Genomic DNA, 69,980 nt, shown 5'->3' on the forward strand with positions numbered 1-69,980 from the left:
TTGACTCCACCATAAACTGGATAATGGAACCGGACTGAAAAAAAAAAAACTGACAAGACTGGTTGCAGGGTCGCACTTTAGTTTTAACACCGCTGCCTTGAAACGGCCTTGCCTGGAGACAATCTCTCCCTGCCCAATGTTTACCCTGCATTCAAGTCATTCCAGTTCTCAAAGTGCAGGGCCCAGTCACATAACATCTTATCAACCACCTCAAACTGGGACAGTAGAGGGGAGGTGTGTGTGTGTGTGTCTGTGTGTGGAGGGGAGGGAGGGACAATGCTTTCCGCCTGACCCCCCTCCCAGGCATTCAGAGTGCCCCGATGTCCTCTGCCCACTGCAGGGCTCTCCTGGTCTTATCTGTGCATATCTTCAGCACCAGGGGAGCGAGTGGGATTCCCTTAACAGAGGCAGATGGCCGACCCATTCGTGTGCTAACAGGAGATTTAGCCCGTGATTGTTCTTAATGCCTGGGTGCATTATGCGAGGCCCCCCCGACCGCAAGCTCCATGAGAAAGGGCCTCCAAACAAGGCACATTTACATCTAATAATGAAGCCGTAATGACCCTGGAGAGTGATTATTTGCATGCATTTGGAGGTCTCTGTGTAAACTTTGCAGGGGCGCAGGCTGCGGCAGTTCTCTGCCCAGCGAAATGGTTTGCAGATTCAAGTCAGAGAGAGAGAGAGAGAGAAAGCGAGAGAGAGGAAGAGAGAGAGAGAAAGAGCCCATGGGGAACACATATGCTGTTTGGAACCGCAGGAGTCGAGCAGCGAAAATATTCATGACATCTTATTCATGCTTGTCGAAGTTCTGTATCAGATTTAAATACAAAAAAACAGCCACAGTTTATTTAAAGTACCCTTACAAACAATGCAGTTATATAAGTTGAGTAGTTAAGCAGCTCAACAGAAAGGGTTTTCATACACTGTTCCCTCTATCAATTACACAATAGTCTCTTATTGCTTCAGGCTTGTTGATTGAAGTTTTTATTTACCATTTGTAAACCTAAATATTTGTAGTTAACCTGTTTTGGATTCATTTAGTTGGTATTTGGTTGTTTGAGAGACTGATAAACACATATTGTTCCCACCAGCCCTGCACTGTGTAGTTTTCAGCTCTGGGTTGTAAACAATGCAAAAGTGCTTTTACAACAGGATATCACCCAATATATTGCTATTTAGCTTTTATCAAAACCAAACTTGTATGCCGTGCGTCAGTTAAGCTCGCTAGACAAAAAGCAGCAATACCATGGAATGTCAACTCTAAAACTAACGTGCATTTCACAAAATCAAATGCAAAAAAAACTTGGATGCATATGGATCAATTTATTATATAAAACATTATGGTCATGATGCTGTTACAGAGCTGTAACACGTCTGTTTGACAACTTATGATCCCGATGCTCACAGATTCACAGAATCTCTTTATGAGGATCTCTTTATTACAGTCTTTACACCCATGGGGTGAATATCTCCACAGCCACTTACACAACCACTGCCGTAACATCTCACTAGAATGAGCATGCTCCTCTTATCCCAAATGGCTTTTCAGTTTTAACATCTTTTTTCCCCAGCTATCTAAAAAGCAAGTCTCAGCAAAAACTCTATCTCACACACAGATCTCTACTCAAATCAGAGTCTTTCGACCGAAAGGCTTTTACACAGTGGAGTGGACCTAATTAGGGAGACTTTGCCTGAAGCTGGCTGAGGCTTCTCTTTAAGTAGATGTGTATGCCCGCCCTCAGGCATCTCAGCACGAAGTCGTCAAGTGAACCGTGACATTTCTGTTGTTGTTCTTTTTTTCCCCTATTAACACATTTTTTACATTAACGTCACAGGTGATTGGTCCTGTATGTGGTGCTGAGCACCACAGATTAGACTTTTTTTAATTTAATTTTTTTTCGGCCTGCTCAGAGGACAGCGCTCTTCGTCGCTTCTCCAGCACTGACCCAGCCTCCACTGAGCTGCACAGCTTCTCAGCCAATTAAGATTAAAGTCTGTTGGGGTAAGCGCTTGTGTTTTTGTTTTTCTTTCTCTTTTTTTGCTGTTATTTTTGTTGTTGCTCTTCTTCTTCTTCTTCTTCTTTTCTTCCTGTTCTTGTTTTGTTCTCTCACAGACACCCAGCCACCAGCGGGTGAGTGAGTGAGTGAGTGAGCTCAGTGGGCCTGTCTGTAGGACGTGAGCCGTACGAGTGCTCAGAGGAAATAAGACACAGAGAGAGGTGTTTTCCCCACGTCTTCACCTTCTACGGAGAAGGATAACATGAGGGTGGTGGTAGTGGAGGCATGCGTGTGTGTGAGAGTGTGTGTGTGTGTGTGTGTGTGTGTGTGTGTGTGTGAATGTGTAGGCAAGGGGGGTAATTATACCTAAAGGGAAATCCCATTTAAATGCACCCAGGCAGCACACTGGGATTGGCAGTCAGATCAAATGACTGCCGAATGCAAATCCCTATAAATCCATTACATTCATGTGCTTCTGACAACATCACCATCCCCCTCTCTACACAAACACACACACACACACTCACAAAAACACACATACATGCACACACATACGCTCACATAAACACACACACATACATACACCACCACCTCCACCTCTCTCCTCTTCCATCCTTTAACCAGTACACAGCCAAAGCCCGGTCTCCTCTGTTCCGTTCAGCCCCTCTCTTGAGACGTCACGTGGGTCCTCTACTGTGGGCCTCCTCCCAGGCTGGCCTTGGTCTTTCGTACGTACACCACCGAGTGCACATCTGGAACAAGATGGCTGAAGCCGCTCCGAAACGTGGCGAGTAGACGTCCTGTACAGGGGGGAGAGATGGAGGGGAAGGGGGTTGGGGGGAGAGAGAGAGATCAGCACCCCCACTCACAAACTCAATGAAGCCGGTGAAGAAACAGCCTATGAACTTCAGAGAGATTTATTCAATATCCGCAGCCAACTTCTAATCATGACTCACTCGCGTTGCTTTCAGGATGTTCCAGATTTCAAAAGACTGACAGAGGCGTAGACTGAAGCTATGCTCTGAACAGTTTAAAAGTTTTTACAACCCACAAAAACAAAAGTCTCACTGAAAATATATAACCCTGTCAGGGCGCACACCAGATGGACTAGCTTACAGCAACTGGCGCTTGACTGTTTTGACCATTACAGCTAAATTACAGGCTGTCTGTGGATTTAAATTGCAATGACACCTTATGAACTGACAGACATATTTATAACTATGTCATGCGGGCTTTACAACAAGACATTAAAGAAGTGCCTTTTTTCTTCCCCCTCCTGTGTCTTCTGAAACTTGTGAGGGAGTTTTGTTGGCCTGGAGCCAAAGAGGATTTCGCCAGCATTCATCTTTCACCACAGAAGACACTCCTACACAGAAGGCTGTTTTTAAAGAGCTACCTACTCAGCGAGGAACAAAGCGGTGGAACGCTGTTGTAGATTAGGTGCTACCTTACATTTAGCAGAGAGCCGCGGTGTCCCACACACCTAACGTCGTCTAAAAACAACCCCCTGAGAAAAGATCTCCCTGTCACTTCGAAACAAAAACAACTATCTGATAGATTATGTTCAAACTGACAAAGAGAACACGGGTCGGACCTTTCCCAAAAGATTGTTTAGCCTGCCTATCACGATCTGACACCTCGCAGAAACCCTGGAGAAGCTACAGGCCTGTCCAGAGCATTCAGTTCAGGATGGGAACAATCTGGACATCCACCAGCTTGTTCTCCTCAGTTAAAACATGACTACATGTTTCCCTTAAAAAAAAAACGATCTGGATCTGTTGTTTACATTGTGGATGTCTAAGAATAGTTTTGCTGTTTTTTTTGGAAACATACAAGTGAAAATGTAAAAACATGTGCAAAAAATTAAGTATTTTATGTAGAATAAGCGGTTGCAACCAACAAGCATGTTTGAGAGAACTACATGACTAAAATCTCCTAGTGCTCTCTATTCCCAATGTCTGTAGAGCAGTAATGTTGTAATTATGTGAGTAAGCTTGTACTTAAGCACTGAATTGAAATACAACTGTGTGGTACAGCTTGCTATAACAAAAAACTTGTGGTGTCTGAGGTCATAGTCATTTGTCTACGCTTTTTATCAACTGAACATGTGTTCCAGCAAGGGAAAACAAGCCTTAGTGACACTGATACAATGATAGATAGATAGATAGATAGATACATTATTGATCCCCAAGGGGAAATGCAAGGTCCCAGCAGCTTAAGACACATACACTACAATGTAAACAGGAAAAAATACAATGCGTTGTGTTCCTGCTTGGCTCTGGTGGATAACTAACCTGTCCAGGTCCTCTGGTCCCTGAGCGAGAAGCTGGAGCACTGGGGGTGGGAGTGGCAGATGGCGGCCGCCTCCTTGGCGCTGTGCACGGACAGAACGCAGCCCTGCTGGCTGTACGAGGGCCAGCATCGGTAGTCCACATTCCCCCCGCTGCTCACGCCGCGCATGGAGGTGTACTCTATGGAGAGAGGGAGAGAAGGAGAGAGGGAAGGAGAGAGAGAGAGGGAGGGAGGGAGGGAGAGGGCGTCAGGCCAAATGTATCATATACACAAGCAGTATACATATCACATGTTGAAGAGGAAGGGAGGAAGAGAAGGGGGCCAGAGGGAAAGTGTCCAAACAACACTAACAGAAGAAGAGATATGCAACTAATAAGCCATACTCAGAAACCATGTAGGGGAGCAAAGGTCTGAACAAGGAGGGGGGGGGGGGGGGGGGAGAGGGGAGAGGGGGGTGGACAAGGGGTTCTGAGCCCCAACCCATGGGATACGAGGGGGGGGGGGGGGAGAACACGCTTCCCACTGGCAGTACGGCAGAGGGGGAGGGGAACGGACACAGAGCGGAGAGGGGCTTACAGACATGATGGAGAGAAATCCTGTTCGGAGGCCTCCGTATGAGGTTCCCATGGCCAGGTGAGGCAACCAAGAAAAAAGAGGGGGGGCTACGCATGTACGAGAGGAGACGAGAGACTACAGCGTATTGCTCCCTCTCTTGTAAGCTGCTTTGGGTAAAAGCGTCAGCTAAGTGAATATATGTGAATAGCCCAAGTTCTGCGCACTGTAATAGAGGATTTGTTGACTCAAATGAACCCAGACCAGCTATCTTGTTGCTTTGACTTGAGGTTATGCACCGTGTAGTGTTAGGTTCAATACAAGTTTATTACCCTTAAACACATGTTGACATAGCTTAACTCAGTCAAAGCCACAGGACGACTTTACCAGTGAGTTAAGTTGAGCATGCCAACCTTTTTTTACTGTGTATGATTCTGACTTATTTTATGGGCAAAAAGAAGAGACAAGTTGGCCCAACCTTCGTATACAATAAGCACTCATAAAATAGAGCAGAAACAGAAATATGGAGTTTTGCCATCACCTCAAGCCTATTCTTGCAATGCATTCTGGTTTTAGATCACTCTATTAGTCACAAATAGGGCAGATAAAGAATATATTTTATAATGACTGTGTTATTGAGCATAATGTGGTTTGCAGCTAAGTGTTCCCAGAAACACAGAAAGTTATTCAGACACAGTCTAAGGCAGGAGGGTCCCCCCCTATACCACCAAAAACTCATCTGCTAAACATTAACAGGGCCAAGTAAGCTATGAGCGCGCACACACACACACACACGCACGCACGCACACACACACACACGCACTGAGCCTCACATATGCTCCCCGTCAGAACAGAAGTTCTTCTCATTCGCCAGAGGCTAAAGTGTCGTGTTACTGTTGCGTGTGTGCAAGTATGCGTCCATGCGTGTGTGTGTGTGTGTGTGTGTGTGTGTTTCTACATGTGTGTCTGTCTACATGTGTGTGTGTGTGTGTGTGTGTGTATGTTTCTTCACCTTCATTACTAGTGCTGGAAACGAGCGCTAGCATACTAATGAGAGTCATGCAGTACCGCAGTGACACAGAACAGCAAACAGAAGGGGGTCTTAACGGGGGCAGAAAACACACGCACTGGAAAACCCAGCCATCCCGTACGGCCTACACGCTTCAAACAGTGCGTCGGCACGCATTTGTAATTGATTCCAGAGGTGCCGTTCAGTTTACACCGGGCTAAAAACAGAAAGAAATGTGTTATATACATGGCCTGGCCAGTGACATTGGCCCCACCTTCCAAGGCTTTTTACTGAAGTTAAACTCTGTCAAGGTGTAATTTATAGATGTCAGAGCTCAGGTCATCGCCCAGGGAACGGCGATAAAAGCCCGTAAAGGGAAGGGAGACAGTGCTGTTTCACCTCTGCTTGAAGGAGGATTAGGTTACGTCCTTCCTTGTTTTTTTTTTTTTCTTTTTTTTTAAACAGTGGGAGACCTGCACATCTGCTGCAGGAACACTTCAAAAGCGTGCAGGATTCACGGCGACACACGGTTTTCAGTTGTGCATCTTTTTTTTTTTTAGTTTTCACGCCATGTGGATTCTCACTCTTCCGCGGCCGGCACCGTAGCGACGCAAGCAAGCCAGGCAGGCCGGCAGGGGTGAAGCACATCTCCGGCAGACAGCAGCAGGGAGCGTGGAAGTCCCACACAAAGCGTTAGAGCAGCTGGAGAAAGGGAGTATCGGGTGACCGTCTCAGGAAGAGCGCCCGATACTCACCACATCCCTCGGATGGCTAATGAAGGAGGGGGGTGGGTGGGCAGGGGGGGGGGGCTGCTCTGTCAAACACATTAACACGTGTATCGGGAGGGGGGGGGGTGAAACTTTACCAAGCAGAGAAATCTTACCCCTGATTAATGTTGGAGGCAAGTTCTCAAGGTGGAGCCCAGACTTGAAGATGTGGAAAACCTCTTCAAAGGCCTCCAGTGTGCCGTTGATGTCGTTTCTTAATTCAGCTGAAGATGAAAGGAGAACATTAAGGCCACAGGCAACGATGAGGGATAATTAACAAACACCACAAATATATACACAATTAAACAACTAGAGGTGCACACACAAAACACTGCCTGAAGAGGTATCCGTCTTCACAGTTATTAATTCTTTAAGAGATTGTTGCACCTGTCCTAACATAACAATCTGTTTTGATAATGTATGACTAAATAGGAGTTCCTAGACAAAGCAATGCAAAAGGGCAGAGTAACAGTTTTATAACAAATGAATAAAATAAATGCAATTAAACAAATAAAAAAAATCACTCACCTGTTGAATTCATAATCTGATCAACAAGGGGCCTTAGTGTAGGTGGAGCTTGGTGAGGTAGAAGGTAAAGGAAGAAATACCTGCGAGTTGAAGAACACAATAAAAAAAAAAAGTTAGAAAATCTCTGGAAGTCTGTGGAAGCAAATTCCAAAATAACTCAACCGTCTTGTAAACGGCTAGACCACAAAGCCCAAACAGTAAATCTATCCAGGCAGACAGCACACGTGCTTCAGATACAATCCCTGAGCTACATGTCACCCCTACGCTGACCTTTACAAAGCTACATGTCAACAAGGCAATACAAGGCAATTCATCACTCAAAAAAGACTGTTGATGTCCCCACCGGGAACTCTGACACAAAAGCCTCAGGGGCGTCACCTGAAGAGGGTGTCCCTCTGGCCTCACCTGTGGGCATTGTAGAGGTTCCGCATCTCGTTCATGCCCTCGCAACGCCCCTGCTCGGAGCAGCGGCCGCTGAAGTTGCGCAGGGGGAACTGGAGGAAGCAGTCTGCGTCCGTGCGGCAGAGGGGCTCCCTGGCGGTGGCGTCGTCCAGGTCGGTGAGCTTCAGCTCGCCGTCCACCATCACAAACTGCCGCGGCTGGAAGTCCAGCAGGGCCACCGAGCCCAGGGGAGACTGGGACAGGTAGTGCAGCAGCCGCACCACACCTAGACACACCTGAGGAGGGGAGGGGAGAGGAGAGGAGAAGAAAGAGGAGGGGAGAGGGGGAGAGGAGAGGAGAGGAGAGGAGAGGAGAAGAAAGAGGAGGGGAGAGGAGAGAAGTGGAGAGGAGAAGAAAGAGGAGGGGAGAGGAGAGAAGTGGAGAGGAGAAGAAAGAGGAGGGGAGAGGAGAGGAGTGGAGAGAAAAGAATGCACGATTAATGCTGTTTTGCACTTATATTCTGCACGTCCTCTTGATGCTCAACTGATAGAGCAGAATGCATGAAATAAATGACTTGACTTGATACTCAGAGTCAGCACTGTTCCCAAGCTTGGTCAGCACCATACTCAAGCCTTACTCAGCAACGTACTAAGCACTATACTCAAGAGTGGGCCTACTGAATTAAAAAAAAGAAAAGAAAACATCTGCAGTAACCAACTGAACGGCATTTTGAAAAGAACAAAAATGTGAGTTTTATTCCAATCTCATTTAGTAGGAAAAGATCATTGAAAAAGGTTGCTTGTTGACAAGGCAGATAAAGTGAAGTTGTACACAAAGTGCCGATCAGACCCAGCAAAACCCAGCAATAGAATGTGAATACAAAGCATAGTTCTTAAAGCTTTAGTGTTTTTTTTATTACTATTGTTTTGCCTTTGGGGTGAAAAATGTGATCCTCATGTGTCCAACGCTGGGTGAGACACAGAGGGGTTGAGACCCAGATCACGAGTTCACACAAGAATTTGGTCTTTGACTTTAAAGTGGAATGCATGCGGAGGGGTTGGCTTTCTGGAGGGTGGTGGATCACTTGGCGGAAAATGATTTGGTCATGGTGGGGAACTAAGCATAGCAGTGGCATTAGGTAACCGCTTGCTGACTGACTAGTAGATAGCCTACTGTAAAAACAGTGCTTACTGAAGCCATAATACCCCTGGCTGCTCTGCAACTTCTATTATCCTATCCAACACAGCGGGGTGATTTTGACCAAATTGATTTTCTTTAAACATCAGACAAAGTAGGCCTATATCAGTCTAACAGGAGGACTTTTTCTTAAACAAGACATGTGTTCTTTGCTTTCAACCTATATTGAGGTATATATGAATACTATCCTAAAGCATGGTATTACTCGAGTACACTGTAGCATACACACTGTGTGTCATATCTTTAGAAGTAATATACAGAAAGCTGAGAGAGGAGGTAGATTCTGATTAGTGGCATGAGAGCGATGAGTGGAAAATTAGCAGAGCACGAGTGAGATGACACCGGAGATAAGCGCTAAGCCCAAGACATCTCTCTTCCCCCGCAGTATTTGATCAGCCTTGCCCTGAAACAAGAGTTGGTGGGGGGGCCTGAAAAGTTAATCCACTCCAGGCCAGGAATGTCATGCTGCCACCCCCCGCCACCACCCCCCTCGGCCCAGCCCCCCCAATCTCAGGTAGGGCCCTGTGGGACGCTATGGGAGGTGGGGCTGCCCTGATTAACACTGCTGGGGAGAGGGAGATTGTGTGTGTGTGTGTGTGTGTGTGTGTGTGTGTGTGTGTGTGTGTTGGGGGTGGAGGGGAGAGGCAGGAGGGCCTTACCCGAAAGCGCTCTTCCCAGGGACTCTGCAGGAGTTGAATCATCTGTAGAGGAGTCCCCTGTTCCAGGATGGCAGTGATCCCTCCCGCTGGTGTTCTATCCCGACAGTGACCTTTGAGCTACCAATCAAAACGTCAGTCAATTAGTTGAACTAAAGGTTATGGCGTTTTAAACTACATACAGGAGAATGGGTTACATGCAGTAATTAAAACAGCAGTATTCTTTCCCTTTAACAATCCCCTCTTGTTTGCTTTTGATGGACGGATTCGGTCTGTGAACATGTGTTTCACAAAGAGGCCGTTGCAATAATTGCACAAATTGGGTTTAGTTAAGTGATGTGTAATGGGGCATAGCAAATAGAGGGATCTCGTTTTACCTCCCCTCACAGACGCGCTTTGTGCCTGTCGCTTGTTCATTGTGTCCAGCTTCAAATAGGACTAAATGGTAGCACTGGTTTTAGAAGCAATTCAATTTGTCAGAAGGTTGCCGAGCACAAAAAGGAGTGTAAGCCATCGATATGGCGCTCAACAACATTTCCTATAATGCTGAGTTACTTACAGAAGTTTTTCACCTACCTTTACAATGTTTGGATGCTGTAATCTCTGCAAGAGGACTATTTCTTTCTTCAGTTTGAACGACACAAGTTCGTGGCAGCCCACATGATCTTTAAACTCCTCAAGACATTTTCTCATGTCAGTGCCTTGGTCGTTGATAGATTTTAGTGCAATTGATAATCCATCTGGCAAGTCCACTTTGACGACAGTTTTCGTATAGCCCGAGCCGAGGAAATCCACAACTTTCATGTCATCGAGTTGGTCGCAGCCAACCATATCTTCATCAGGCGAACTGGATCCGATTAATTTTTCTTTGTGATTATATTGACGCATTCGATCTGGTTTTATTGATGGATAAAACGACACAAAGTTTCCCGAAAACTCCAGTAGATTGTCCCCATCCGTCGCAATATAGAAGGGTATAATTTCTTCGTGTCTCTCCTGAAGTTCTTTAAATAAAATATTCTGTACTGAGAGAAAATCCACGCCAGGGTGTCGGCTGGCAAATGTCTTTTCTTGGAGATCATAGTGCCAACTCCTCATAAGAAATGTTGAAGCAAGAACCAGCAATGCAAAAAGTGCTACCGCGCAAAGTGGACTTCTTGAAGACGACATGCTCTGTCCTGAGAAGCGACTTGTGCTGAGGGCTGTCAACATACCTCTCTGTAGTAAAGTTTCTTGTCACATGTAAGCAAATCTACCGTCCAGCCCTCACTTTGTCATTTGAGGTGAAGTAGACACGCCTCTGAGCGTAACTACGCCTACCGTAGAAGCTGATTAACATCTGGGTGGAATGCCTCGAATGTTTGCTCAAGCACAGAAGTGAAAATCGCAGCAATATCAATATGAAAACTATAAATTATAATACTACTATGGTCCCACTACAGTAAATAAATCAATAAATAAAATAATACAAATAAAGACTTTAGTCTATCGCTAAGATAAAAAGGGTAGAGTAGGGTAGGCTTAGACAATTTAAAATGCAACATTCTATATATGCAAAAACAAATAAGAAATCTGTAGCTGTTCATTTTTGTTCAGTTGAACAGTAGGCCTATTTCATTCCGTCTGACAAACGAATAAGAACAAACGAAACGGCGAAGGTGATAAGCTAGACGGTACGCTAGGGGGCAGCAAAATACCTGTCTCATGTCTTGTTTATTTGTTGTTGGGAGCAGGAAGGTCAATGCTTGGAGATGAGGGTGTGATATCAGCTGTGGATGTGTATTTTTTATTTTATTCTTTTAGATCTTATTAAATCGTTCCATCGAACATAATCTGTCTTTGATTTTCTTGAGTTTAGGCCAAAAACATAGCAAGGGTAAAGTAATAATCATTATATTATGTTGTTATGTTGATATCATATTCTTGATGTGAGTCCATTCTGTTAGCTTGTACATTTACCTAGACACTCATTGTTGAACTGGTCTTTACAAGCTTGTAGATATACTGGCATTACCATCAAATGAAATTAGCTCACACACACAGAGCAGAGCCAGAGTGCCACCCCTGAGCCACTTTATTACAGAAATCTTCTTTGCTTGAAGTGTGCCGAGTCCATAAATAAAGAATTCCCATTGCATCGCTGCTCACTGAGAGACAAATCTGTCACAGAAAATTACCATGGGTGTCGCTCCAGGAACACCCACAATCCCAAGCAGCCAAAGCCGAATGAACAGAATCCAGGAGAGGCCGTTTGTGTGGACATCAGCAGCACAATGCATAATATAAACCCTCGGGTTATTTTAAGGCTGCTTGTACAACAGAGAAATGGCAGTCCTAACAACACAGCAGGCGGTCAAAACTGATGCTAAGCCAATGTACTGCATATCAAGTGACAAGCACGAAAATGGCTTACATTTCCAAGAACATCTCTGAGGTGGGCTACTGAGACTCCACTGAATTATCATGTTAACAGGAAATAAGAATCAGATGGTGGGAATATGCCTACATGTGTGGGGTAGTAGGCTACCACAGTTGTGTCCCTATCCAACTGCACATGATTTCAAAGTGCACACACATACACACGCACTAAATCTATCCAAATACAGTAGAGGATGTCAAATAGATTTGCCCAGAGTTCATTATGCCAATTCACAAACAGGCTATTCAATGGAGGTAGCCCTTTGTCCTCTTTATAAAAAATGCATACTAGTCTTTGCTTATTTCATCCCAAATTAGAATAATGGAGTAGGGCCACTTAGAATGGCCAGCTTTTAATAAATCATTATCTCTCTCAAAAGACGGGGCTCCAGCAGCAAGAATAGCCATGCCATTTGACTAAGCATTGCCTTTATTCTATTAGCTGGGGCAGTGATTTTAAGAAGATACTTTTTCTTCCGTAGGAGAGGGGAAAGTAATAGGGAAGTCGTGCTCGTCGTGATGAGATGGTGGACTAAGCATCTGGGATCGGGTGATTGATCTGGGATTTAGGCAACTCACAGTTGTGGAACAGCTGCTGTGGCGGCCAGGCTGCGCCCGCACACCGAGGGCCTCTGCTCCCTGGCGTTGTGAACCAACTCAAGCGGACTTCCCCGACTCGCTCTGCCCGCCTGAGCTTCGACTTGCTTGATTAAGCTTTGGAAATTGTCTCAGCTGGGGGCGATGATGACGACCCTGAAATTTCAGTTGTGGTATAGTACTATCACCAGACAGAAAATGGACACGAAAAGCCACTGCGTACGAATACTAAGCTAATCATCATAACAAGTAGACAACAGGCCATGGAGGCTAATATTGCAGGGTTCTGAAACGATCAATAATAATTCTGTTATTATTTCCATAGGTCCCTGGTTTAAAAGATGGCTAGCCTATAGCCTAATTGTGAGTCTTACTTAATTTATTTGAAACCTGGAAGTGGCCAGTTTGACCTCACTGGAGTGTAGGCGATATCAGCACCGTCAGACTTTTCACTAGTCAGACTCTATCTTCCCCAGCACCACCCTTGGCTGAACAGCGACCGTTCAAGTCTCCGTCAACTTATCCACACTACAGTGATCATCACATTGCGTCGTCCAATAGGAAGCGATTCTGGGGTTAGCACGGATCCAACTACTCAGTGGTGGAGAATTAAAACGATATGCGCACACCCGATGCGCATAATTTTGCCTTATTCCTTGAGACCGTCTCTCGTAGTAGTAGGTTTCTCTAGATAATTGAACAGACGGTTTTCCCACTGAGGTATTTAGAAAAAGGGAAGACAGTATGGATGCTGGCTCCGTGTCCGAGGACAACACAGAAGCTGAAGCGATGGATACGACAGCAGCAGACAGACATGCACAAGAATCATCTCAAAGGTAGTCCCATTTATTTTTGTTTCTCTAGCATATGTGGTCGTTCTAATAATTCAGTGTGCAGGTGATGGTAGCGATCTTATATTGCCCTCAATCCGACTAACATTATTCGTTTCAAAGGCTACTGGAGATGAGGTGTTCAAATGTAAATGCACGATCGATACAACCATGTAGACTCAGAAGAGGATGCTGGTATACACATAAATAAGCAACGTAGTTTTATTTCAGCACGAGGCTAATTAGTCAGTGATGCACTTGAGTGGTCGGTGTCACTCGGTTGTCACGCTGACCAGCGGTGGCAGGCTCAGGTCTTTTCAGAACGGAAGGAGCTCTGTCACTTAACTCTCAATCAGCCATACAGTGGACGTAACAAGAACGTGGCTTCCGCAGACAGTGCATGGCCACCTGGTCATCCCGGAATTCATATGTTTTTGCACAATGTCTGTCTGTCTCTCTCTCTCTCTCTCTCTATCTCTCTCTACCCCTCACACACACACACACACACACACACACACACACACACACACACACACACACACACACACACACACACACACACACACACACACACACAATGAAAGTAAACGCATTAATGGAATTAATAGACTAGAGCCCACAAATGATCTAAACCTATAAGATGCTTAGCTATTATGACTGGAAATAATTGCAATATGTTGAAGAACTGGTTCACATCATCACATATGATTTCAACAATCTAGACTTGGACAACTTGGATCTCATGCACCTTCATGAACACCAGTGGCAGCAACATATTTGATCCAGTTTGGTAGAAGCCATATGATAAGTTAACAGTTGTTTGGTGTGAATAGTGGGATTGGCGACATTTTCATCACTTTCATGCAGAAAACTAGTTGAAAAACATTGTCTTGTCAGAGATGATCATCTTGATGCTAGTGCTGTTTCTCTACAGTTACTGTTCATAAAAGTATGATAAAGAATGTTTTGCATTCATCATGAGAATAATACCATAATAATGGTAAAAGTGATAGATCTTTGTATTGGATGGATAAAAAGACGCCTATACAGGCCACATTGCGGCAATTCGTTCAACTCTTTCAGAGACCTTGTGGCATGTTCCAGTGGTTATTTGGGGGCACGGTAGATTAGCTCACTATAAAAAGAATGAGAAATCATCCTTATTCTCTCTCTCTCTCTCTCTCTCTCTCTCTCTCTGGGTAATAGGGGGAAGTATAAAGAAAGAGTTTTGGGCAGAGGTGGACAATCCCAACTTCAGACTTTTCGTCAGTATGGATGGATCTCATTACTACATGTCTTGTGTCATATTTGCAAGGAGGCATGAGAGGCAATATGGCCATTTATTCAGAGATCATTTCTGAGAATTCATCACTTGAGTTATTCATGGAGTCTTGAAGCAGGCATTCTATTCTTATGGGAAGGGAGCTACACGCTTTACCACAGCAGATTATGCAGGAGATGCACTCAAGCTCTACTAACCTTAAATGCTTCATGTGGATCAAGGGAAATAGAGAATGTCGATACTATTCGGAAACTATGCATTTTTAAGGTTTGGAAAAAGGAAGAGTTATTCTATTTGGAGACATCCTCTTGGGGGGTTTATATAAGTTAAGAGCAAGAGCAAAAATAAACCTATGTTTCCAATATCAAATTCAATATTCAGCAATACTACTACTACTCCTGTTGGCTGTCTCCACTTTCCATACTAGTCTCACAAAGCAAACGGCATGGTTGTGCATTAACAAATATTTTTGCACAGACTTGTTAAACCAGAGAGCCTGGAACCCCTTCTGAACCAGGAATTGTGTGTGTTTTGCCTTTGTGTGGCAATTCCATTTCATTCCTTCCTGCATTGGAGATGATGGGTACGATAATGAAGTTTTTCACCATAGATGAGTGCTTGGTATCATGGCAAACAGATGGCACTGCACATGCTCTACTCTGGTTTAGAAGTGTGTGTTTTGCAGGAGAGGAGGGGGCGGGAACCACCGCCATGGCAGCAGCTCATGTGAGTCACATTTAGAGCCCAGCTTCAGAGCCGTTGTGCGGAGATGGCTCAGTTGTTTGCTAATGTGCGGTTGTGTGTGAGTGCACAGAGACATTTTTTGCGAGGGAAGGCTTTGATTTCTTCATCAAAACCTCATGCTCTCTTTTCATCTGTTGCTTACAACACACACACACACACACACACACACACACACACACACACACACACACACACAGAGAGACAGACACACACACACACACTCACAAAGAAATAAATAAAAAAAATAATGGTAGACCTTTCTTCAAACATCATAAAGGGACCCTATTATGGTTTTACAAGTTTGAATGTTCTAACCTAAAAACCTATCATACCAATGAGTTTTGAACATTTTGTAATGGGCTAGTTATTCATTCTGGAATTCTTACAAGTTTGAAGATTCTGGAATCCTCTTTGCTCTCATGCCAAGCTGTGCGATTTTGACCTAACTTTAGCCCAGAATCAGTCAAATCTGACAAATGTCTAACTCGGGCCAAATTACTCATCAATTTTCAAAACTCCTTTTTAGAAGACGAAACAATTGACATTCCAGCTCTGGTCAGATTCAATTTAATTTGTTTGGCAGTCAATAGGGTCTGTGTGTGAATTACCATGTCATATGTAATTGACATGAAAAAGCACACAATGTCTGACCAGCTCGACAGAGTGTTTTAGACAGAGATTGTACAGGGGGTGAAAAATAAATCTATAAATCTGTAAATCTATTCTGGGGAATAATAGGATCTCTTTAACAGACTGACCTCCTCAGACGGTAGACTGTACAAGTTGTCCATGACTCTTATTAATGGTCAGTGGAATAACATTAAGAGGTTTCAAAGGACTGTGTGCAGGCTGTACTTTGAACTATGCGACGGGAGCTATGAGATCTTCTCATGCCGTCTGTATTTCATTGATTTAAGCAACAGTAAGCACAATGAATACTCTGTTGTCCTGGCGAGTGAATGTCTCTTTGAAGAGCCTAGTTAGGTCTTGGGTTCCCTCACTGCATATGATATGACTTTTACTATCATTGGCTCTCCAGTGTGTAATGAATGGGGTTGTGTGTGTGTGTGTGTGTGTGTGTGTGTGTGTGTGTGTGTGTGTGTGTGTGTGTGTGTGTGTTTTAAGGGAGAACTTAAACACAGGAGGTCACAAATATTCCGTAGCAGGATGGAGTGAGGACAAGAAATGGGTGCACTAAGGGTTAACTTGGGACAGTGACTGAGTCACAGTCTGGACGAGAGGCCCATCAACCACTGGGTGTATTTGAGAATGTGACAGCATGGAGCACAGCCAAGCTCAAGAGTGTGTTGCCCTTTCCTCCCTGCGTCATTTTATTTTTATGACAAACTCTGCACTGCAGGATCTGCTGGCCGGCATGGCAACATGGAACGCTAGAACTGAAGGGAGAACAATGTTGCAAACATGTTCTAAGAATGATTTATGTATGATCTCTAAACTTATGGATGTGTCTGTTGGGAACATATTTGCTCTCAACACATTTGTGAGTGAATATGAAAGACTAAAAGATTGTTGTATCCCTCTAGCATACAGAACAGATCCACCCTTTGGCAGTTTATTTCGACATAAACAATTCAAAATTACAGTACCATAGTTATATATAACCATTTAGTTATAAATACGAAAACCATAAAGGTTTCTCTGGATTTTCTGTTGGGATGGCACTGATAGTACTTTTTAGTACCTTTATTCCAAGAGTTCCCTTTAAAAGGTAGGCTACTCTTTATTCCAATATGCATCACCAGAGAACTGCTGAGTTGGCCTTTGTGTCAGGCTTATGATAGCGTGGAATTCTAATATCGAGCGCCACATGCTCAACATTTACAGTGCTCGTTCAGCCATCAACACAACCCACAACAATCAATATCCAATCTTGGCCATGAAAAGCACGCACGCACGCAACACTCCACCAAGGATGCGTCGAGCGAAGAGCAGTCAAGAAACCTTGAGATGTGTTTAGCTGCCATTTGTGCTCTGACAGCGTGACACTGCGTGGTAACCAGCATGGAGTCCCCTCGGTAACTATAAATCAATGGCTATTGATGTGCTATCTGCAGAGTGGTGCATCCATATCACACTGGGTGAAAGAAGAAGAAGTTTCATATGATAAACTGATTCTCTCTTCTCATACCCAATGTTGGTTGTTGCTCACAAGCATACAGACAGAGGCTCTAGCAAGCTGCACAGATAGAAGATCAGTTGGGAGTTTCCTTTTGATGTTGCTGCTACACCATGGTCCACCCATTGACGGTGACTGAACAGCATGTTTACCTGGAGGTATTGTTTCGCTTTGTAGTGCCTCCTTGTTCAACAATTAACCCAGAGCGTGCACAAATTGCCCCGCCAGTGTCAGCGCGTCGCGTCCTAAGCCCTCGGCTTCATTAGTCGCAGTCGGCGAGCGAGTGTGTGTGCGATACTGAGAGTGTGTTTACCCGCAGACGGTAAGCGCTTCAGTGGAGAGTGAAATGCATCCAGGGCACTGCCTGCTGTTCCTCACACACAGAGGCTCCCGTATATACACCCTGTCAGAGCAGTGTGTTGCTGCGCCACAGTGCTGCAGAGAAGGAGCACAGCGAGCTGCATGTCCTCAGATGGATGCCAAAGGAAGACTACCTTTATGTCTTTAGGCCCTGCAAGGGTGATTTTTGTTGTTTTTGTTGATTTTTTTGTTATCTTCTCTGGAGTAAACCCATTGTTGTAGTGTGAGGCAATTATGTGTTGTGACATATACAAGCCTATTTGTTTTGTTTCAGATAAAGGTGCAATTTGCATACTAAAATTGGCGAAAGCAAAACTGTTTGCCTCCATTCCGTATAGGAAACACAACATCAGCTTGCGGGAAAACCTCTGAGGAAATAGAGAGATCTGTCCCAAAACATGATTAAAAAAACATCTGTCTTTTTGAATCCAAATGAAGTTGGGATTAATTTGTTGTATGGGTCAGATATCCTTGAAGGCTAGGAATGTAAACAGAGGATTTGAACGTACCTCGTGTACTCTGTTTGCACACTCGATCACCTAGGTAATGGAGCCACTGCTGTCTGGCTTCTCCTCAGCTCTGCAAAACAAGCAAGCATAGAACCAAGCTCAAGAAGGGATGGAAAGAGAGAGGGAGAGAGAGAGAGAGAGAGAGGGAGAGTGTGGATAGTTACATTTAATTCATTTAGGGTTTTGTCTGATCCATATCTTGCCATACAGTATCTGCTGTCCATGTCCATCTCCAAACAGCCAAAGACAAAACCAAACTGCTGTAACATTTCAAAGTTAATGCGCAGTTGTTTACATCTCTAAATCTAGCATTCTTACGTTGACGCTTATAATATGCTGACATCTCCTGCCATTAATTAGTCTTCAGGAACAGAAGTCAAAGACATCAACGTGAACATTTCCCTGTTCTGAGAGAACGGTGATCTGTGTGCAATCGGGCTGTAAAACATGAGTCATCTTTTATCATGAGAGGCCCCGGTCGCCTATTCACAGACTTGCCTCATGTGTGCTGACAAGTCAAGCAGATGGAGTCTCTCTTTTGAACCTAATTGGGCCTTCAAGCAATGTAACGGTAGCGCATCACCTCGTCCTCGCTCCGGCAGCAAATTGAAACTGAGTTCACCTCAAACCGGCAGTTCAGCTCACAAGGAGCTTCACACACTGATAACACTTCTAAAAGCATTGAATGATGGAAATGCGTGCTCTTCTGAAGTACATGAAGTAAACGCTAGATCCCTAATGTCGGTCACTTATGTGTGCCTGTTGCCTCACGACAGTGACATTCCGGAGGTTTCCCTGTGCCCGCCGGACACCCATGAGTCGGAATCCCAGATGGTGCTGATTGCAGCAGACGAAGACCAGCCCGGGGATACCCTCAGCCTCCCTAAGCCCTCTCCCTCCAGCAAGCTCTACCATCAGGTTTGCCCAGGCTGCTCAAGCCCCTCTCTCCAGCTCCGAACATGTCCCGGCAACTCCACGCATCACCAACACCATCACCACCACCAGCACTCGGGCAAGACCAACGCCTGTCAGGATGCACACCCCGTCGCTGCGGTCTCCCTTCCAGACTGTTCCACGGGAGCCGGCACAGTGAAGACCGTGCACAGCTGTAGCCCCTCGCACACAGCGGCCACGGTGCGCTGCCATTGGCTGCAAGGGTCACATGATGGCAGCAACATTAAGCCAGTTCAGCACCATGTTGTGACCGTAAGGTGAGATGTCGGCCTGACGTTTATTTTAAATATGTCTGCAATAAGACCAAGTGTCATACAATTATGTTTCTATTTCAGGAATAATGGGCCTTTCAGGATCCCCAGAAGGTCAGTAGTCCAATTTAAAAAATGTAAGTCAGAATATATTAGAGAGAGAGAGAGTGTAGAAATGAACGTCATATTCACCCTATTGCTTGTACAGAGAAAAAAATGATTTGGAAGATATACAATACACCCTTACATCCATAAATATTGTATTCGTAGTGCTATGATATATGTGGTATACATGATATATATATATATATATATAATTTTATGTGAAATATAAAACTACAAATGTATAGAAAAAACAATATACAAATGTCGGCCACAATGGCTAAGGCTATTGTATAGTTGCAATGTTAAAAACAAAATTCATACTCCCTGTGCATGCATCTTCAAATGCATTTTTCTCCATCTGAGACAGCTATACCCAGGTGATTGTGGAGTACCCAATGACAGTCCTTGTCATGTGCTTGGTGGTTCTGCTGAGCTGTTCACTCGCTGGGCTGCTGATGGGACCCCTTCCAGACTTCTCCGACCCGCTGGTGGTGAGTGGATCTGACATGGTGATTATGCTGTGCCAGGCTCTTGTCAAACTAATGGCCATTTCTCTCTCTTTCTCCCTCAGTCTTTCTCTGTATCTCTCTCTCTCTCAATCCATCTTTATCTCTCTCTCTCTCTCAGCCTCCTCCTTCCACATTCTCATTTTCTGCCTTTCCAAAACAATTAGCAGGTGCAGAGGCTGGTTTAACGGCTTGGCGATGCCAACTTAAAAATAAAACTGCCTAATTACGCAGCAACAGTCTTTCCTGCCACTATATGGGGAATAAATCCTGCCATTACTGTTCTCATATACTTACATGTACTTATTATTTAGGACATGCTTTTATCCAATGCCAGTTTTACAATAAAGAAAAAAGGTACATACATTTCATGAATATATCACTTATTCCAAAATTAGTAGCCCTACATAGACATCAGGGCATGTAAACAGGCACCAGGCTGTCCACCATTGCTTTTGCTGAACGTGTAATTAGTTCTTGTACCTTTCAACTGAATTAGCATAAGCCTCCTCAGAGGCACAATGAACCTTGCGAGGACGCAGGGAACGGGCTATTTGTATTCAGCTCTGCAGATGTTCTTCAGGGGGAAAAAAAATATTCAGTACATTGTTAGCTTGCCTCAAAGGATGCTGCTGGTAGGATGTTGTTGTCTCTCTTCTTCCACCACCCCACCCTGCTTTTCATGCCTCGGCCTGCACCTTTGATCGTTTAATGCAGGGATTTGAGCCTCGTGGAACAGACATTGGAATAAGGCTCTCCGCCTGGACCAAGCTGCAGCAGAATACTGGCCCTGGAAAACTACTGTCTCTCACGCCGCACAAACTAGCAGACAAGACAGCTGGGAGGTACTGCACAAAAAATGGCTGTGTGCTGCATGCATGACAAGGCCATGTGTTAAATGGCAAGCCCGGGCTGAGGCGAACTGCGGGAGCTCTCTAGCTAGCTTATGTAATTACACCTCAGAAATGGGCACAGGGCTGGGCTGGCACATCTCACAAGCAATACCAACAGATGGGGAAAACTGGTAGAAAGCCTGCTGTACTGTCTTTACTCAATGAGCCGTCCAAATAATACTGACTTAGAACTCAATCCAAGTCATACTGTCATTAAGATGCTATCGTGGTGAAACAGTGAGTTTGGCTTATAGGGCAGAACGATTGCACTAAGTTAAGTTAAGCAGCCTATAGTCGTCAAAGACTAGATTTATACAGTCCACAAACAATAAATGGCTAGAATTATTCCCATGCCGCAATTTCACTTTTATCATTCTTTTGCAGTCATGGGAAAGGCCATGAACCAGATTCTGATGGATTCCAAGTGCACTCCAAATCACGTCTGAAGAGAATGCTGGAGAGAGATAATGCTCAGCACAAATTCTTCTGTGAATCGCCTGGTATGTAGGCTACCTGCTTCGCTTAATTAGGAACGGTGTCATAATGATAGCAATAACTCCTTTTGTTGTCTGTTTTCTCTTTACAGGAGAGCAATATGCTAAACTGGTCTTCCGTTCTGGGGACTCTGCAAGTCTTTGGAGCCTGAAGGCAATCTACTCCATGTGTGAAATGGAACAGATCTTGGTAAGCAGTTGTGGCTAATCTGTTGACAGGGGTGAGGGGGGCTGTTGGGCTAGGCAAAGGTCTATGGTCTAAAAGTGTTGCTGGAGTGAGTTGGAGATACATTTGCCTTGATTTGGATATTGTCCCCCTATCTAGAATTTTCAGTGGTAGAGCTGTCTGTAGTATGCCACTAATGAGACCAGGCCTACTTTGTCTCGTTAATGTAAAATCTACATCTACTAATATAGACACAGTGCTCCAATAACAGATACACACATTTATTCAGGCTCATAAAAGAGGTCATTAAAATTCACAACAAGGGCAGATGAGTTCTAATCCTTTCATCTTTTTTCAGATACGCTCACAGCCTCACTTCCAAGACATCTGCAAAAGTGTCCGGATAGATGCTGATGGCTCTGCTTCGAGGGGAGAGTGCTGTCCCAGCTGGTCCCTTGGGAACTACCTGGTCCTGCTCACCAACGCTTCTTCCTGCCTCACTCTGACTGCCCAACAGGTCTCAGGCAGTCTGAGTCTGCTTCGACACTGTGCCCCCTACTACCACAACGGACATCTGGTCGCTTCGTGCACGGAGAGAGACAAACATGGCCGTTGTGCGTCTGTACCGAGCAAGTGCAAGCACTCGAACGCCGTCTTCCAGATACTGCATTTTCTGGTGGACAAAGACTTCCTTGGGCCACAGACTGTCGAATACCAGGTGCCTTCCCTGAAGTACAGTCTTATGTTTTTGCCCCTGGAGAAAGGAGATTCGTTGATTGACATTTATCTCAGCCACTTGGAGGGAAATGACTTAACATACAACAACACTACAATAACAGGAATGGATTTGGGCATCAAACAGACACTTTTTAAGTATTATCTAATTCGGGACTCAGTCTATCCAGTTCTGGCCGTGCTTGTGCTATTTTTCACAATGGCTCTGTATACCAGGTCCCTTTTCCTATCTGCACTGTCCCTACTGGCAATCACAAGCTCCCTTCTTACCTCTTATTTCTTCTACAAAGTTGCTTTCAGAATAGCCTTCTTCCCTTTTCTGAACTTGAGCGCGGTCTTGATTGTATTTGGCAGTTGTGCCAATTACGCCTACATCTTTTTTGACTTCTGGCTCCAGCAACTGTCCCATAATCCTCCCGCCTCCATAGAGAAGAGAATGAACCGTGTCCTCCAAGAAATGGCGTGCCTGATTTTGACGTCAGGCCTGACATCCAGTGCCACGTTCTTCTCAGGCTACATTAGTAGTATCACAGCCATCAGGTGCTTTGCCGTGTTCTTGGGCACAGCATCACTAATCAACACACTATTTGCCCTCATTTGGCTCCCCTGTGCGTTAGTGTTACACGAGCGCTACACTGTTACCGCAGCAGCTGCTGCTTCAGGGCCAGGATGGAAGCCATGCTGCACAAAACGCCCTGGTGGATTCTGGGACACAAGCTCAAGAAAACGCTGCCTGTTCACCATGGGGCAGAAGCTGCGAGGATTGAAGCGTGGACTGGCAGACACATCCAATATACTCTTTTTGAAGATACTCCCATGTGGAGTGGTCAAGTTTCGGTATATTTGGATCTGCTGGTTTGCAGTGTTAGCGGCAGGGGGCACGTACATATCTTGTGCAGGCCCAGGTATGAAGCTACCCATCTCAGACAACCACGGAGTTCAGCTGTTTCGCTCTAGCCACCCTTTTGAGCGATATGACACAGAATACCAACACCAGTTCATGTTTGAACGCAAATGGAGGGGGGAAGACAAACCATTAACATTGACTCTTGTCTGGGGTGTCATCCCAACTGATACTGGGAATCACTTTGACCCAAAAAGTGCCAGCAAATTGACCATGGACGCAGAGTTCAACATGACCCACCCTGAGTCCCAGGTGTGGCTCAGAGACCTTTGTGGAAGAATACAAAACCAGAGCTTCTACTTGCAAGCTTCCAATGACCACGAGGAGACAGACGACAATGTGTGTTTCGTGGAGCAGCTCATTCACTGGGTGTCCATCCGACGCTGCTCCGAGAGTGAGGATGCTTTTCATTTCTGTTGCAATGACATTCCATTCCCTTACCCGCCCAGTGTTTTTGAACAATGCCTTGGGATGATGGTGGCAGAACAGCATTCACAGGGACATCTCCCCAAGAGTGGTGGTGTGCGCTTTGACACAGAGGGCCGTGTCACAGCACTCATCATTGTTTTGAAAACGTCATACCTGTACAGTTACAATTTCACGCGAACCACACATGTCTACAGAGAAATCCAGTCTTGGTTCGAGGAGGAAATATCAGGGGCTCCACTGGGTTTACACAAAGGCTGGTTTGTGAGCCAGCTAACATTATATGACCTGCAAGAATGTCTAAGCACAGAGACTTTAGAAGTGGCAGGGTTTTCCATTGCCCTCACCTTAGCCATGCTACTTTTGACGACATGGAACATCCCACTCAGTTTATATGGGACTGCAGCAGTGGGTGGCAGTGTGTTTGTCACTGTAGGCCTGCTGGTTTTGCTCGAATGGCAACTGACTGGCATGGAAGCTTTGTTTCTCTCCGCCGCTGCCGGACTCTCAGTGGACTTTGTGGCCAATTATTGTGTTTCATACAGTTTGGCTCCGCATGTAGAGAGACTTGGGCGAGTAGCCCACTCGTTGAAGAGGATGGGTTGTCCAGTGGCAACCGGGGCTGGAGCCTTTTTTTGTGTGGGCGTAGTCATGCTGCCGGCTACCGCCCTACTCTTCCGAAGAGTTGGGATATACCTACTCCTCGTGAAGTGTGTAGCGTGTGGCTTTGCAACTTTCTTCTTTCAGTCCTTGTGCTGTTTCTTTGGTCCACAGAAGAACTGCGGACGGCTGTATTTGCCATGCACGACTGAGAAGATGACCGACAACATAATGTCCACCTGCACCACAACTGACACTGCCTCAACCAACACCGCAGCCAATGGAGCATTTGGGTGTAGCACAGGACCAAGAGTCCGAAAGAATTTCAACCAGGAAGGGGCTGGAGGAGGGGGTTTCTTGTGCCCAAACCAGCAACACCATAGACCGAGAGCCTCTGGGAGTGTCAGAGACCCTGAGCAGTATGAGCTTCAACCCCTCGCCTGTCAACTGAGCGACAGCTTTGAGAACAGCACGTGCACCAGCAAGCTGTCCAACAGACCCTCTATACTGTCTGACGACATCCAGTTCTGTGGCTTGAGTCCAAGGAGGGAGTACGACAGGGTGAGCATGGAGGCCGACAGCGAAGAGACAGGCAGCGGGAACCTCAAGGATTGCAACCCTCCTCCAGCTCTTCAGACCTCTTCCCCTTACAAGAACACCCTGCGTCCCACGGGCGACCTGGCCAAGGAAAGACTGTGGTGCAAAAAGTGCCGAGGCGAAGGTGGCGGAATCAAGATATGGAACTCGTCCATCTCATCCTCACCCTCGTCCAGTATGGAGGACATCGCCGTCTGTCAGACCACAGAGAGCAAGAGGGGTCAGAGGTTGCTCTCGGTCGATGACGACGCATGCAGTGTTACGGAGAAAGATCAACACAAGCACTTGCTTTCTTCTCAGTCGCACTCCTCACTCGAGGGAATGGAGGATTCCAACGAGACTTGCCTGAGTGACATTGAGCCTGGTGCTTCACTTCCACAAGTGACCTCAGAGTTGCAACCAGACACAGATTTGCAACCGGGCCACTTGAATGGGAAGAGGGACACCTTACGACTTTCTCTAAACGAAAATGTTTATGATACACCTTCCCATGGAGGTGGTCGGGGAAGGACCAGCCAGAGTGAACTGACAGTTATTTTGCCAAACAGTCAGCCTGATATGCCAGACGTATGGATTAAGAGAGGAGATGACAAAAGCTAATTAAAGGCAAATCCAACTTTTTCGCCAATCCGGCTTTCAGCATGATCACAACTACTTTTGTTGTAAAATATTCTCAGCAAAAATATCACTTGCAAATATCACCTTGGATATCTCGGCGACATAAATCTGTAGATGTAAAGCAGAGCACTGTTCACATACTTCATAAATGGATGGCATCAGATATAGACTGTTGCATACCATGATGACCAAGCCAGCCCCAATTAACTGGCAAAACAGATAACGTGATGAAATCAGCATGAACTTGAAAGTCTCTCTTGTCCATTAGAAAACCACAATGTGTGAGCACTACTGAATGGATCTATTGAAGGACTAACAAGTGCTTGACATGCTGTGACCTCAAAAATGAGCATGTTGCCCAAGCCTTGTACTGCATTTTAACTGACACCTGAACACCTTTGTAAAGATATCACACACAGGTTTTATCTCACTGGAATGCCATCTATTGAATGTGAATTTGGACACTCAAGACTTTTGCTAGTTCCAAGGATCACATAGGCCTCTTCACTCACAAGGTTTTATAAGATGCACAGAATGCTGAAACAATACAGGTTTAAAGAATATACTGTATGTGAAAGATATTGTAAGAGTTTATGTGCCATGGATATATGAAAAGTTTTATTTAAAATGTGAACATCTATGTTAAATTGTAATAACATATTTTTGTCATGTGAATGGTTAAAGTAAGAGAGAGTATTATTACAGAAATTGTTTCACAAGAAATTTGGTTTCAACTGACTTGTGAACAGGCATTTAATTGTATGAAACCTTTTAAGCCATAGAAGAGACAATGCAAAGGATTCCCAATGTTTGTATGGTGTATTTAATATGGGGTTAAGTGTTCAACCAGCAAGTTTAAGCATGTGCCAAATGATTCAAATGTGTTGATAGCGACCATGTAACCCTGTAAGTTAGTCCTGGCGTACTAATGTGTGTTCTACTAATGCAAGTGTTGAGGACAATTGTAGCCATCCAATTCTTTTACAAAAAAACACGAAGATGTCTGTTTAAGTGTACTGTGCTATATTGTAGGCTTATTGAAATTCTTTTACCATGGAAAAATGTATTGTCCATCAGGTGTTTGATGTTCTGAAGGCTTGAGCTCATGTTGAATTCTTTATGATTCATTATCTCACTGTATACGAAATTGATATTCACACTCTATGCAAACTGAGTTTCAGTTTTACAGTCCAGTCTACTAAAGTCTACAAGGACATTTACAGCATTTTGTCTTGCTAAACGTTATAACGTATACCTGAGCCGACTATGATTTAAGTGTGATTAAGAAAAAATATTAGCGTATGTTAATGATGACATTATTTACCTTTCCAAGTGCCAAGTTTATATTTTGTCAAGTGTGGCAACCAAAGGTCTTGTTTGTTTTATTCTGTAAATGTATCTTACAGTTTATTATTGACCATGCTGAGAACAGCAGCCCTTGAATTCATGAAAAGATTTTACCTGCCTTAGAAGTATAATGAACTTTGCATTATGTTGCAGGAGAACTCAATCTGTGGAAAAATGGTATTTTCAAACTTGAAGTTGAACAGATGACAACTGTGGAAGATACTTGATTAAAACACTAATTTCAATAACGTTTCATATTTCTTCTTAAGTTTTAGTGAACTTTCTTCTTCACCTGTTTTCTCCCTTAGCGACCAACAAATTCATGAAAAAACGTTCCCTGAATTATTAGCTAAAATCAATTTGAAGACGCATGTCAAAAGAGACCGAATGAGTTCCTTTTAATAAAATAATAAAAGGTCATCAAGCTCATAAAAAAACTACCAATGATTCAAAACGGAAATACTTGCTTTGCTCTCAATCTCTTTCTGTAAAAATGATATGTATCACTAAGCTCTGACAAATCTCTAAGCATCAACACAAACATAGAATTTTAGAACCAAGGAAAATGTCATCACACATTTGGATTATATTTCATAATGAATGCATGCTGCTTCAACATACTTCATATTAAAAAAACTTTCTGAGGGGAAATCTTATATACAATCATAAAAAAAGGAGGCATCTTTAATCTTCAACCCAGTCTTCCTTTGCCCAGCTAGGCATAGAAGTAGAATACTCAAAGTCTGGTCCCTTGTATCTCAGAGCATGGAGGTACATGACTAGTTCCTTCTCAGTGGGATCAGGTCGGACAAGCTTACACTCTCGGCACAAAGGATCTATCCCAGCATTTGAACCACCTGATAAAGATGTTTGGTCCCCTGATGAGGCCATCTCAGTGACCGGTTCCCCCTCAGTGATGCTGGCCGTTCTGGAGGCAACCTCCGAGACTTTGTTGGTCTCTTCTGCCTGTTTGGCTTTATGGTCTTTGTTACCGGACTGAGACATATCGGCTGGTGTATGTGGCGCATCAGAGGCTCCATCTTGGTTACTCTCACAGCAGGTGTCCACCTGGGCAGCACTTTCTACAGCCACGGCTTTTCCACCAATCTTCAGGTCCTCATCAGGTATGTCCAACAAATGCAGGCTCTCCTTTGCACGATGCTCCTCGACAAGGGCTTCTAAGAGTTCATCATTGGTCATGCTTATCACGCCACCTTTGGCTCGTCCAGGGCCCCAGGCTGAGGACCCGTACACTGGGTCATTCAGGATGGGGTATCCCAGATACTGCAAATGGACACGGATTTGGTGAGTGCGTCCAGTGACCGGCCTGCAGCGAACCACACTGGAGTGGCCGTTCCAGCTTATCCTCTGAAAGACTGTGCGGCTGGGTTTGCCCTTGGGGTCCACACGGCACACACCAACCTTGAAGGAGACGACGAGGATGGGCTCTTCACACACCAGCTCTTCCTCGGGGAATTCTCCCTCCACTCGACACAGATACTCCTTTTCCAGCTGAGAAATAAAACACATTCCGATATAGGTAACCAAGAGACAGAACTTGAATACATTTTACCATTGTTTACGTGTCCACTTGATATGAGATGTTCTGCAAACTAAAGCTAGGACCTCCTTTCTGGTTCATAACCAGTAACAAGATGAAGCCCGTCACTCACCTCTCGATCGCGCACCATCTGATCCAGCCTTTTTGACACCTCCAGAGTGCGGGCGAAGAGCAGCACTCCGGACGTAAGGCGATCCAGGCGGTGGACAGTGTGAAGTTCAGAGAGACCTCGCTCCTTTCCCAAGATGAAGATGACAGTGTTGTGTCGAAATCGTCCACAGGGGTGCACTGGCAGCGAAGCCGGTTTGTTCACCACCACGACTTCATCATTCTCCTCAATAATCTCAATGGGGTGACCAACCACAGGTGGTTCATGGCGATGGACTGTGTTCTTCATCAAATCATTGTTCTGGGTGAAAGATCAATACATGGCTAAGTTAATTCTATTAATTTTGCCTTGCTTTGACTGAGCATGTCATATTCATCTTGGTATAGTCATCAAATTACACATTGTTAGTGATATGTCTCCTAATCACACAAGTCATACAATTCAATCATCAATAAAGAACATGCAACATTGAAATATGAAGATGTAGTGTACCTTTAGAGTGATATTCAGGTCATCAACAGGAGTGTCGTTAAGCCGAATGCGGCCTACTTTGGCTGCTTTCTCATAATATTCCAAGGATTCAGATCTGAACTCACTGCTGAAAACCTCCAGAAGAGTCTTGCCAATCCAACGTCCTTTGCAATACGTTTTGAAGTCGTAATAATAAGGACGAACTTTACGAAGACCACCATCAAAATAATATGACGTCTCGTCAAAATGTTCCTGACTAAAACTGACGCCTGGGTTGCGCTTTTGAGGTGGAGGTACATATCTCTCCCCAGGACGGAGCTGTTTTCCTCCTTGTCCTCTTCGCCTTTTGCGACCGGTTTTCTCATGATTGTCAGAGTTTTCACATTTACGTTTTTCGCCTGTTTCCTTCACATCTTGGTCGCCTGTTTCCTTCACATCTTGGTCCATTCTATCATCGGCTGAATCAGAGCTGTTTCTATTTACAACTGCGAAATAAATCTCTCGTGGTTTCGTGGTGTACGCGTTAATGGCAGCGCTGTGGATATCGCTGAATAAGCCAACTTTATTTATAGAGCGTGCAGATAAACGACTACCATTATTAAAGTCCAGGGTTAAATGCAAGCCTTTCTCTTTAGCGAAATTAGCATCGGCAGGCAACGAGGCTCTGGCCGTCTTAAATCCACAAATGTCTGAAACGTGTCTACTTTTCACGACGCTTCCAATAATGTCAATTATCTGGATGGTATAAGAGGACAGTAACTTATCAACTGCATAAACAGGGCTGTGTACCAGCTCCTTGAGTTGTAAACAGTTTCTGAAATATACAACTACTTCTCCTAGTGAGCCACAAACACTCACATGCATCGCTGTCACCGGATTCCCTTTGCGCTCATGTTGTCGCAGGAAAATGACATCACATGCCTCTCATGAATAATAATGACCTTCCCCTGATTCCTAGGTCTATGCCTGATTCAGCTAAGCAAGTAGTTCATCAAAATTAACTGGAGATACAATCATATGATACGGTTACTTTATTTATAAATATGAAATGCACACAACTTAATACAGCCAATTCCAGTCTGTAGAATACTGTCATTCAGGACAAAACATTACAATGAACATTTACAAATTAAAGTAGCAGTCTCACGCACCATCATGATATAGCTGCAACTAACGTTTATTTAGATAGTTGATTAATCTGTTCATTATATTCTCAATTAATCAATTAGTTGTTTGATCGATTCAACTACAGAAAATGGTGGGGGAAAAACATTGATCAGTGTTACACAAAAATAATGTCGTGAAATGCCTTGTTTCTGCACATGCCAAAGACATTTTACTATCATAGAGGAGTCATCCTAAAAAACTCAAGAGGTTTTAGGTATTTTCTTTTCCTAAAGATCCAATTACAGTCACTGCTGGTCTTTAATTTATAGTTGACAACTAATTGTTGCAGCCATATGATCAAATAAACATCTTTGATTGAACAATCACTGTCCTATTTTATGAATAGTACATACACTAAACTTATTTGTGTAGCCACCCCTCAATGAGAAAAATTAAATCAAGAATCTCATAAAACAGTTACAGAAGCCAAATCAGTTTCCCTTAAAGCCACATGTTAGTCCTTTTCAACTTGCCAACATAAAAGGGAAGGAACTGCAAAGCATCATAGTGCTCACTCACTATCCGATCTCAATCAACATCATCATCTTCACATCAGGCACTAACAGCCTTGTGTTTCTGTCATGGTCGACGAGCACGAAGGGGGGGAAGACGAGCTGCAAGAGCAAGAGCTGGCTGGTGGGGGCTTGCGAGTGTTGCTAGGCAGCGCTCGGAGCCGGGATGAGTCAAGCCTTTCCCTCTGGCCTACAGGCACCCAGAGCTGCAGCAGCAGCGCCACCTATCAGGGGCAACCAGACCGCAGTCAGAGCTCACCACTGGAGGAGAAAGAACACACAGCAGAGCCCCTTTCAGATCAGGTCATTCAGGCGCTAAGGTAATCTCTAAGAACACAGAGTTTACAGAGCCAACTGCTCTCACTCAGCAGTTACACTCAATCATGAGTATGATTAATGAATTTGCGGTGTATGTGATTCCATGTCAAATCAGTGGTAAGGTATATTTATTAATACTTCTAACTGACAATGAGTCAGAGTAGAAGTGTTTTTTGAAATGTTTTAGTTTTTCACTCACTGAGTCAGTTCAACATAATTGACTGGCAGTACAAGATCGTTTCAACAGTTCAGTCGCTACACAAAACACACACACACAAACAAACAAATGATACAGTACCCTCCAGAATTATTGGCACCCTTGGTAAAAGTTGACTAAAAATAGGTATAAAAAATAATCTTTAGGTGATTTATTGTACTCCCACAATGAAAACAATGAGGAAAAATATACCCTGCAAGGCAAGCAAATTTATTCTGAGAAAATGGGACATTTCATAAAGAAAGAAATATTTTTAACAAAAACAGCTTGCTCACAATTATTGGCACCCCTGAAACATATTATGTACAACATTTAACAGGAGCATTTTCCTATGTAAATGCAACGTTTTAAAGTAAATCAGAGTGTCTGTGAACTTTCAGAAGTAGTTCATGACGTTCTTTTTCACTATGGTATGAAAATGAAGTCACTCAGAGGCTAAATCCTCTAGTCATTTTTCAACATTGGAGAGACAAGAGAATACACTAAATTGAAATAAAAAGAAATTGTGTTGACATTTGTAAGTAAGAGAATGTCTATGGAAACTAGGTATTTTGTTGAAAATGCCTATATTTCCAGTTAAAATGATGACTAAAAGGTTCTAATCATCTGGAAATGTGGCAAACATGCTTGGACAAAGACCCATGGCTATTTTGCTCCCACGCACAGTATGGAGGATGGTATGATAGGCAAAAAAATCCATAAGAACCACTGTTGAGAGTTACAGACAAAGCTATCATCTTGGGGTCACCAAGTCCCCCCAAAAATCTTCAAAAGTGACCTCACTGCTAATAGATTATTTAGACAGCATGTCAGGTTAAAGCCAGTAGATTCATTTAATGAACAATGTAAATGGCAGGAGTTACTGAATGGTACCATGACATGTCTGGGAGTGTGGTCTATTGTCAGATGAAAATAAAATTATGCTCTTTTGCTAAAAACACTTAAGGTGTCTTTGGCGTACATAGAAGAATGACTATACTAAAAAGAACCCCATGCCTAATCAGAATTATGGTGGAGGGGCTGTGCTATTGTGGGGCTGTTTTAATTCCCAAAGGCCTTGGGAACCTAATTAAGGTGCTTGGCATCATGAACACCAAGAAAAACCTGCACAGATCAAAACAAATATGGTTTACTGAACACAAAATCAAGCTTCAGACATTGCCATAGCAGTCCCCTGATCTAAACTCCATAGAAAAACAGTGGGATGAGTCAACGAGAAGAATGCACAAGTGTGGACCTAGCAATCTGGACGATCTGGGGAGGTTTTGTAAAGATGAATGGTCTTAAATCCCTTACTTTGTATTCTCAATCTTTATGGGGTGTCAGAGAAGAATATTACATGCTGTTTTATTGACAAAGGGAGGTTTAAGAAGGTATTACAAGTAGGGGTGCCAATAATTGTGAGTAACGTGTTTTTATTAAAAACATTTATTTCTTTATGAGATTTTCCTTTTTCTCAGAATAAATTTGCTTCCCTTGCAGGGTGTATTTTTCCTCATTGTTTTCATTGTGGGAGTACAGTAAATCACCTAAAGATTATTTTTTAGACATATTTTTAGTCAACTTTTACCAAGGGTGCCAATAATTCTGGAGGGTACTGTATATGGTACATCATCATTGCTCCAAGACCAGAAGCACTTTATCAAACCTTATGTAAATACAGCCGATGTATACCTGGGCCACTGGTGGTTCTTGTCTGTGAGTGGGACGTACACCACCCCCATGAGGGCCTTTTTGAGGAAGGTCCCGTCGGTCTGGCGGTCATACTGTTCCAAAACCTGACTCCCTCCTTCCGGTCCCACGGGTAGCACGAGTCTCCCACCAGGCTTCAGCTGGTCCAGCAACTGAAGAGCGCCATAACACAGCGCCGAGCATGAGCGTTTAGGAGTCGACATGGATGAGGTTCTGCTATTATGACCAGTCAAAACAAATACTCGGCCAAGTGAGAGAGCCATCAGAATCAATGAGTCAGCGTGGAAGAGAGACTCCAGAGAGATACAAACTAATGACCCCATCAAAGAGGAGAACACAGAGCAAGAATGGCTGCTGTGCTGTTGCACACAATGCGGTTTGACACTCATCTCCTCAGGCTGTGAGGGCACTGAGTTACCATTCAAGCAGATAAACAGCTCAAGAAATAACCTAACCACCCAATGGTCTCCATGGTTATCCTAGAACACAATTTTGACATTTGCTTTTATTCCATTGAGATATCTAATGAAATAGATATTTCATTTCTGAGGGACATTATTTGATTTACCAGACGCTTTTGTCCAAAGTGTCTTACATATGTCAATTATATTACAAGGGTGATTGTCCCCAGAGCAAGGGCTCAGCAAACAGGGCTCAGTGCCTTACTCAAGGGCAAAACAGTGGAAGCCAAGAATGATTTACAACAGTTTTCAAAAATGCAAAACTAATGAAACATATTTTTTTTATGTTTTTCATAAGTCTTGTTTACATACGTATATGCCTACAATTGAGGATGTACAAGCTGAGAGTACTTACTGCCTTTGGAATTGTTGGTGCTGCTGCTCCAACGTGGATGGCATCGTAGGGGGCTTGTTCTGGAAAGCCCAATCTCCCATCGCCCACTAAATAAAGAACACATTTCATTGTCATCGGAAGAGTGGCTGGAACACTCCTACGTGATTGGTCACTTTTACTGTTGAGCATGCCCAGAGTCTCAAGATGTTAGACTGGATGCTTTCTTTCTTTGAAAAAAAAGTGATTTTCTATGGACACTAAAAGTGACATTTCCTATGCACAGGGGAAAAGCCATCACATTGTATTGCGGTCATTAGAGGCAGCCAGGGCGACAACAGTAAAAGGTATTTCCCCTCACCCAAGAGCCTAATCCGGCCAGAGGAAAGAAGCTCCGGATCGTCCGCTTGAACATTTCTCACAGAGTTCTGTACCAGCTCATCAATGTGATCCATCCCGACAACTTTTCCAGTCGGCCCTACCTGCAGGCAATGGTGTAAGGGTTACAAAAAGACAGTAAGAAAACAAAGTAATTGTCTCACATATTTCATTGTAGACTCGATAGTTACGCTTAAAGCCAATTGTCTGTTTTGTAATGTCATTAGACGGAGGATCTAAAAATGATTTAACAACATTTCACAATTTACCATCCTGGCAAAGCAAGCCGTGAGGTAACCACTCCCAGAGCCAACATCTAAAGCAGTGGCCCCATCTGTAAGCTTGTCACTAAGGACTTCCAAAGCATGGGCATGCTGTAGAATAAAGGGAAATACAACACACATTACACATTACCGTGGCATACTCAAGTTGGGTTAAGGGCGAATGCATTTTGGTTGAGAATGAAGAGACAATGTCAATTCCCTGAATGACTATGCAAGTGTACAGCCTTCATAGTATGCATCATTTAAACCTAAGTTTTTACAAAAAAAATTATCTACATAGGCTTAACCTGCAGCTAAATCCGAGTAGGATAAATCACAGGTCTCACTCACCATATGCGGTGCGCTGATGGTAGCCCTGTAACCTTAAAAGAGAGCATGGGAGATGCGAGGTAGAATCCTTAAAAATATATATACATGGGATGCTTTAAAGGGAGCAAACCAACTGAAACTCACCTATTGACTGTGGAGAATCTGCATAGGGGTAATCTCTGGAGTAGATCCCTCGGTCAGTGGCAAGCATGGCATCAAATACACGATCGCTGCGGATTACCCCGTGATCTATGTGATGATGTATAAAACACAAACACTAATTAGCGTTGCATGTCTCTCAGAGACAACGCACATACCTGCCATGCAAGAGTTATATGCATATGCCTACCTCTTAAACGACTGATGAGTTCCGCATGTGTTTTGCCACTGGACATCCACGCCATGCTTCTGGAAAGTAGCAAACCCATAGGGACCGCTACTACAGCCAGCCGCAGAAGCACGGATTGCATCTCCTGCGCACCGTCACCTGATGCACAATCATACTGTGTCTTAATACTTTCTGCCATCGGATGCATGTACAACAAACAAAAGGAATACATATTAATATTAAATGTACATTACATTACATTACATTTGAAACCCAGTCAGCAAACACTTGAACCCTTACATTTTAAATACATGACATTAATTGGTTGACACACAGTGAGAAACTACGGGCCGAACCGAACCGAACCGAGGGGAGAGAACTAAGCGAGTAGGTGTGTCAGCGTGACAGCTTAAAAAGTTGTGTGGTTGCGTAGTACTTTGCTGTAGTCGTGTAGTCTACGAATAAATATGAAATGCGCCACACGTGCATGCAAAAAAACCTCTAGAGGGAAAACAGTGCGCCCTTGCTCTTCTAGATTGCAGTTCAAAGCCACTCCGAATGCTAACTAAATTGCCAATGTCGTTAGAAACGTCAGGTTTAAATGATGTTTTGATGCGAGAATAAATGCAACGACTACCTCTGTGATGTACCCCGATGACCAAGGAATCTTCAACATTTACCTTTTCTTTCAGGCAAAGACTTAAAGAAAAAGAAAAGAAATACACAGCTTCACAATCTTAGCTAGTGGTACACTTGCCTTCAGAAGAACGCTGGTGTTCTCAGCTCTGTTAGTAACTACAAAGCCGCCCCCCTAATTTTACCAACAAAATCAGATTGTAATGCTCATATAAAATATGCTTTGAAGGAAACCTGTCTCACTAAATAACAATGTCTAATAGCTAATGCTCGTAGCTAACTGTGGGTCAAATGGTAAATATAAACATACCAACTACTTCCTCAAGGGGCGGGGAGGAGTATCAACCAATAGAAAAGATTGTTAAATAATAAGACTTCAACATTGACCAATCGTGTCACACAAAATAATCTCCGAAGTGTTGGTTAGCTTTGTAAAATATTTCTAGTGGTTTAGCAGAGGTTATATCCAAACTTACGCATTTAGACACTGCAAGGGAATCTCTTTCTGAATATCATGGGAGTAAGCTACTGATGTAAATGGTGATTTCAGCTTTGTTCTTTCAAGAAGTATCTTTGAGTAACCATCAGCTAGCCATTTCTGTCCTAACGTTACGAGGTAAGAACAGTTAACGTCAGCTAGGTAGCTAGCTATGAAAGCGAATTGTGTTGTGCTAGTTTGGTAGAAAGGTTTCGTTAATATCCATGGTGTCTGGTCATGTTGAAAATGTTTTTAACGTTGGATCTAAGCCTGTCAAACAATGGCACGTTTCTCCTGCTGGATGTCTGTACATGTCTGGTTCAAAGTCGATGGCATATGGTTTATGCATTGTGGCTAGTAGTAGCCTGGTGGTTTGCAAATGCACACTTTCTGAAGATAAAAGATGTAGTCGATTGCTATTAACTACTAACTTCGAACTATTCTTTCCTTTACAGACTGTTGAGTCAAATATGATCGACGACTTTGAAAGCAAGGGTTCACGGTCCAGCGGCGAGCTGTGGTCCGAAATCTGCTCTAATTTACCTGAGCCTCAAGAAGAGGTCAAAGAGGACCAAGATGAGAAAGCTCAATTTACAGATTCTTTCCAACCCTCGGCACAGAATGGCACCCAAGGGAATGGAATTTGTTCAATGGATACCTTCAGTCCATGGGAACCTATGGCTGATTCTGATATCTACATTGCCAGTTTAGGTACCCTGACTCAAATTGATATTTTGTTATGATGGTGATGTTTGTATAGCTAGGCCCATCAGTTATTTATTTTTTAAATTTGTTAATATGTTCCAATCTTCCAGAAAATCGTTTGAAAAGAATCAAGGGCCAGGCAAGTGAGGTTACCTCAAGAGAGATGCTGCGGTCTCTTTCACAAGCAAAAAAGGAATGTTGGGACCGATTCCTGCATGATCCTCAGACTTCAGAACTGTTCCAGAATGGAGGGGATATGGATGAGGGGTGGGTAGTCTTATAGCCTTTTCTGGGTAGGCCTAATGGTCATCTGCTCAGCAGAATAACCAAGGCCTGATACTACAGTTACAATGTTTTGTTGTACGGTATGCTAGTGAGAGTTAGAGTTCCTTGTGCCAATCAATTTTACTCTCATCCAGTGGTGCACAGGAAAATATGCTATACGCGACTAATTTCTATATTGTTTTAAATACTTGCAGTGCTTTGGAGCATTTTAAGAGATGGCTGATCCCTGAGAAGGTGGCCATCAGTGCAGAGGAGCTGGAGTACTTGCTGCGACCATCTCAAACTCAAGAGCAAGCAGGTGGAGACCATTCTCACAGCGAGGCCGAGGAAGAACAAGAGGACAATGGGCAAACGGATGAGGCCGCAAGTCCAGAGAAATAGATTTGGTCTTTTCAGCATCAGCCATTTTAATTACCAGGTTAACAGTTTAACCTCTGTGTGCAGTGGTGGCATTGCTGGGTACCATCTTGACTGACTTTGAGGATATAGGAGATGATTCCATCACAGACACATTTCAATGATTAGATGTGTGTCTCATTCCCTCATGTGTATCCATACATGGTGTTAATGCTCTTTGTCAGCAAATAAGGGTTTAAAAGGCCATTAACTGAGCCAATCTTCCCCGTTAAGACCGTTTAAGGTTATTATTCTGTGAGAAATGATGTACTCCCTGTTAAATGTCAGGTTTGTATGATATAGTAATGTTTGTTTTTATCACTGCAGTTGATGCAGTTATGCACAATTCCTTTAAATGTCATACATGTCAGTGGTTCATGCATTTAGCTTGTAATTGTAAATCTGCAAGACCATGTTGGGATCATTATGTCAGCTTTGATGTCTGTATATTATGGATGTCATGAACTTTTGTTTTATATTTGAGTATTAAAATCACTTGGAAGAGTACATTTGTTGAAGGAAAAACAGTTGTGAATGCGGTAATGTTAGGTCTTCTTGGCTGAATTAACCTACAGAGGGCAAGCCTACTGCAAGTGAACTTAATTTGATAAATATTCATGCTTGCCACTAGAGGTCAGCGTTGTGCAATATTAACATGTAAAGTACCTGACACCTGTTCACTTTCTAGACAATGCATTCATCAGCAAATTATTTGGGGTTACACAGCAAGAGTCTAGCTAGCTAAAAGGTGATTAGTGTTACTGTCCTTAGAAGCCCGTGTTGTCATTTTTATTTACCAATGGTATTCCGTCAAGCAGAGCTAGAGCATTATCAAGTGAGGCCAATAAACACGTAACGCTTGTGTATTCTGAACTGTTTGATTTTCATCCTTTTCGCAAAGTTTAAAATTTCATGAATTAATTTGCAGAGTAATTTTGTGTCGACTGCCGACTGTCGTGCAAAACGAGATGTGAGGTGTTTTTGTTACAATCATTATGGATGCATGACCTAGTACCTGCGTTTGGAAGCAAGCCTTCTGGGGTGGTTCTGAAATAGATCAATGAGCGTTCGTCAAGAATGACGACTGCACCCCACACCGCGCGGCTCTGCGCTGGCTACCTGTAAATTAGAGCGAGACGTGGAATTTCTTGGAGTCTGAAAACGTGACAGCGGATATACAGAGGCTGGACAGACAGTTGACTGTTGGGAGATATTTTTCTTTTGCTTATAATAACTACTTAAAATTGGAGAACTGCCTGATTTTGGTTATTTTAATGATGGGATATCTGAGAGAGCGTTAAAATCCAGGACTAGTCATTGAATAGGCTACTCTGCTCTGATCGGGTGGAAGCAGTAGATCCTTCTTTTGCAGGTAGGCTAAATATTCACTGTGTGACAAGAACATTCAGCACCATAAAAAAGCTTGTAAGTATGGTTTTCCCTTTTTTCTATTTTTTTATCGTGTAGCCCATAGACATGTATAGCCTATAACTTATCGAATTAGTCTGTGTGCATGCATGTGCGTGAAATTTTCTGCAACATTGTCATCTAATTTTATAGGCATATGGAGCAGATGCCCTTTTTGGTTTGGTGATGTTTGTGAGTTATTGTGTGACTAAGATATAGCTGCATTCTTTGCCAAATAATATCACATGCCAACAAAGCTACAATATAAAACTATAATTAGGCTATAAACTGATAAACTGATATAGCACTCTGTAGCATATGGCAGCATATACTGTATAGCCTAACAGCTACTCTGATTTGAATTTCATCTTATGTCAAGATTGGCAGTAAGATACACCCATTTGTGCAAATAGTTTGTGGTATAGCTTTGTCTTGAGTCAATACTGTTCTGGAGGGAGGAAAAACATGTATGATTCACAGGTTAGACAAAATTGGAGGCTGAGCTCTGTTGGAGCACAATCTAACAGCAGGGGTGTATAGATGTCTCAAATCACAGCTTGGCCATTTACCACTCTCCCTTCACTTGCTGTCGAAAAGGGAAAGTCACTCCCAAAGTGGAAGAAAGCATTGCCCATCTCGCTGCCATGATAGCCAAGCAGCCTTAATGCTACACTAGCCTAGTAATTTACATGTTGCAGTAAATTATGGTGCACACTCTGTGCCAGAAAGCCATGTCCAGGACCGCGTCCCTCGCAACAGCGTGCCAATGAGTCATGCTATCTAGAGGCAAAATGTTTATTCACCAACATGCGCCTAGTAAATGGTCCACTAATGACCAATTACAGATGTGCTGTTTGAACTGTCCCATTTCCAGACACAAAGCTCCCCTGACTGTTGGAAGAATGGGTGATGCAATAATCTTTTATTCATATATTTCGCTTTCCTTTTTTTTTTTTTTTTTAAAGGACAACTGGAAGAGGTCAGATGTCTGACTAGCTTGACCTGAGCTGTTTGTCAAAAAAAATCAAGCCATCATGTAGGCTGGGTGAACCCTGCCTGAACTTCCGGGGAATTTGAATTTCGCCCGGCAGCTCAGGCTGGAAACCAGTAGATCTATCTCCTCTGTTTACTGCCAGAACCTTTGGCTCCAGTCAGAAACGGCCATACTCTAGTCCTGGCACGCTATTGGTGACGTGACGATAACGAAACGACGCGAAGTGCAGTAGAAACAAAACACAGCCTCCCCAGACTAATGTTCAATCTTAAAAGATTGAGGTTAGTATGGTGAAAGCCAGACTAGCCGTCATGAGCTGCACAGTGCATTTTGTAGTGTTACAGACAGAGGTCAGTGAAGTCTGCAGCTGTCAGATTAATGGAGCAGGTGTTAAGCCATCATCACTATCAAGGTTTGATAGGTGTGTGTAAAACTTTCGTTTCAGCTGGACAGTGGTTTGTGTCCTTACCCATTCTAAGAAAGAAAATATGGTAACAGATAGACAGCAGCAGGCACAGACACACAGAGAAAAAGAGACCATTTTAAGGGTCACACGGGTCACACACTCTTAATTATAACATCTTTGAAGCTAGAAGCCCTGAAAGTCGCTCAAGATGTCATCCATTTCATGTAGTGGTAGTTTACCATGACGCTCTGCAGTCTGCACTCAGATGTGCAAATGTGCTCCTTATTCAGCATTGCTAAAATGGCCAAATCCTTTTGATGGTATAGAAGATCTGTATAGTCATTTACTGTTAGGAGTGAGAGAGCAAGCTTGAATGAATCTTCAAATAATCACCATGAGCTGTTTCACATTACATGCACATGATACCTTGTATCTGTGACCTATAGCAAGCCTGGATGCCTGGAATGATGAAAGGAAATGTGATGTTTTTAGAATATCCACGAAATGGAAATGTTGGCTGTGGCTTTGGCTACAAAGCAACATTCTATTTGGCTAAGTATTGCTCCCATCCTCAGCAGATGGCAGATGAACTGAAAACAAAATATTGCAGAGCCCATTCTGAGGATGTACAACTGCACCCCTGCCCATCTCGCCATATTAATAGTACTTTCATGACACTCTATAGCCATACACCAGTTGCAGTATAATTAACGTTAATAATGTTTCAAAGCTGCTTGTACACAATCTTACTGTATATGAACAGTGATTGATACTGATTGCATTATGTAATAATGAACATAGTTATACTAATATGTTGATTTCCCTCACTGGTTTATTCATAGTCGAGGGGTTGTCACACTGTCCCAAAATAGGCCTTGGTAAGTCAGGCTTGCTAGAAGATTTCCGCTTTATCTGCACCACGATGCAGGGATTGGTTTAATCTGTCTGCATGTGTGAAATGAATCTCCCTGGTGGGATCATGCAGACTAGTCATTAAGTGTTTTTACTGGAAGCCATTTGACCGATGACTGTTGTTTAGAATTGACCTTAACACTCTGGCAGGACCCTCATTGTGAAGATGAGAAGCTAATTACAGTTGTTGCCCCGGAATTATAGGACACTTGCTGTTTTCACAGTCTCCAATAGCCTCTTGAGATTTACGAAAGAACAGTAGAGGGTTGACAGGAAAGCTCAATTAAGAGTCCATTTATATCCAGTTGCAGGTCACACGCAGCAGCCACCTCCCATTCCACAGGGGGAGCTACTGAGTCTGAGCTGAACTTGAGTGAACTATTCATACAGATTCATGCTAAATATGTGCTGCACATCCCCAGGTAAAAGAAGTGTAATGGCGGAGACGTTGTACTTTCTCAACGCGTCTGAGGAGAACGACTCTGCTTGGAATATCTCCGCCTCGTCCTCGTTCAGCGGCCTGGACCGAGCGTTCGAGCTCAGGCCGCTGTTCATCCCTCTCTACGCCATGGTGGTGCTGGTGGCCTGCTCGGGCAACCTCCTGCTGCTGCTCCTCATCGGCTTCAACAAGAAGCTCCACAGCACCACCAACTTCCTGATCGGCAACCTGGCCCTGGTGGACCTGGTCATGTGTCTGTTCTGCGTGCCGCTGACCGCCTCGTACGGCTTCGACCAGCGCGGCTGGGTGTTCGGGCCCTTCACCTGCCACTTCGTCGCCCTCATGCAGACGGCGACGGTGTTCGCCGCCGTGCTCTCGCTGACGGCCATCGCGGTGGACCGCTACGTGGTGGTGGCCTACCCCATCCGCCGGCGCGCCGGACGGCTCTTCTGCGGCGGCCTGGTGGCCGCCATCTGGCTCTGCGCCCTGGCCATGTCCACTCCGACCGCCCTGCACACCGTCTACCTGGACCTGAGCGCCGCGGGCCACCAGATGATCGTGTGCGAGGAGTTCTGGCCGGGCGAGGAGCGCGGGCGCCTGGTCTACTCCTGCTTCGTCCTGCTGCTCTCCTACTTCGTGCCCCTCAGCGCCGTCTCCGTCTCCTACTGCGCCATCTCCTTCCACCTGCGCAACCGCAACCTGCCCGGCCTGATGGCGGCGCTGCCCTCGTCCAACCAGGAGAAGTGGGGGCGCAAGCGCCGCAAGACCTTCCGCCTCCTGCTCGTCTCCGTGCTCTGTTTCGCCTTCTCCTGGCTGCCCTTGCAGGTGGTCAACCTCATCCGCGACCTGGACAGCGACTTCTCCATCCTGGGCAAGGAGCACGTGAACGTCATCCAGGTGTCGTGCCACCTGTTCGCCATGAGCTCGGCGTGCTACAACCCGTTCATCTACGCCTCGCTGCACGACAAGTTCCTGGCCTACCTGTGGCGCCACTTCTTCACCCAGCAGAGGCTGGAGAACGCCAGGAGCAGCCTCAACACCTCCAACCGCCGCAGCCGCCTGCACACCTCCTCAACGCTGGCTGACATCCCCGTGGCCATCAGCGCCAAGATCGCCCTGGAGGAGCTGGCTGCTCTCCGCTGAACTGTTGCTTAGGGGGGCCAATTGAATCTTTATTTTATTGATATCTACCTCCCCCTGCTGGCACTTTTATTTTGCCCTAAGACACCACCAGGAACTCCTTATTATAGGTAGACAGGAAGTGAGGCCTGGCAGGTGACCGACCGCATTAGGAAAACGCTAGCCACAGTCGGGAGCGATATAGTTTTTTTCGACCACACATAACTCCGACACGAAAAGAACACGAAACGTTTTTACGTTTACATTTACACTGACACACGCATACACCATTGGATATTTAAGTTGAAATTAGAAGGATAGTAGAGATCCTATTTTTGTTGGAATTAAGTTTTGAACGTGAGTCAGAAATCCCTCTTGGCCTTCGCCCGTGCGGCAGCTTAATGGTAGGAAAAGACAGGTTGCTGAAACAACTGGGACACCTGTGGGGGTGGGGGGGGGGGGGGGGGGGGGCATCAGTCTCAAGTGATGCCTGTACTGCCACTTCAACTTGATGAAACTGCAAGTTCTAATGTGATTTCTACACAAAATGTTTGATCAAAATTATTGAGCCAAAGCTGCAAAAGCACAGCTTCGAACACAATTATGTAGGTTCAAGGACTGCTAAATGAACCAGATGTCCACCACCTTCTACACGGAAATGACCACTTACTGATGCTGTAGTCTGAAACTGATCTGTGAAGACAGTGAAGTCAGGACACATTGTTCACCATTATTTCATGCTTCTTTGTCAGGTTCCCCTGACTTCACCTGTGGAACCATTTACTGTACTGTGGAATATATGCAGTAACTGTTGACTTGCACTGACAAGGGAAAATGTGAATATGTATTTGATGTACATAATGTTATGTTAAGTGTTAAGTCTGAGAAAAAAATAGCTTTGCCTGTGAAGTCCACTTTGAATGTGCTCGAGTGTCGACACATTTCGAATTTCACACATTTCTGTCAGATACCTGTTTACAAGACCTTAAGACCTTAAGATGTTTGTTTTTGTTGTCTTTGTTTGACTGTCCTATGATTGTCAAACCAAAATCCAGATTACAGATATAGAATGTGATATTGATTCACCTACTTTAGAAAGCCTCTCTATCCACAGAGAATGCAGCTTAAGAGTCAGATTCAAGAGGAACTCTCAAACCTTTTGACAGTTGGAACGTGTTTGGCAGATGAATGCAGTCAGTGAGTGTGAGAGACAAACTGGTTATGTGCCTTTGATGTGAGTAGAAGGCTGTACTGTAGTTGCTCAATACTGGAAGAGGCTGTATCAAATACTACAGTTTTGATGTCTTTCTGAGTGCAGCATCTAATTGTATGCAACAAGGGAATAACTTCAGACACTGAATACTATTCAGACACACTTGAAAAAATATCACATACTGACTGACACAGTTCTTATGAAGATGGAGGCGTCAGTTTATCACCTAGCAGACACCAGTGCAACAACAGTGAAGACAGATGTGAGACCATAAAATCCGTCAAACCTTGACAGAATTGGATATGACAGCCGATGACCTCATCCGAAAGCTGAGGGATTAGGGTTGCAGACGGGCTCCAGAGAACAGGAAGGCATTGATCGCGCATCGTCCATCTTCTCGTACGATGTCAAACACTGGGGACCTGGAGGTGGAAATGTTATCGCACTGAGTAGCATGTTAACACGGTGCACACAGGTGGTCAAGCTCACGGTGGTCAGTTTGTGAAGGGTCATCTGAATGCCATGGAGCACCCGAGCGCCACCTGCAACTCTCACGGCTCTATTGATTTTTTAAAAAACATTTTTTAAAGAACAGTTGTTATTTTTTCCCTTTTACCACAAAATGATGCTCCATGCCAAAAGGCAAGGCTTACTGAAGAAGTGTATTGTCAATCTAATCATTAATCCACCCTGTAGAGTGTCTATCCAGTTGCCAGATCCCAATCCACTTATGTGTCAGTGGGATGAAATTGAATAAGAACTGCTGAGTGCCAATCCACTCAGAGCCACCGGCCTCAACACAGTGTTTGAAAACAAAGGTGTCTAAACCTGCACCCTCATGGAATTTGAAACTACTATAAAAGTTTTGCTCATGTGATCTTCTAAGATACGTCTACAGAGAGTAGGTGTAACTGATTTTCTATTATCTCAGCCTTAATGGCAGATAAATGTAAAATATATTTGGATTTGCTGTAGATGTTATATAATATATATGTATGTTTTGTGTTAGCTTATTTTCTTCCTTAATCCTATATGTGCCATGCACTTTATATTGTAACTTGTTAGTGTGTACCAGATAACTTTGTTTTGCAGTGTACTGCACACTCCCAAAGTGTTTGTTTAGCTTAATGGCTATGGTTCAAATGTCAAATGTATGTGAATATTAATGTATGTTGACAAATACAATGAAATTTAACCTGACTTTATTGGTGTTTTTTTTTTAATTTTAATCTTTTAATTATGTAATGACAAATGCTCCATCCCTGTAGCGTACTCCAATTGTGTATTATCACATAAGTGTGAGGTATAATGTCAGAGCGTAATCAAGCGTGAAACAATATATGTGATGCTAATGCCTCGACTATTTCAGCCTTCGCTGAATGTAAACGCACCACACATATGGGCCTAACTGTGCTCATTAGTGATAATTGCCTCCAACATGGTGAGCAATTAGGCGATATTCAAAAGCAATCAAGCAGGTGTCAGAATAAATATTTATGTCTCCCTGCACACAGGTCTCTAAAGCACTACGTAAGTAGAGACAAGCTCTCGCTACTCTCTTATCAGTGCATGAATTTTCATTTAAAAGTAGTTGCTGTTTGTCTGATGTCCTTCACCTTACTCTGTTATTCAAACATTCACGAAGAATGATCTCTGGAGAATGAAGTCTAAAGCACATTTAGTCTTGTGAAAGCACATAGTCTCGTGAACTTGAAGGGATCTTTTTTTATTATTATTCTCAAGCCACTTTAGAAATAAATGGATCATAAGAATGCGAGAAGTTCAGCCCGGGTGAACACTGCCTCTCCAGACAGACCTGCACAGCAAATTCAAAAATTTGCTAACAGGTTCGTCTGAGTTACTGGGTTCACCCAGGCTAAGAGAAGTTGCCTGCAGTTACATATTCAGCAGGAGCAGCGAATGGCTCCGTTAACTGAATATTGATTCCTGTTAGCGTCCTCGAGTGCCGCTTGATCCCACACGCTGAGTCAGAGGTCCCTTGATGACTGAGAGTGCCATTGGTCGGGCTGAGCGTCTGTGGTGGAGAAGGTGAGGGACACAAAGGGCTTTACGTGCCGGAGGAGAACACATGGCTTGGTTTGCATAAACATATTATTCAATGTCTAACAAAAACTAGTCATATTTTGTATTTTTTCAATATTAATATGTGTAGTGATGTTTCAAAAGACTGATATAGACAGTATATGTGTGCTATTTAGGGGTATAAGCAGATGGATAGATAGATAGATAGATAGATAGATAGATAGATAGATAGATAGATAGATACTTTATTGATCCCCAAGGGGAAATCCAAGAAATTGAATTCAAGCATCAATACAGTGTAGTGTCATGCAGCAAAATTCCCTGACAATTGTTTGTAAACTGGATGCAAAAAGCGTCCAGCAAAGACAAGCAACATTTTGTGTGTATCAGACTTCAAAAGTCTCACTTTCAAAGCTGGCGTAAGCGTAACAGTATTTGTCCACAAAAACAGACCTCCAGACGAGAACTTGATTGATGCAGAAATGAAACAGGCTTCTGACATCAACGTCTACGGATGAGCCAAAAAAACAAACAAAAAAAACTGGTCAAGTGGTGGTGTGATCATGCAGGGGCAGTGAGAGCGGCTCTCCAGCTCCCTCTGGTCCTCGTCATTGTCCCCCCCCCCCCCCTCTCCGCCTGTAGAACGAGGGGACTTGAGGACCGGGTACACAAAGCAGAGTGGCCTCAAACTGTGAGCTAATTAAGAGCCAGTGTGTCCTGGCTCTTGAGCTGCATTGTGCTGATACATACTCCCTTCTCATTTAGGAACCCGAGAGAGAGACTGCATTTGCTGTCCAGTCCCCTCATGCCTTCCTTGGAGGCAGTGGGTTCAGACGGAAATTACATCTTTTATGGCTACACCTGCTCACCCCCCCTCTCTCTCTCTCTCTTTCACTCTTCTACCCACCTATAGCATCTGGAAAGAGCAGTTGGGACCTCCTCCTCCCTTATTTTGAAAATCACAGGATGAAATGATATGGTAGGACAAGGACAGTGAGTATGAATGGGAAGAAGAGGCTGCACATTGTAATGTTCCTCTTCTTGCTCCCAAAGATGACAGACAACGCTTTCTCTTGTAGCCGTAACTTGGCGTGTTTATTCAGCTCATGCATAACGTGCATATCAATCCGACTGCCAGTCTAACTTCTAACCTGAGAGAGAAACTGCATTTGCTGTTTGCTGTCCAGTCCCCTCATGCCTTGGAGGCAGAAATGACATCTTTCATAGCTACAGCTCACCCCCCCCCCCCCCCCCCCCCCCCCTCCTCTTTCACTCTTCTACCCACCTAGCATCTGGAAAGAGACTTGCTTTAATTGCAGTTGGGACCTACTCCCTTATTTTGAAAATCACAGGATGAAATGATATGGACAGTGCGTATGAATGGGAAGAAGAGGCTGCACATTACATTGAAAGTGTGTGAGAATGGACTTGTTTTGACAAAACAACCAGATTTGATGCTCAAACACAATCTACAAACAAGCCAGCGAGATTATTGCAGATAAAATTGGCCAATTCTAGCCAATTCTGGACAAATCAAAACTGAGCAAATCTTGATAGCTTAGCGTAAACAAATAGCTTTGGTAAGCCATGCATTTGTATCACAAAGACCCTAGCAAAGTACCATGTCGTTTTTTACAATAAACCTGACAACATTAACTGATATTGATTTGATTGTTGTGCATTGAAACACCTTTTATTTATCATTTTCAAAACACTACCACTTTTTACTTTCACAGATTTGAAGAGACAAGAACATGAGGTGATTACGGATGCCATTTGTTAACATTTGCTGTCTGGATTTGCTTACTAATCCTCCTCTCTAAGGCGCACCAATTAATTCCAGAACGTTCTCAACACGGCTGTTTATTTCTGACACAGGCAACATCCACTAATAATGATGAATTGTTGGTGTTCCCACTCAGCTGTTTCAGAGGTCTGCTGTGATGTGATGTCTCGCCAGAGTTGGTCTGTGATTTTCCTCTGCACCAGCTTCATGTTTGTTCATGCATGAGCTTTACAGATGAGAGGTTAAAAACACATCTATTATCCAAACAATAGCGGAGATTACGTCCGGCTATTTGGCTGTTCTTCACATGTATGATTTGATAGTGATGTTTTCACCACCAGCAATACATAGCTAACCACAGCAATCAATGACTTCCTCAACTAATGCTAGTGGAGCCACATTTGAATGATGTCGCAAAACACACTTCCTCTTTTCATTCTGTTCTGGTTGAAAATTGCTCCCATTATGACCAGTGCCATTAACCCACTTCTCCCCTCTGTCTTATTGTGAGTCCTAATTTCATTAATTTCCCCCGTCCCTCCCATTAAGGCCCAGTGTGTTTCCCGCGATAAGGCTCGTGCCTCTGTTCATTTCACCGCATGTAAATGGGACCGATCGATACAATTGTGTCCGTGAAAAAAAACCTGCAGCGAGAGGTCGTCCTCGTTAGTGACGTTGTGCCGTATTTGTCAACCTGTCTCGTCTGTCCCGGCTCGCCAGACTCCCGAGGCCCCTTGCCGGCGAGGCGCTGCTGCGTGCCAATTAGGCCGGAGCTGTCAGGGCTGCGGGACTCGATAATCACATCAGGTGGCGGCCCAGCGGCGTGTGGGCATCCAATGCCACAGCCTGACACCTCTGACTCTTTCTGTGCTGGAGGAGTCTGCTTAAGGTCAGGTGCTGCTGGGGTGGATGGAGGCAGGGGTGGTGGGAGGGTCAAGCCTGGTGGTGGAGGGAGGGGAGAGGCAAAATGCTTCATAAATCTCGACCGAACTTATGTTCATTTCAATACACACACACGCATGTGGAGAGAGAGTGACACACACACACACACACACATAATTTTCTGCATCTCTGTTTGAGGTCAAAGGTGTAGAGGATTCAATTTACAGGTGTCAGCCTCCTTGAGATTAACTCGGCTTCAGGCTCAATCTCATTCCAATGACAATATGAAGATGTGTGTATTCAGAGTGTTACACTGAGAATAATAGTCTGAGAACTCCTCTGATGAAATACCTGATGGAGGAAATTTCAATCTACTTTTGCATATAATGGGACTCACCATATTGTGGAATATATTTCAATGTTCTAGCCGATAAAGAAATTACACTACTTTGTTACTACAAATATTTGTACATTATTTCATTAAAAAGGTTCATTCAAAATAAGCAGAACTTGAAATCAAAGATACCATGTTCAACCAATATAATAACTCATGGTCCATGTTTGATTTGGAAGGCCCAACTCGACCCTGGACATTGAAGTTGCAAGATATAAGACCGCAATCGAAGCAGCACAGCCACAGATTTGAGGATTTCACCACTCAGACCAACAGGTCATCCAAGCACTCAACCTCCTTTGGAGGATTACTTCAGCGCGCAAAAAAACCTCGCCGCCAGAAATCAGAGAGGGAATTACGGACGGTGGCAGAGTGATGAATCACAGTGAGGTAGGAACAGTGAGCGTGACTAACTCTCCCTGAGATGTCATTAAGGAAAGAAAAATATCCAGAGGAAACGCCGCCGTTATCTGGCGCGGTTGGCGGATTAATCAACGTCACGTTCAGATGACACTCTCGGGCTGTGTTCTTCATTGATGCGGTTAATTACCGACGATCAGGTCAAATGATTAATAGATATTTGCTTTTTGAAAAAAGAAAAAAAAACATATGCTCACATGGGCCCTCATTAGAAATTAAAGGTGTCTATAGGGCTAGTTTGCTCATGAAATATTGCTGTGTTCACATGGATAAACAAGCACTCACTAAAACATACACAGGACACACACACAAACACACACACACACACACACACACACACACACACACACACACACACACAAAGAAAGAGAGATCAGCCAATATGGACAGAAACCTCTTTGTGTTTGAGAGACCAATGCCAGATGCAGTGAGTGAATATGGCCAAAAGAGTAATAGTCTTCCAAAAATCATCTGTGCTTTCTATGTCAAGAGGACCAATTGGGAGACAATTGTCTGCTGGAATTACACTCTGGCACAAGAGTAGTAGCAGTAGATGTGTGGATTTTCTTTAAGGGTGCGTCAATATGTTGTTTGTGTCTTTGCCCTGAGCATGTAATTATGGAATAGACGAACTGTTGACATCCACCCTGTAGAAAACAGAAACTCCATTTTCTCATCTCAAGGTGTTTTTTTTTAACATGCTACCTAACAGCGAGACACCTTTGCACAGAACTGAAAACCACTCAAAGAGAGAGAGAGAGAAAGAGAGAGAGAGAGAGAGAGAGAGAGAGAGTGTTCAAGTAAAAAGCGGTAGATTCCAGATCAGGTCCCTCTCTTAACAGGAAATTGCTAACAGGTGCGCACTGCTAAGGATGAAGATAGAGCAGGAGGTTATAAACACGGTGAGAATTCTGAACCTGCTGCATCTCATTATGTCTCTGCAGCACGTCATTCAGACAGAGTGGAATGGGGGGAAAGCTAAATCCAGGTGCTGCGTAGGCCCTGTGGATGGAAGTGTCTGCAGTGTTAAAGTGCTTCAAGAAGTCGCTGCAAAAAAGTATTCAGCAAATGTCTAGGTCAAAATCAGTATTCTGAACAGAGCTTGTGGTTACAAGGTATAATAATAATACAAAATAAAATAAAAAAATAAATCATATGCTTCTAAACACATTCATTTTTCAGATTCTGCTAAATCCCAAAAATGTTCTCATTTGTTAGGTGTTGTTAGATAATTCCTCTTCGTATGTCCCACACATATCTATATACTATGCCTTGTATTATGATACTGTACAGAGACCGTTTCACACACATCATCTGTAATATGCATGTTTGATGTCCCAACACGTGGTATATAATGGCTGGATGCCATGGATACACAACACCATGTACAGCAGAACAATATATGAATGCTTCCCTGGTCTTCAGGCTTTACATGGTTATATCCGGAAAAACAATTTTCACTTAAACTGGTAATTCCTTATCGAATGCATGCAGACAGTCAGGCAAGCTACTGTTGCTGTGACATTTAAAGCCTGTTAGCTAATTGTGGCTATGAATGAGTAGCATGCATATTCATTAAGGCCCTGATTACCTTTTACATGGCTTGCCCTCTTCTAACTCTCTTCTCTTTCTTTCTCATTTTCTCTCTCGCTCTCATTCCCTCATTCTCACCTCCTGTTAAGAGGGCTTCATGCATCATCTTCGGTGAAGGGTTCTAATGAAAATGCATCAGCGATCTGTTTTATATGAGAGGGGAGAGGGAGTTGGTCATGCCAGCCTGACATGGGGTGGAAGCCACGAGACTTTTCACAGGATTCACATTGTGTCCTTTTACTGCTCAACTCCACTGAGCCAGTTATAGGGCCAGTCTTCTATGGCCTCATGGTTTCCTAGAAATAATTGCATATTTTGACCCACTATGTTGTTGATGTCGGTGAAAGAAATTGAAAAGCAATTCTTGCCATGATTGGCAAGGAGCATGAGGAACACGGGACCATGCATAAACGAGGCAGTTCACCTGATAATAGGCCTACTACTTGATATTTTGAAGATGCTAGTGTGCCTTTTTAAAAATACATCCATAACGGAAATATTGGACATGTCTATCTAATGACAGCACACTTTGCAATGGTAATATTGAACAAAACCCAACTAATGAATCTGAAATTTCGTGTAACACGGATTATATCTAGCTGAAAACAAGGCTATTGCTATTGGATATACTCGTAACACTTGATATATCATTGCAGTCAGTATAGACAGTCCATATTATAGCCAAACACACTAACATTATCAGTAGGCTTTTAGTTGCCTAAAAGCAATCACAGCTGTAAAACATACAATCACATTCAATTCAAAGATATAGGCAACAAACATTTCTGATACGGAAATATCATCCTAATAATTGTGTGATGAGGAATTGAGGCTCTGTCTCTAACATTGTTCGTAACAAGCTTATAACATGGTTATGCCAGTCTTACAACTGAAGGCTTTAATAGAGTGTCACTGTTAGCCACACCACAACAACAGGGAGTAGGATTTGTAACTGAATGAGCAATTATGATCCACTTAACTACCTACTGTTAAAACTGAGTGAGTCTGTGTGTATGGGTGACACATGTTTCTCTTACTAAGTGAGAAACTGGACTTTGAAGGACTTCTTTTGTTGTGTTCATTCAATGCATCAGATCTTCTGATCACACAGAGCTCGAGTGTGTTGTACGTAATCAACTCATTTGCATGAAAAAAAGATATGGTCCTATTAAGAGCAGCATGTTGAGCAACAATAGAGGTTTGGTTCTAGTGACACCCCCTGACAAACACAAATACGATCACGAATGAACTTTGCATCCAAGTGATATACACTACTCAATGGCAACAACACACTTACCATATCACTGATTATGAAAGGGTATCAAGAAAACTGGGAATGACAGAATGTTGAATGTGTTGGAGTGAATATAAATATCAGAGTGAAATGTGGGCTATATCATAAACATATCATGTTTCATATTTCATGTATGTCATGTGTGACTTTTGCTCAAACTATGACAGGCATCTAGATGTCATCAGATTAAGATTAATTAAGTAATTTAACAGAATTCTTATATACATTTGAATTATAGAGCAGTAAAATCCATAGAAATGTTTATCTTACAGTATGTCTTTCCAGTTTTCATCTTCATATCCAGTGTTGAACATGAAACAGGGGCAACCTGCACAAAGAATGTAATGATTATTTCGGACACGCTTCAGCATTGTGCCACACTTCAGGACCCTATGGATAGGACAACTTCCACTATCTATGGATAGAAAGAAGGAAATTAGTTTTAATATGATTTTGGCTGAGCTATCCATCTGGCTTTTTAAAAGCTGACCTGTCTTACAAGACATAAATTCCACTGTTTAATCCACTCAAAACATGAAAAATTCAATACTTGTGATTTATGGCCTTCTTGTCCAGGTGCACTTAGGCGGTGCGTGTTTGCATTTGTGCGTCTTTCAGTCTGTTGCTGGTAAATGACATCAGATTAATGAGTGCCTCAAAGGCAATGGCATCACTGTAAAGAATGCATTCTCAAAACAACAACGTAATAAATAAATAAATGAGTAAAAAAAACATGGTGAATAAATGCCTAAACATGTCTAGATGACGACAAAATAGTAATGTGTTGTCCTTGCAGAATATCTAAATGGCTCTATTACTGTAATGTTTCTAATTTATTCTAAAATTATAATACATGGAACCATATCATGTCATTACCATATTACCTTTAATGCTAGATGTAGCACTGCCCAAGCACCAGCAGGAAGTCTGAAAAGGTTCCCAGGTTTCAGTAATGCCCTGAGCGCCCTCTGCTTTCTGCTCCCTCCTCCCTCTGAGTGGCAGATGCACCGTGACACCGTGTGGCGAATAGGCCACGGTGCAGCCCATCAGAACGCACGTGAGTTGTAACAGTGACTGTTTATCTCAATGACAGCGAGGCAGACGTACACACTGCCAGAGCAGTTACGCTGTTTACACACACGTCCGGCTGTTTGAACTACACATTAAAGTGTTTACTCTGGGAGTGGGTTCAGCAGAGTAGGCAGGAAAGGCTGTCAACTTAGCTGTGGACACTGTATTGGAATAATGTAACTTGCCATGTTGTTAAGCTAGATGGATGTGAATATTTATGGAAAAAAAATAAGTATGGTTTGACAGTTGAGTCAGTGCAGATAAAGAGAGATGACATTTAAGCGAATGCTTATTTTTGTTTGAAATTAAACATCCTTAGGATTAAATGTTGTCTTGATGACTGGTTTCCATTTGAATGTCAGGTACAAATCACGCTGAGTGCAACAGACGGCAAGAAAACAACTAATATTCTTTCTGAGTAATAACACAGACACTTGACAATGTCAAACTCATATATTATTTATTCCATTTAAATATTTGTCTCTGATAATATACAGATCTATCTTAAATAATACAAATGCACTGTGCTAGATCTAGTCCAAGAATGCCCGGGCGTCCATGCTTAGAGTTGAAATATATATGTATACACATCATCATCATCATCATCTTCATCATCACTGTCAGAGGAGCAAAGATGCTGGAATTCAAAGGTTTTAATATACCCAGGAGTGACTTCAAATCCTTTCTGCCCCTTCTTTTTTTTTTGGTATGGATTTTTTGTCTGGTAATTCCATTTCCAAGTGATGACTGACAATGTCAAAGGCATTTAGAAAAAAAAAGAAACACCCAAAACATTTTTTTAGACAAAACTAATCCTGTCAATACTGATCTTTCACGGACTTAACCACAAGGACACAGTAGATTCCGTCAGTCTTCCTAACTCATAACCTGGCATGTTGTCTTGAGTCTCGATACATGACACAGGCTCAGTTTGCTAAAACGTTTTGAGGAATGCAGGGGTAAGGTATGATGCTAAAACAAGCCACCATTTCTGTAAAAAGTGAGATACAAGAATTACGAGGAAAGCGTTATTTTTGTTGTTTTTTTTGTTAAGACAAAAACAATTCTGCTGATGCAGCACATTTTTGGTCAACAACACTGGAGCTCAGCATGATTATGATATGATTGGCAGGGACTTCTCAAATCAGCCAAACCAATGTACTGAAAACATACCTTCATATTGACCATTGCTAGGACATATTACTAATAAGTTCCATCGTCTCTCTATACTCAATGGCTAAATAAACCGCACAACATATTTGTAGTATACATGGGCGCTGCCAATTAAAACATGTTTAATGCAAAGAATCAAAACACATTAGTTATTGAGTTAACACCAATATAATTACGACAGAATTGTCTGTAAATGCTAACATTAATCTGAAACTCCATAACACACTAAATGGGCCATTAGTTCTCGTACGTTAGAGAAGCTACAGGACACCCTGTTATTCTGTGGGTTTGCATTGATGTGAGAAATTATTTTCTTTCCTTTCCACAAAGGCAACTTCTGATCTCTTATTTTCCTTTCTCTTCCACTTCTTTAATCTTTGTCACCTGGAAAGTCACCTCAATCGATAGGGGGGAACTTCAGGAAAACCAAAGAGAATCAGACTTTTAAGGAATGTCTCTGTTTTTGCAAAGACAGGCTGAGTCAAAGGCGAGACAGCTGGAATTGGAAGAAGGAAATGTCAGGAACTCAGGACTGTCAGGTTCTCTTAGTCTCAAACCAACAATGATAAAAAATAAAGGCACAGCAGACCATGTAAGACAGATATTTCACATCTTGAGCATTCAAACATGATTATCACCACATTATGACAACACCAGTGGCTAAGGTTGTTCCAGCTCGGTCAACGTACATGCTCGGTGTGCGCGCATGTGTGTGTGTGTGTGTGTGTGTGTGTGTGTGTGTGTGTGTGTGTGTGTGTGTGTGTGTGTGTGTGTGTGTGTGTGTGTGTGTGTGTGTGTGTGTGTGTGTGTGTGTATGTGTGTTTCTGTGTGGGGGGAGCAGGGAGTTTTACGATGGGATGGAAGCCATGGAGTGTCATGCCTGAGTGCATGTGAAAACACACACACACACACACGCGCCCGCGCACACACACACACACACACACACACACACACACACACACACACTCACACACAAACACGCACACATGCACACACACACACACACACACACACACACACACACACACACACACACACTCTGAAACGCTCCGAGACTGTCCCATACACTCCCCCCAGGCAGGTTAGTTATAAACGAGATACTGATTCCTTCAGCTCATTTTCACATACATAAATACACAGTATTTCATTCAGCATTTTATATATATATATAATATCCATATATTAAAAAAATCAGTAGCAGGTGAAGCCTTGGACAGAGTCAAACCTCTCTAGGGACACCTCAGATTAATCTATTAGTGCAAACTAATGGTGTTGGGGGCAACTGGGACTGGGCTAAGGGCAGGACAGAGGGGTGTGTGTGTGTGTGTGTGTGTATGTGTGCATGTGTGCATGTGTGTGTGTGTGTGTGTGTGCGTGTGTGTGTGCATGTGTGTGCGTGTGTGTGTGTGTGTGTGTGTGTGTGTGTGTGTGTGTGTGTGTGTGTGTGTTCGTGTGGGGGGTAGCACTGTTTGGATGATTACCTTTGGCTTGTTTCAGAGGACGGGGATGGGGGGGGGGGGGTGAAGGTAGAGGGGCTTAAGTGTAACACTTCCTAAAGCTTCACCTATTGAGTCATAAGGCAAATCACAGGGCCATGGAGGATTGGAGCATTAACAGACCACACCTTCATCTCATTGGTCGACCAGACATGGTATGAAGGGTACAGGATGGATGGAAGGGGGCCCCATACGGACCACTTCCTGCAGTGTCAGCCCACTGAACCCTGGGATATTTGGTCCTCCAGTTCAAAAGTCTCTGGTCACCACTACTCCCATGTAATGTGGTTGGGGGGATAACAAGCTGGGCTTCCTTCTCAGTCATGAACAATAGCAATTAAGGAATGAAGATCTACTATTTTTTTTTCCTTTTCCAAAATACAAGAAACCAATCTTTATAATCTTAAATTACTTTTCAAAAAATAAATACATTTTCTAACCTCTCATAAATAAATAGATCTCAATGCACTAGATCCAATATGGGACAATTTACACAAGGAGAAAGAATGTCAAGACCTGTAGTCAATTATAATTGTACCTTCACTTCTGACTCAGTAACAAGTGCTCGGGCTGGCTTAAAAAGAATTACTATCCACAAACCAAATAAATATATCAACAAGTAGGTTGACTCTCCAACTATTATAATATTATGGCATTTTGCATGTAAAAGTATTTGTGCCTCATATTTAATCTAAATTCATACTGTGTGACTCTCATTGTAAAAAAATCCAGAAGTCCAACGATGGGGATTCAAATCTGCCCAGCTAAGTGAAAGAGTCGTCAGAGCAAAACTCTGTTCCACGGATTCCACTTTAACCCATCACTCTTTCTCTACCTCTTTCTCTCAGTCTTTCACTCACTCAGACAACAACTATTCATTGTTGATTACCGAAGAAATCAGTCAACAATTTAGGGCCTCCATCTCAAAACACACGACCCTCTCGCATTCTGTCCATCTTCTTCACTCTCTTTCTTGTACCTCTCTCTCACTCTCTCTCTCTCTCTCTCTCTCTCTCTCTCTCTTTCTCTCTTTCAAAGCTCTCGTCACCCCCGCCCACCCATCCCCCCTCTCTCCAGCGCTACTGCAGGTTCTTCAGGAGCCGTCCGTAGCGGAAGTCGTAGACGTGGCGGCAGACGAAGACCAGCTCGGGGTCCACGTTGGCGGGCACGCGGCGGTGCGAGGGCACGGCGTACCCCTGGGAAGGCGGCACCACGGGGGAACTTTTGGGGAGACCGTCGGCGTGACGCTTCACCAAGGCACAAAATCTGTGAGTAAAGTAAATAATAATAATTAAAAAAAACAAACACAAACAAACAGTCAGTCAATAACTGGCAAAGAGGGTTTGTCTGTCAAAGACCCTTTGTTGGTGGTAAGAAAAGATGGGGGGAGGCTGGACGATATCAGTCTGCGATCCGTCTGAGAGAAGTCTCGGGAAAATGGCACGGCAACTGTGACAGTGATATTGTGAGGCTATGCAAATTGAGTTTTTAAATGTCACACGCTAAACACCCCCACACTGAGATCACAATTGACTTGAAGAGTGCTTTTATCCTGGGGTTTACGATGTTGATCTGCGCAGAAAGAGAGGGAGAGAGGGGGGGAGCCACTTACCTACAGTACTGAGCTAAAGTCAACACGTAGCACTTGTCTTCAATGCAGGCCACGCTATTTTCATCCTGATGGCGGGACGCAAAAATCTCATTCTGATGAAAGAGAGAGGGAGATAGAGAGAAAAATGGGAAAAAAAAGTGGAGAGAGAGAGATTACATATATAAAGAGCCAAAAGAGGAGCAGAGAGATGGAATGTGAAATAAAAATAGGAAAAATGAAAAATCATTAAAGAACGAGAAAAACTTCAAGCAGATTAATCGATTAAAAAATCATAGATTAATTACTTTCCCCAGTAATTACTTAACACGACTTCATTAATTCTAGCTAGAGAGCTTTTATAATCCGTTAGAAGTAAGTACTACCCCTAAGCACATATTATTAACATCTGTGAGTAAGAGGGAACACAGCCATTAAAACCCAACATTCTTTAACACTTACAATTAAAGAACACAGAACACATACTGTATATATACGTGCACCGAGCTGCCTAATATTAATCGCACAATTATACACATAAGACGTTACATCCATTGAGAACAGGGAGCAGCCAACCATTACATTACGCTATGTTCTGCTCATGCTTAGCAGATGTGGAATTCCAGAGTTCATTCGTTGGCCATGTCATTTGCAGCGGCATATTTTATAGTGTGAGTGTGTGTGTGTGTGTGTGTGTGTGTGAGTGTGAGAATGTGTGTGAGTGTGTGTGTGTGTGTGTGTGCGTGTGCGTGTGTGTGTGTGCGTGTGTGTGTGTGAACCTGCGTCGACATCCCCAGTGCCATTACGCGAGCTGAGACGCTTAAAGGACATTATCTGCACGGCACACAGAGATGGCGGTGAGGAAACGTTGGTGGAACAGCCTCTGGTCAATCAGAGATAAAACGCCACCAGCGCATTACCCCTTGTGGAACTGCCGGGTCTAAAGGAGGTCCCTTTAGTCCTTAATAGCTTTCCGTGGAAAAACACAAGGTCGGCACAGGCTGAGCCAATTGTGTTGCAGCTGTTTGCGTTTTCTCCCCCCCCCCTCCCCCACCCCCCCCTCTCTCTGCCGCGTCTCTGAATAGCGCATTTGTTCCTGCGGGCTCATTGACCTCACGGAAGCCTGCGCTGGGCTATTTCTTCCTGCACCTCAGAATTAGAGGAAGCCGGTTGTTTACACTGTGTTCCCATGGAGACGCTGCCAGCGCCGCTGCAGCGTGGTGTGTGTGTGTGTGTGGTGCGAGTGAGCGTGTGCGGACGCTTCTTCCAGCGCTCACCTCACAGTGCATGCTGGGATTGCGGCCCCCCTGAGTGTGCTCTGGGCGATAGTACCAAAACAGGCTCATCATCATCTCTCCTGTGGAGGGGGAAGAACAAACACACACACACGCACGCACGCACGCACACGCACACGCACACGCACACGCACACGCACACACAAACACATACACACACATACACACACATACACACACACACAAACACACACACACAAATTATCAAACAAAGAGTCTTTTATAATTTTAGTCATCAATACAATTTACATAGCCAGCATGCTACAAACACCATTACTACTACTGAACAATGAAAGTGGCCTCGCAGGGGTCCAATCCCCAAAAGACTCCAGCAAACATCAAGGGACAATCACTGTTTCAATCACACATCACAGCAGAGTCTCCAAGACTAAATACTACAACGTGTTGTGTTTAATAATAATACTGACCAGATTCGGGGTCCTCCCAGAAGGCGGAGACTTTGGCCACGTAGGGCAGGGACTTCTTCCTGGGGCCGGAGCGGAGCAGCACCGTGTCCCTGACTTGGATCACGTCGCCGGCCCTCTGCACGGCGTCGTAACACCTGCGCAGGACCATGGTCTCCTCACCCTGAGAGGACACACACACACACAGACAGACACACACATGCACGCACACACACACACAGACACACACACACAGACACACACAGACACATGCACACGCACACACACATACACAGAGACAGACACACACACACAAGGATGCACAGTCATACACCCAGACACACACACACACGCAGACACAAATACACAATTATGCACGTACACATACAGCAAATGAACACACATATATTCGCACAGACAAAACGCACATACACATAAATACAGACACACACACACACGCACACACACACACATTTACACAAACAAAACACACACAGAATCATAATCACACGGCCACACACACGCACACACATACAAACAAACACATTAGTGCTGAAGCATATTTAAAAGCAGTCATGCTCGGGTGCAAACACAAATTATCCCTGCATTAACCTAATGCCCATTCAGACAGGATTCCAAGTGGAGTGTTTTTTTTTATATATATTCTCTGTGACTGAGGCAGAAGCAAATCCACACCCTGCTAATTGAGAAAAACCTACATACACGAAGCATGTTTATTTTGGTTGTTGTAGCAACTGTTTACTTTCCTGATTTCCATTAAGTAGGTGGATCCAAATAATTGCTCACATACGGCGTACACAAACTCAGCTCGGTCTCGGGTGGGCGAGACTATTTTAGAAACCCCCTGACCAGACGACTTAAATGTCAAAGCAAAACACAATGGCTAAAACGCCACAGCTTTAGAAAGTCAACCTAACCCCACAGACTTCCACTTGACAACACCGAGGGCCCCCTCGTTAAAACAAAAACACAAGAAGAAAAAAAAAATCCCCTCAAGCTTCTGGGAACCTCCCCAAGTCCGCCCTCAATGGAGCTCAACGTACCACGACAAACACCTCCTTCTCAGTCGGCACGCCGACAGGAAGCCATCCGTTGGTTGCCCGGCGACGCGAGATCTTCTGCTGCTTGCCGCCAGTCCCGCTGGCACTGCCCGGCCCCAGCTGCTTGTCCTTCCTGTGCGGGCAGACCCCCAGGGAGGGGGCGCTGTTGCGCACGCCGGAGCCCGACCGCGAGCCGCTCGGGGGCTTGGCGCTCTGGGGGCACTCGCGGGCCACCCGCAGCTGGCCCTGGGGGGGCCCGGCCGAGTCGGAGAGGGGCGTCTGGAGGTGGGGGACCGACTGCGGCGAGGGCGGCGGCACGCTGGGCATGGGGCAGACGGAGAGGGGCAGCGGGGGCGACACGGGGATGGAGGGGCTGTGCTCCTCCAACGGGTACGGGTAGTCCTCTGTGGAGGGGAGACGGGGAGGAGGAGGAGGAGGAGGAGGAGGAAGAGGAGGAGGAGGAGGAGGAGGAGGAGGGGAGAAGTCAGAGGTGGAGGTGCAGAGACTGAATGAGCGACATGAAAGGGCTAGTAGGGAGAACAACACGCAGGGGAGCGGCGTGAAGAGAAAGAGCATTACGCATGACTGCATGACCACTCTCTCTCTCTCTCACACTCCCTCTCACACACTGCCACACACACACACACACACACACACACACACACACACATTCTGTCTATCTCTCACGCACAGAAATACACACACACACACACACATTCTGTCTATCTCTCACACACAGAAATACACAAACACACAAATACACACACACACACACATTCTCTCTATCTCTCACACACACAAACAAAAACATACACACACACACACACTTGAATTACAAAAGCAAATTTCTAAAGCACACAGCGAGCCACAAAGATAATTGCCAAGAACCAGATCCATTGATGAAGCAGATCCACATAAAAAGGTTCCGTTTGTTTGTCCAATTAAAACAGCCTGTTTCCTGCTTGTTAGCAAGATTCTGAATTTCATTTCTCTCCAGTCACAACAGATAGCACATCTGTACAAAACGTAACCTCGCAATCCAAAGACAAAAGAAAAAGAAACTCTGGACGTATGATAAAGATCTCTCGCCAAACATTTATTTATGGCGGTCTGGGCACCCACAGTGCTGGTTGTGTAATATACATGGACAGATAGGCCGTGTGCTCTCATGGGTGAATGCCTCCTGCCGCGCAAAAAACCGGCCACATCAAAGAACAAATTAACGCCCCGTATGAAATATATGCCCGTTTCACGTGCCCCTGTTGCGCTAAAAGGTCAGCGCGTTCCAGAGGCTAGGGGTTCAAAGGTCGTGTTAGGTCAAAAAAGAGAGAGAGAGTGACGGCAGGCATGCGGCATGGACAGGGGGGCTGTTGACGTGCGGTGGCCAGGAATGCGACTGCGTACCCAGTCATGGTGGGGGGGAGAACAACTGGACTGTAAGTCATGGGTCGAGGTATCTGTATTTAACAAGTTTTTCACTTCCAACTCCCTGGGGCATCACTTAGAGCAAAAGGGAGGACCGACCGCATACTGAAAAATGATGTTCTGGCTGTAAATGAAAACACATATGGGAAACTGATACGCTTGTTTCAGGCCCGGGCTGCGCTGAAGGAAAGCTGCCCCCTCAGTGTTGTGATATGTGACTTTTTAAGCTTGTGTGGGGTTGAATAACAGTGTATACAACACACACACACGTACACGTGGGCATGCCCCACACATACAATGAGAGAAAGAGAGGGATGAAGAGGGAGAAAGGGAGAGAGAAAGAAAATGAACAAAAACATCCGAAAACACGTATATGTGTACACTCTCACACACACAGACACACACACACACAGACACACACACACACATAAACACACACACACACACACACACACACACACACAGGAGCACATACAAACACATGTACCCACACTGATCACTTTCTCAGGGGCTCGAAGGTAAAGCACCATTTATTAACCCCGGTGACAGAGTCAGCAGCACTTTTGATAGAGGGCACGGCACTGCGCTAAACACCAATTTCCACTACGTCCGGCGCTGGCCCTCCGGTCCCTGTGTGTCAGACAGCTGTAACACCACGCTAGCCTGCCCAGTAATCACACCCATTTATGAGGTCCTGGGTGCTTGCCGGCCCACACAAATAAAAAAGCCTGATGACAAATGAGGCCCAGATCGGTTTTCCCTCGGAAAACAGTGGAGACCCTGTTTCAGCAGTAACTGTAGGAATCAGGGGGTCGCTTGTGTCAGGAATACAGAGTCTGCACTGGGGGGGGGAAGAATAAAAAAAACAAGCAAAATAAAACAAGTTTAGGGGGGAAAAAAACGTTCATTGTTTAGCTCTGGCAGCCAACTGCTGTGGGTTACAGGGGGCGTGGGGGGAGGGCGTGTTTTGTTGGGAGGGGGGGGTGTTATTGCTGTTTTGCTGCCGAGACGGACGACCCGGCGAGATCCTGGGATTCCTCGCTAATAACAAGGGCACGATGCGGGGCGTTAGGAGGCCCGGTGCCTAGATCCGGGGCCGCGGCCAAGGGTGGGCTGGCGCGCCCCTCCGCGCGCGCGGAATAAAATGGAGGTCTTTAAGAGGCCACAGCTGCTGCTCCTTCAGAGCAGACGCTCCACAGGCGAGGGCTGGCCCGTGCCAACTACAACAACCACAACCACCAACCCCACCTGTGGCTGTTAGTCACACAGGAAAACCACCCATGAGCACAGGGCTTCTAGGCATCCGTCAATAACTCCGCTCCGGAGAAAGAAATGAAAAAAAAAGAAAAAAGAAAAAAACACGGATGGCTGAGGGCTAAGAAATACTGGACGCAAGCACAAAGGACAGAGGATGAGTGGTGACTTGTGAAAGAAGAGGATAAAGAGAAACGGTAAGAACACAAGAGCAGAGGATGGAGGAAACATGGAAGAAACAGACGAGGGAGAAGGACAGACGATGAAAAAAAGAAGAGTACGAAGAAAGGATGATGGAAAAGAAGCCCCCCGACAGAGGAACTTCGGGAACACAGTTAATAAATTCCAGAAGCAGAACCTCGATATCTACTCGCCAATCAATCTGTGGGTGGAACGCTGCCCAGGAGAGGCCTGGCCATTGGCTAGCTCTGTGAGCTAAGGCACACAACGCCGCCTGCTAGTGCTGACAAGGCTGGGCTGTTGAGTCATAGACATGTGGGACAGTGGAATGAATGCATCAGCTTGAAGTCAAGCGCACACACACACACACACACACACACACACACACACACACACACAGACACTTTTGTATTCAGACTCTGAAAAAAAGACAAAACACACACACACACACACACATGCACGCACGCACATACACATGAATAGCCGATATCCAGCTGATCAAATGACTTGCAGGTTGTGTGTAAATAGCGCAGCATAGTAGACCTGCCCTGCTAATAGTGGTGCTAAATGCCGCCCTTTACTACCAGGGCAATTATGGCATGAGGTATTTTATGCTTGTTATGCAGCTTGTGCTTCTGCCAGCAGACTGTGCATATTAACAGCTAGGTGCCATTTATTTATTTATTTATTTATTTTTCACTTCATCAAGCCATGGAGAGAGCTTCCCTTCACTTCCTCAAGCAGTCCTCTCCACTGGGATCTAACTTAATAAAACAGGAAGCTGAACATGCTATCTGGCCAGAGCCCTTATTTTCCCCCCCCCCAAATCCAATTTGCTCTCGGTGCCCTTACCCATCTTGATCTTGCGGTTGCAGCTGGAGCAGTCGGCGCTGTAGGAGCAGCCGCGCGCCTGGAGGCGCTGCGGAGTCCGGTAGGCGTAGGGCCCCATGCGGCACGTCTCGCCCCCGTAGCACGCGCCCACCGAGCTGCAGTAGGCCGGGTGCGGGATGCCCGGCGGCGGCGGCGGAGGTGGCGGGCGTGACATGGAGGACGGCGGCATCAGCTTGGGCCTCTGCCTCTGTCTGTCTCTGTCTCTGTCTCTGTCTGTGCTGCACAGCGTGATGGGGGCCACGGAGGCGGGCGGGTAGGGGACCGGCGGGGCGCTGATGGGGGGCGGCGAGGACGCCCCGTGGTGGGCGATGTGCACGTAGTAGCCCGAGTAGCACTGGTACGGGTGGGCGTTGATGGCCAGCGTGGCCGGGTGCGCCAGGAAGCCCTTGACCGGCGGCAGGGAGCGCTCGTCCGCCTCCGAGTACCGAGGCTTCTGGTCCAGGAACAGCGCCAGCCGGTGGCAGTACTCCACCGAGCGCTCCGGCGAGCAGCAGTAGTACGGGGGGTTGACCTCCGCCTCCGTCTGCTCCTCCTTCACCTGCTTCAGCGGGTAGCTCAGCATGGAGCGGCACTGGAAGCCCGGCCGGATGAAGCCGTGGCCCCCCGCCGGGCCTTCCCACAGCGCCTCCTGCTGGTAGGCCTCCTTCTTGCAGAGGCTGCAACACCTCTGAAGCACCTGCTGCTGCGGCTGCTGCTGTTGCTGGATAGGAGGGTGGTGCAACTTGTGCCGATGCTTTTGCGATTTGGATACGTGATGGTGATGGTGGTGGTGGTGGTGTTGCTGCTGCGGCTTCAGTTGCATTTGTTGTTGTTGCTGTTGCTGCTGCTGCTGCTGTTGATGTTGTTGTTGTTGTTGATGCTGTTGTTGTTTACCTCGCATGGTTCCACCCCCCTGCTTGCCGTCGGTCTTGCCACGCCGCTTGACTCCGGCGGACGTGCTGGTGAGCTTGAGCAGGGCGGCGGCGTTCAGGCCGGCCAGGCGGCGCGGCGTGGGGCTGTCCAGACTCGGCCGGTCGGCTTCCTCCGCGTCCAGCTTGGCCTTTTTGTGTTTCTTGGGACTCTGACACCCCTCGGAGTCTGGCGTCCGCTTCCTGCCGTGGGCTGCCCTTTTGGAGCCGCCCGCTTCCTTGGCCGGGTCTTTGGCCAGATTAGCGCATTCCCCTTTCAAAGAGGAGCACTGCTGCTGCTGCTGCTGCTGCTGCTGTTGTTGTAGCTGTAGCTGCCGCTGTTGCTGTCTCTTTGCAAGTCTGGCCGCCTGCCGAGGGTCGTCTCTGTCCAAAAGCAGGCTGTTGACCGCCTCGGCGTTGAGCGAGGCCAGCCTGCGCTGGCGCGGCTCCGGGGTCAGCTGCGCGGGCACGCATAAGGCAGGTAACTCCGCTTTGGGGGGTTTGTTTTTTGGTAGTTGCGCTGGCCGTTGCGGTGGCGTTTGCGGCGGCAGAAGGGATGGTGCCCGCGGCCGGTAGCAGGCTTTGCAGCCCTTCTTTCGGCACTTGCAGGGCTTGGTCCTCCCTCCCGACCGCTCGCCACCGCCGCCGCTCCTTGGCTTGTTGCCCCGGCCCCTCCGGTGCCTGTCCCCGGCGGCCGTCTGGCCCTCGCTCTCCTCCAGCCGGGTGAGCACCACGCTGCAGTTGCGCGTGCCAAGGTCGCCCAGGCCCAGTCGGCCCCGCAGAGGGTACATCTTCCTGTCCAGCTCGGCGCTCATATCCTTCGCCTCCTCCCGCTCTCGCTCTTTGGCCCGACTCTGTCGGAGCTTGGCCTTGGCCTTGGTCTTGGTCGGGGTCCGCTGCCCGTGCCTCGGGCTCTTGGGCCAGATGCGGCCCATGGTTTCAGCATGTGTGAGGCTGCCCACCTGGTCCCAGTGTTCACTCCAGTGTCGCCACAGAGGTGCCCTCTGACGCGCATGGGTCATCACACGCTTCCATTCAGATCCTGCTGAGGGGAAAATCGAGAAGGAAAGAAAGAAAAAGAAAAAAAAACCCATCACAGTTCAGCACATATTTGAGGGCATTATCTAACCAGCCAAAACACTGAATCCACACTGTAACCGGAGCAGAGTGGTCTCTCACAAAACTAAGCAGTATGACTTTTGTAAATGGATTTTTTGGCCTGTATACTTTTACTCCCTGATTGTTCTGAGAATAGAGAACGAGTTTGTCACAATTGCAAAGAAAACGTCCATTCGTTCATGTTAATTTAGCGGTTCGACTAAGCACATGGCTTGCCTCCACCGGCTTCCAAGAAGGTGATTATGGGATTCCTGAGGTCGCCACAACTGCATACACAATGGATGAATTGTACAGTAGTGTACCTTAATGGCAACGCAAATTACAAACCTATGATTACCGCAATTATCTGGCAGACTCAGACTTTGAACTCGAAAGAGACGGTTAGATTTCATAGCCTGTTTTGAGGGTTTCCAGAAAACATAAAGGTGGGAAAAAAAACTTCTTGAGAGATCATTCCTTCCCCCATGGAGATAATGGACACAAATACAGACAGTTGTTACACTGCAGCGGACAGTAACAGATATAGCAATCACAGAAATGATTGAGACATTCAACTTCATCGCCATCTTCTTACTCTTTCACATCAATCCTGTCCGTCATTTATGACGACAGCAGCATGCAAGGAAACAGTAAGCTTGGCGTAATCACAACTCCAAGATCTCAGGGAACCCAATTTCACCGTACCCTTGACTTTGACCCCATTTTCAAGTTGCCTTAAAGAAAAGCGGTTAAGCCTCTTCTTTAACACCTACTGTGCCAGAGGCCCCTAGTCATTATCCTAACCTCCCTCGCTGCTTTGAACTTTAGGTCAGACCTTGAGAACAAGCCTTAACCCTCCTGACTTCCTGAGGCGGCTGGGACCTCAGGGATGAGAGTATCAAGGAACTCCCCAGGACTTCCTTCTGGCACAGACGGCGGTTGTAAATCCAGGGGATCTATCATAAATACAACATGATGCTTGTCATTGTGACAGTTTGTCAGCACATGACAAATGGTCGAACTCTTCCCATAAAGCTCACGGCTTGTCATTCAATGCCTTCTGCCAGGCCTTGCCAAGTGACATAAAAAAGAAGACTGCTATGGGAATTTAAGTTATCAGCTGCATCTGTATTTAAACGGTAATGACAGCCACAGAGAAATGTTTGTGGTATATTTCTGCAGGGATGTTTCTGGGAATCTTTTTTTCAATAGATTCCATCCTTTTGTTTCCCTACTGAACAATTACAGTGAGTTAGAATACAAAAGTCCCACACACAATAAACTGCTTACAACACAAGCACACGAATGTTAACGATCCTTCGAGCATCTTTATTTAACAGTAACACTCTTGTCTGTGTGTTAAAAGATATGCTTAGCAGGGGCTTAAACTTAGTTGGGTGTATATTCAGCTCTCCAAACTCTAATCATGTCTAAACAGCAATTAGCAGTTCAAACATCCTACCCTTCAGCCAAACACATCAAAGACACATTTGAAGTGTAGACTTGTCTGGAGGCATATCAAAGCTCTGTGAAAACTGCTCCTCTTCATTCTATTAGTTCGACATCCTGCTACACACCAATCAGCAGGTCTTGTGCTAAAGGTATGATGTGAACAGCTTCATTCTTAGAAATTACACTGGAAATGGCTGTGTTTAGCATTGGCACTGTGTAATGCAGTGTAACGTATTGCATAAAAACAATTCATTACACTTTGAGACTTTTTTTTATAAGCATGTCACAGTGTTCCCATTGTTTGTGTTTTGGTATGGCTAACATGATGTCACACCCTCCGGTTATGTGCCAATGATTAATGTGTTATGAAAATGAAGTCTATAGCAGTATTTCATACCCACGGCTTTATATAAAGTGACAGACGCAATGTGCTTTACATAAGGTGACAGTATAATCACCACACAATGAGAAGTGCAAGTGCTGAGGATAAATATACATCAGCAGGTGTTAACGCAGTTTTAAAGAAATCACAGAGACTACACACACACACACACACACACACACACACAAAATCCTACCACTACCACCACCACCACCATGAAACACATTAAAAAGCAAGGTACCTGCTTATAAAAGTGTGCAGTATAGGGGGTCTTTCTCAGGTCCTCAGACCGGGGACATAAATACTACTTTGGCATCAGAGGACTCTTTAAAGCGTTAGTACAAGAATGGTTGAAAGACTGCTCGCTGCCTGTGGAATGGAGAGTCCTTGTTGATGTGTATCTGATATTTGCGGGGCCAGCTTTATTTACAAGTAACATAATTCAAAATCAATTCTAGTTTTGATGGGTAGTCAAGGCAGACAACAGGTGTAATATGTTCAGACCTTCTGGTACCAGTGAGAAGGTTGCATTTTTGAATGAAATGTAATTTCTGCACAGCTGATTTGTGAAGCTGGTGAATAGACTATTATAGTCTAATCTGCTTGTTATAAATACACGGGTAGATTTTTCTCAGTCTGATTTTTATCTCATGAGATTATTGATATGGTTCTTAAAATGTAGATTGCTGTTCATGATTAAATCAAGATTTCTAGCTTCACGTGTGCCCTCCGAGACCGAGAAGAGAGAAATTAACCATTTTTTGTCTCTGAGCTTTTGAGCTTAAGAGCATTATTTGTTTTATTTGTTGATTGATTGTTGTGCAATGTATTATGCTATGTAGTTGTTCTATTTTCTTTTGTGTTTCTGTATAATCAGTGTGAGTGAGAGCATATGGAAAGTCTGGCCACTTTCCTTTGCCAAGCGTTAACTTCGTTGAATGCAAGGACTCTGTTGAAGTTTAAAACTATTGGATCTGCCCAGAGCCACTCTGGATCTGCCATAACCATCGCTAACGTTTGGTCGTGACGTATGTATGTCATGCTCAAACTAGCGCATGATCTCAACGTCGTCGGTCTCAGTTACTCCCTCTGTTTGCTGATTGGACCTGCGCATTTTTGGCTTAAGAAAACCAGCGAATATAGCGCAGACCCAGACGACGCACTGAAGGGAAATTAACATTGAGGAGGGCAGAGCCAGGCTACTAAGGATGAGCCTTTGCAGTACTCCAGACATAATGCTCATTCCGTCTCGCAAATTCTCCAGTGGACACAAAGAACTGACTTTCCTGCAGGTTTCCTGCAACAATTTTTTTTTTAAACAATGACAATTCTCTAACTACCACTATAAAATTACTTTGGTCAAACAGCACAGAGAGGTAGGGGCACAAGAATAGATGATTTATCTACCATAACTTCCTGATAAATTTCCTGATTATTAACCAAGGATTATACACTGATTTTGCCAAATTTCTTCAGCTACGAAGTTAATACATGGGAATTCATTTCTTTTCTTCAATCTTCTTTAAAGCTAGATCTGATTCTAACTTTATTGGGCACTGCAGAATACACTGGTGATGTTAATACATCGTTTCATTTTTCTGAATTGGCCTAAAACGCTGTCCTGTGGTATATACACAATGCAGATACAGTATATGGGAATATTACTGTATTGATTGAGGCCTTTATGTGTGCTATGGTAAGATCAACCTGACTGATAAATGTCTAGAAGGCTATTTGATATTAGATGATATTTAGGATGAGACTAGTTTTGCTGGGAAACAGCCGATTGGAGATGGGCCTATAATCAGTGCAGACTGCTCCATGGAGGTCGCTCATCTTCAGAAGTGTTTTATCAACAGCTGTTTTAAGTGCTGTAGAAAATATGCCCCAGTGAGGAGAGCTGGTTAGGCAGTTGAAAAACGTTTTTAAAA

General features: G+C 44.6%; 7 protein-coding genes across 11 annotated transcripts in view; 3 read left to right on the top strand and 4 right to left on the bottom strand.

Annotated features, from left to right (window-relative positions):
- Window positions 1–1,225: 1,225 nt before the first annotated feature.
- pkdccb (protein kinase domain containing, cytoplasmic b) lies at window positions 1,226–10,364 on the bottom strand. Its single transcript, XM_062522919.1, has 7 exons — window positions 9,956–10,364; window positions 9,383–9,499; window positions 7,551–7,822; window positions 7,146–7,225; window positions 6,734–6,841; window positions 4,292–4,468; window positions 1,226–2,797 (listed from the first exon to the last, which is right to left on the bottom strand). Exons 1-7 carry the CDS (start codon window positions 10,265–10,267, stop codon window positions 2,688–2,690), a joined length of 1,176 nt encoding a protein of 391 aa, XP_062378903.1. The 5' UTR covers window positions 10,268–10,364; the 3' UTR covers window positions 1,226–2,687.
- An 8,630-nt stretch (window positions 10,365–18,994) lies between these two features.
- Window positions 18,995–27,079, top strand: disp2 (dispatched RND transporter family member 2). The gene is made up of 7 exons (XM_062523438.1): window positions 18,995–19,467; window positions 19,546–19,575; window positions 19,934–20,057; window positions 20,790–20,937; window positions 21,391–21,465; window positions 21,552–21,649; window positions 21,984–27,079. The coding sequence occupies exons 1-7, from the start codon at window positions 18,995–18,997 to the stop codon at window positions 25,485–25,487; spliced, it is 4,452 nt and encodes a 1,483-aa protein (XP_062379422.1). The 3' UTR covers window positions 25,488–27,079.
- Window positions 27,080–27,235: 156 nt separating this feature from the next.
- Window positions 27,236–29,875, bottom strand: rpusd2 (RNA pseudouridine synthase domain containing 2). The gene is made up of 3 exons (XM_062523292.1): window positions 29,015–29,875; window positions 28,526–28,822; window positions 27,236–28,364 (listed from the first exon to the last, which is right to left on the bottom strand). The coding sequence occupies exons 1-3, from the start codon at window positions 29,855–29,857 to the stop codon at window positions 27,537–27,539; spliced, it is 1,968 nt and encodes a 655-aa protein (XP_062379276.1). The 5' UTR covers window positions 29,858–29,875; the 3' UTR covers window positions 27,236–27,536.
- A 134-nt stretch (window positions 29,876–30,009) lies between these two features.
- pcmtl (l-isoaspartyl protein carboxyl methyltransferase, like) lies at window positions 30,010–35,927 on the bottom strand. 5 transcript variants are annotated; one of them, XM_062522622.1, is made up of 9 exons: window positions 35,748–35,927; window positions 35,012–35,149; window positions 34,807–34,911; window positions 34,684–34,715; window positions 34,339–34,443; window positions 34,053–34,173; window positions 33,716–33,801; window positions 32,882–33,051; window positions 30,010–30,896 (listed from the first exon to the last, which is right to left on the bottom strand). In XM_062522622.1, the coding sequence occupies exons 2-9, from the start codon at window positions 35,130–35,132 to the stop codon at window positions 30,863–30,865; spliced, it is 774 nt and encodes a 257-aa protein (XP_062378606.1). In that variant the 5' UTR covers window positions 35,133–35,149; window positions 35,748–35,927; the 3' UTR covers window positions 30,010–30,862. The 5 variants fall into 5 exon arrangements, with proteins under 5 accessions (XP_062378606.1, XP_062378607.1, XP_062378605.1 ...); XM_062522623.1 differs by having other exon boundaries at window positions 35,012–35,182; XM_062522621.1 differs by having other exon boundaries at window positions 35,628–35,927.
- Window positions 35,928–36,012: 85 nt separating this feature from the next.
- On the top strand, window positions 36,013–38,363 carry ccdc32 (coiled-coil domain containing 32). The gene is made up of 4 exons (XM_062522626.1): window positions 36,013–36,242; window positions 36,560–36,815; window positions 36,920–37,076; window positions 37,289–38,363. Exons 2-4 carry the CDS (start codon window positions 36,575–36,577, stop codon window positions 37,473–37,475), a joined length of 585 nt encoding a protein of 194 aa, XP_062378610.1. The 5' UTR covers window positions 36,013–36,242; window positions 36,560–36,574; the 3' UTR covers window positions 37,476–38,363.
- A 3,282-nt stretch (window positions 38,364–41,645) lies between these two features.
- prlh2r (prolactin releasing hormone 2 receptor) lies at window positions 41,646–42,791 on the top strand. Its single transcript, XM_062523441.1, has one exon. The coding sequence runs from the start codon at window positions 41,646–41,648 to the stop codon at window positions 42,789–42,791; it is 1,146 nt and encodes a 381-aa protein (XP_062379425.1).
- Window positions 42,792–53,927: 11,136 nt separating this feature from the next.
- Window positions 53,928–69,980, bottom strand: part of bahd1 (bromo adjacent homology domain containing 1) — a 21,018-nt gene continuing 4,965 nt past the window's right edge. The window contains exons 2-7 of the mRNA XM_062522925.1: window positions 64,192–66,162; window positions 60,484–60,884; window positions 59,444–59,603; window positions 58,998–59,077; window positions 57,745–57,836; window positions 53,928–57,398 (exon numbers count right to left, since the gene is read on the bottom strand). Of these exons, the coding sequence (XP_062378909.1) occupies window positions 57,212–57,398; window positions 57,745–57,836; window positions 58,998–59,077; window positions 59,444–59,603; window positions 60,484–60,884; window positions 64,192–66,139 (2,868 nt within the window). The 5' untranslated portion in view covers window positions 66,140–66,162 and the 3' untranslated portion in view covers window positions 53,928–57,211. The remainder of the gene's footprint in view (window positions 57,399–57,744; window positions 57,837–58,997; window positions 59,078–59,443; window positions 59,604–60,483; window positions 60,885–64,191; window positions 66,163–69,980) is intronic.

This window comes from Sardina pilchardus, chromosome 20 (genome assembly GCF_963854185.1).
Source record: "Sardina pilchardus chromosome 20, fSarPil1.1, whole genome shotgun sequence".
In the NCBI taxonomy this organism is placed as follows: Eukaryota; Metazoa; Chordata; class Actinopteri; order Clupeiformes; family Clupeidae; genus Sardina; species Sardina pilchardus.

Excerpts from the sequence above, each read along its gene's own strand:
- pkdccb (XM_062522919.1), bottom strand. The coding sequence starts at position 10,267 with ATGCGTCAATATAATCACAAAGAAAAATTAATCGGATCCAGTTCGCCT. Across the intron at positions 9,500-9,955 it reads AGCATCCAAACATTGTAAAG|CTCAAAGGTCACTGTCGGGA; the intron begins GTAGGTGAAAAA and ends TTTGATTGGTAG. Across the intron at positions 2,798-4,291 it reads GGACCAGAGGACCTGGACAG|GACGTCTACTCGCCACGTTT; the intron begins GTTAGTTATCCA and ends CCCCCTGTACAG.
- disp2 (XM_062523438.1), top strand. The coding sequence starts at position 18,995 with ATGTCGGTCACTTATGTGTGCCTGTTGCCTCACGACAGTGACATTCCG. Across the intron at positions 19,468-19,545 it reads CACCATGTTGTGACCGTAAG|GAATAATGGGCCTTTCAGGA; the intron begins GTGAGATGTCGG and ends TTTCTATTTCAG. Across the intron at positions 20,058-20,789 it reads ACTTCTCCGACCCGCTGGTG|GGATTTGAGCCTCGTGGAAC; the intron begins GTGAGTGGATCT and ends CGTTTAATGCAG.
- rpusd2 (XM_062523292.1), bottom strand. The coding sequence starts at position 29,857 with ATGCATGTGAGTGTTTGTGGCTCACTAGGAGAAGTAGTTGTATATTTC. Across the intron at positions 28,823-29,014 it reads ACCTGAATATCACTCTAAAG|AACAATGATTTGATGAAGAA; the intron begins GTACACTACATC and ends TCTTTCACCCAG. Across the intron at positions 28,365-28,525 it reads AGATGGTGCGCGATCGAGAG|CTGGAAAAGGAGTATCTGTG; the intron begins GTGAGTGACGGG and ends TTTATTTCTCAG.
- pcmtl (XM_062522622.1), bottom strand. The coding sequence starts at position 35,132 with ATGCAATCCGTGCTTCTGCGGCTGGCTGTAGTAGCGGTCCCTATGGGT. Across the intron at positions 33,802-34,052 it reads TGGCCGGATTAGGCTCTTGG|TGGGCGATGGGAGATTGGGC; the intron begins GTGAGGGGAAAT and ends TTCTTTATTTAG. Across the intron at positions 30,897-32,881 it reads AAGAACCACCAGTGGCCCAG|GTGGCGCTGCTGCTGCAGCT; the intron begins GTATACATCGGC and ends TGCCCCTGATAG.
- ccdc32 (XM_062522626.1), top strand. The coding sequence starts at position 36,575 with ATGATCGACGACTTTGAAAGCAAGGGTTCACGGTCCAGCGGCGAGCTG. Across the intron at positions 36,816-36,919 it reads TATCTACATTGCCAGTTTAG|AAAATCGTTTGAAAAGAATC; the intron begins GTACCCTGACTC and ends CCAATCTTCCAG. Across the intron at positions 37,077-37,288 it reads GGAGGGGATATGGATGAGGG|TGCTTTGGAGCATTTTAAGA; the intron begins GTGGGTAGTCTT and ends AAATACTTGCAG.
- prlh2r (XM_062523441.1), top strand. The coding sequence starts at position 41,646 with ATGGCGGAGACGTTGTACTTTCTCAACGCGTCTGAGGAGAACGACTCT.